This window comes from Leopardus geoffroyi, chromosome B1 (genome assembly GCF_018350155.1).
Source record: "Leopardus geoffroyi isolate Oge1 chromosome B1, O.geoffroyi_Oge1_pat1.0, whole genome shotgun sequence".
In the NCBI taxonomy this organism is placed as follows: domain Eukaryota; kingdom Metazoa; phylum Chordata; class Mammalia; order Carnivora; family Felidae; genus Leopardus; species Leopardus geoffroyi.
Window position 1 is genome coordinate 193738899 of NC_059327.1, and position 72089 is coordinate 193810987.

Genomic DNA, 72089 nt, shown 5'->3' on the forward strand with positions numbered 1-72089 from the left:
AAAATGATTGAGGATACCCAGAGGTTGGGGAGAAGAAGGAGGAATCAGTGGACCCCAGAGGATTTTTAGGGCAATGAAATTATTCTGTACGATGCTTTAGTAGTGGATTCATGTCATTATATATTTGTCAAAACCCATGATTGCACAACTCTAAGAGTGAACTATAATGGAAACTGTCAACTTAGGATGGTAATGAGGCATCAATGTAAATTCATCAATTGGACCAAATGTGCCACTCTGGTAGGGGTGTTTACATGTGAGTGATATGCATGTATGGGGAAGCCATGTATGGAAACTCTGTACTTGCTGATGAGCTTTGATGTTAACCTAAGATTGCTCCAAAAAATAAAATCTATTAATTTTATTAAACTATAAAAGAACATTAGGTGAAATTTAAGGAAGTCTGAATAAAGTCTGTACTTCATAATAAAATATCAATATTGGTTTAATAGTTTTTATAAATGTAGCTTAATTAGGTAAGAGGTTAATGATAGGACAACCTACGTGAGAGGTGGGGCAATAGAAGTCTCTTTGTAATATTTCTGTAAATCTGAAATTATTCTAAGATTGAAAAACTATTATGATAGAATGAGAGGAATAAAAAAGAAAGAAAGGACAGGGGAATTTTTTGCAGTGTGGGTACATTAGTTCATTTCTAATAAAAATGCCAGAAGTAGCCCTCATTTAATTCTTCTCTAATTGTGTAAGGCACTGTGCTAAGCACGGTTGTCATATCTCATTTAAGAATCATACAACCCTGTGAGGTAGGTACAAATTCTCCTCATTTGCAGATGAGATAATCTGACATTGCAGGTTTAAGTAACTTATCTAAAAGGTTTCTTATCTTGATTGTGCTTTTGTTTCTATAATTATAGAAATGGAGTCATAATAGGGTTGTCATGATTTGAAGTGAGGTCACTTTAGACTGATGCTTGGAATGTAGAAGCACTATGTTATGATGCTACTATCAGGATCATCATCATTATCATCTAGATGTCTTGAGTGATATTAATATGCTTAATATCACTTTCCTCAATTATCAAACGGGGATAATGTCTCACAGTTTGATGAAAGGATAAAATGATTTCAGTTATGTGAGTATTTCTAAACATCATATCCCCAACAGACACAGTCTTGATGACATCAAGGCAATGTTCAGATTTCTGGTTCCATGAACTCTTTTTTTTTTTTTTAAGATTGTATTTTTAAGTAATCTCTACACCCAAAATGGGCTTGACTCACAACTCCGAGATTAAGAGTTGCATGCTCTACCAAATGAGCCAGCCAGGCATGCTTCCTTGAATTCATTTCCATGGTCTCCTCTCTATAGCATTGTTTCTACCTCCCATCTCCACTGGGGGATTGGCTAGCCAAAGATAAATCTTTTCTTAGATCAATGAAAGACACATGACCCTTGGGTACACATGCTATTTGTTTTTCTTTTTCTCAAGGGTTATTTAATCTGAATCTAAATGTGAAGGAAAGGCAAATTTTCAGTGTAAGCCCCACTCCTGATACAGGTTCACTTTTTTGTGTAAAGCTTGTGGATTCTCTAAGGTATGAGTTTGCTCACTCTTCTGGGTAAAAATATCAGAAATAGTCAAAAGCCCCATCTATGGCAGGAATGGCAAATAGATTTTGTCCTTCATGTCAATACCGATAGATGATTAGTGGCTCTCTGGAGAACTGGGTTGAAATAACTTCTGGGGCTGTCTCTGAGCTCAGCAGGAGTGCCCTGCACAGCCTATTGGCAGTCTGCCAAGGACACTGGAAGGGAAAGTGAGGGCTCCTGGGTTGAATAGTTGTCATCCCCAGCTTGTGGAACAAAACCCTCAGCTTTGCATTCAAGACCTCTCTTTGACTTTGAGATCTGATCATCCACCTTCTCCTGTCACAAACCTTCTCCTTCTCCTGTCACAAACCTTCTCCTTAGGCAACTAGTTTACTTACTGATCCTCAAACAGATTAGGAACAGTTCTGTCCCATGAATCTGATATGGCTTCCCTAATTAGCGAAGTCCTACCTAGCCTGAAGGAAGTCATTCTCCAGAGGGTAGCCAACTAACCCACAGCTGCGAATTCCAATATAATTCATTATCTGCCTTTGTCCCCATTAAATGAGAACCTGCTGAAATGTAGATTGGTTGTTTTTGTCCACTTTTTCACCTTCTGTGGATAACAGAAGCCCCTTTTCTGGTTGCAAACTGTCCATCCTCCACTCCCTGTGCTTCTGGTGGGCTGTCCACCACGTCTCTGCTCCCTGCAACAGACTCAGTGAAATGTACCAGGGATGGTCCATCAGAGTTCTTCTGGGCATTCATATGGTGCTAGGGATGAAAGGTCATGTTCTGTTCTATGACAAATGGAAGGGACCTGCCTGAGGATGAAGCTAGACAGCAGAGAGTGCACAGAAGACAGAGATAATGAGAGAGACAGAGACAGAGAGATGTATCTCACCCCTTGGATCTATATGTATCTGAACCATCTTACTCCTACTACAGCCCAGTCAAATAGGTCAATAAGTGTTTTCCTCTTCTATTCTTTTCAGTGGATGAAATTGAGTTGTTGAACTCATCACTTCAACAATTCTCATGAAAACACCCAGTATAAGCCAGGAACTGCTGTGGATAATAAGGACATGGAGGTACATAGGACAGCAGGGCATTGTCTTCTCTTCACAATGTAGAATTGAGAAATATTCAAGTCTCAGAGCCATAAGGCAACATCCAAAATACTCTGTTGGGAGGTTAACCAACAACAGTGGAGGGCCAACAGGAATTTGGGAAAGGGCAAAGCAGCACAGCAACCAAGGATCCCTCTGGGCAAGCCCCCAGTATGTGCAGGAGATCTGGCAACAAAAGTACATGGTCCTTATCATGACTGTCACTCCATACCAGGTTACATGCAGTTTGATTGTGATGTAGCATGAAGAAGGCACTGCCATGAAAACTGTTTTCTCCCAATTGGACTACAAGTTTTCCCGTGTCCTTGCTGGTAATCCAGCATCCTGCATGGAGTGTTTTAAACCCAAGATGATCTACTGGAGACAAATTGCTCATTCCTTGAGCCACCAGAATAACATCTATGAGGACTCAAAGCATGTTCTGAGGTCCAGCCAGTATGTGGTGGTAGGTTTCCAAAATCCAGTCTCAAATTGGTGTTATCCAACTATATCTACAGTCCCAGCTATGATCATGTGGAGCCTAATCCCTGGTGGCCTATCATAGTCAAAAGAGCTCCCCCAACAAGTTTTAAAAATGTGAAACATTACTTTCCCAAGAAGCAGATATAGACTATTCCGCCCTTACCTAAAAAGGTGGTTAAAGTACTAAAGACCCCCCCCACAGTGCCCACATGTAACTGAAGAAACCACAGAGCAGTTGATTGAGGAAGACACCATCACTACACAGCAGACCATGATCAAAGAGAACCACACCAGAACAGACCACCACTCCAGAGGTTACTGCCACCAAATCCAATTGTAGGGATAATTCAAATATCAAGATCAAGCAGATTTTCTGTAGATAATCTGCCAGACATACCAGAATTTAATGAGAAGACAGTCCACTAGAGACGCCTGAATTACTACCATGAATCGGAGAGCTCCTTCTGCAAGATCTTCGGCCCTTTATTAAAAGAACAAATAATTGTAATGAGGTCAAAGTAAACGGAGACTATTAGGAGTTGTCATGTTATTATTCCTTTATAGGCTGTAAAGCTCTCCAAGTTCCCCATGAGATAGGAACTTTTATGCTATGGGAATATAGCAGATTTTTAAACAGGATTTGTAATTTTTTGTGTTTGAAAATTGCTGTCACACCTCCTTGTGTGTGATTTTCAGAGGCTGTTTACTTCAGTACATGTTTTCCTAACCCACAAAGTTGTGCATATAAAGGCACTGAGGATGAGTCTTTGTGCTCAATCATCATAGTGATAATTTCAGTGTGATACAATTTCTGCCGAATTAGTAAAGAAAATACAGCATTTTTCAAAAAAAAAATATAATTATGGCTGGTGCACCTGGGTGGCTCAGTCGGTTTTGCGTCTGAATTCAGCTCAGATCATGATCTAACAGTTCGTGAGTTTGAGCCCCATGTCAGGCTCTGTGCTGACAGCTGGGAGCCTGGAGACTGCTTTGGATTCTGTGTCTCCCTCTCTCTCTTCCCCTCCCCTGCTTGCTCTCTCTCTCCCTCTCAAAAATAAATAAACATTAAAAAATTTTTAAATACATAATTATGGTTTTATTTGGTTGCTCTGCATATGGTTCCAAATGAATTAATAGACAGGTACCATATTTCAAGTGAAAAAAATTTCTCAGGAGTGACTTCCTATTTCTCTAAGTCACCCCAAAAGTGACACATTACAGAATCCCTATTTTTATACTTCAAAGCACTGTTGAAACACTGAGATGTTTGAAGCTTACTGAGCTGTAATAATTAGGATCCTTGATTTCAAGTGGGACACCTGTGGTATGGAGTGATTAAGACACTTCTCAGGGTCTCACAGATGATAAGAGGGGAGTCAGAATTTGAGCCCAAGAGGTCTGTAAGCCAAGTCAACAAGTTGGAGGAATGCCTGCCATTGACTCAAGTCAAGGTCCATTGCCACCTTCAATTTGTGGAACCCCTGACCCTAGGAAGCTTTTTTCTGATCTAGGCGGTAGGATCCTGGGTGAGTACAGTGTCCTGAGTTTAAGGTTCCTGAGGCAGGGTGGAAAGGCAGCATGGGAAACTGGAGAGAGGAGGTAGAAACTGCTGGAAGGCCTCAGGTTGAACCTCACAGAAGAGGTGATATTAGAGCTAGAATTTGGAAAGAGTACCTTTAGGTAAAAAATGAGGAAGAATGGAGACACTTTAGGCAGATGTGTGAAAACAGAGATGAGAAAACCCTAGAACATGGGAGAGGCCATCACTAGAATATGGTGGGATGCAGGGATAACATTGCTGTTAGTAATTTACATCTCACTATAAAGTATCTCAAAGTGTTTTAATTCAAGAGTTGGGGAGAGAGGATGATGTGCCCCCCCAAATGCTTCATCACAATTCCACAAAGAACAAAAGGTGAGGAGCAGGAAATGGTGAAAGCACTGTTCTGTAGAGTCCCTGTGGTGGCAGGGAAGATGGTAGGTGAGGTGGAAGGCTGGCCTTTTACACCCACCAGCCTACCAGAACTAATGCTGAGGGCCATCAGTGGCCAATCCAGAGTGTGACAGCCTCACAGTGACATTTGGATGTCATCAGCAGCATCATCAAAACTACCGTTTACTTCTCACTTGCTATTTGCCAGGCATTGTGCTAAGCTTTTTCCATGGAGTCTACATACACTCATTCATTCGACACATAATTTATTGAGCACTGACTGTGCCAGACTCTGTTCTAGGTGCTAGAAGTACAATAGTGAACAGGAGATGGATGTTTTGTACCCACAAAACTACCAGTGGGGAAAGTGACAATAAACTCAGATATATACAAGTAATAGAGAGAAAAAAGTAAAGGAGAAAGCAGTAAAAGCAATGGAGGGTAGCCAGTATTAGATGCAATGGCAGAAAAGACCTCTCCCTAGAGGTGACTTTTGAGCCTACCATGAGTGAAGTGAGGAATCAACCCAGGTGTCTCTCTAAGGTAAAGATGTTCCAAACAGAGGGAACGATCAGTGCAAATGCCCTGAAATTAATTAATTAGTTTACTTATTATTTAGTCTGAGCTCCTACTATGTGCCAATCACTGTTCTAAGAAGAGGAAATAGCAGCAAGCAAACAAACAAAAATCCTTCTTTTCATGGTGCTTATATTCCAATGAATATAAGCATGCTCCATGAATATAAGCATGCTCATGTTCTGCATGTTCAGAAACATGAAAGGCCACAGAACCATTGTAGGAGAGGGTCCAGGACCTCTCCATACCACAGAGAACTGAACCAACATCCCTGATCCTCCCCCAAGCTTCTCCTAGGCACACCATAGGAAAGACATATTCCTTAAACTCTACACAGACTGTCATCCCTGTGGTTCCCCTCTTACACTCATACATCTCTGTCCCATATAGTTTCGAGATAATAAAAGATGGTTTAATGCTTCCAGGGGTCATTAAATAATAACCCTGGTCTGGTCTGGGTGATGGAAACATTGGAGAACCAACCAGACCAGATCCAAGGATTTCTTAAGATTCTTCCAGTCCATAAAGGTAATGATTCTTCTAGTTCACTCATGGTGTGTGGCCACTGGCAGAACTGGGAGGAGATTTGTTCCCAATATGGTGGAGTCATCTAGACTTGGGCTGGAGTTTTGTCTCTAATACTTCCTGCACAGCATCACTGTGCCAAGTACTTAACTCTTCTGAACTCCAATGAACTCATCTCAACAATGGGGACAATGAAACCCACCTTTAAGGGCTGTTTTAAGACTCACATTGGTCAATAAATCTCAAGCACCTAGTACCCCACTGCTTGCTCAGGAGATGTTCAACACAAGTGACTGTCTAAAGTTCACAGCACAGAACCAGTTGTGGAGGGAGATCAACATTTCCTGATGTAAACTCTTTAAGTTAATGGGGATCTTTTCTTAGTACAAAAGGGAATGGAAACCACTATATTGATAACCTACTACATGCCACAGTGGCTTTGCCTCTTCTCTTATATAATACCCCCAACAACTCTGCCTGGTAGGTGTTATCATCCTTGTTTACTAGATGAGGAAACTGAGGCTCAGAAAACCTGAACAACTTACCAGGGTTACAAAGCCTGAAGTGGCAGAGCCTGTAAGTGAGAAACCAAGGCTAGAGGTCCTCCAGGCCTTTCTGTGTCTGAAGCTCACGATTTTCTCCACTTGGTAAGAGAAAAATGAAATTTGTGGTTTTAGATGTGGACCAAGCTGTGAAGTGAACAGTATGCCTCAATCTCTTCCATGAGTATATCCCTTTCCATTTTCGTACAAAGAGAAGGTTCCATAAACTTAAGTTTCCCTTCCTGCTCAACCTTCTCATCATGTCCCATCTTGAAAGTTTCCTCTAAAAACACAGTACAAAAAATAAATAAAAAGAAAGCTACAACACAAACTTTGCATTAGCTTGTACAACTTGGCACTCCATATTTTTTCTCTGAAGACTTTCTGAATATGAAGTGAAAAAGACAGTGTGTGTGTGTGTGTGTGTGTCCCTTAAAGAATAATTCCCCTGGATACCAAACGATTGGAGGTTTTCAGGTAGGTAAGAGGTACTGAAGGATGGCATGTCTGCATCTCTCAACACTGCTCAGTGTTGGAAAGGTTTCTCCTCCCTCTGAAAACCACATTTCAGCACTGGCTTTGCACAGAAACCCACAACCACGGCAGTGCCAACACATCTCACTGGCCATCCATCAACCCACCTTCTTCCCCAGCCTCCCTATACAATTGTTTTGGGCTGCGCAAGCAATAGAGGCCTGTCATCTAGCTCTTGGTGGCTGTGGACAAACCTTGGCACACCTTGGCTTGGAGCGTATGTCTCCAATCCTGGCCTCTGTCACCACATGGAGTCATGTCCTGTGTGTCTTGTATCCAGATTTCCCTCTTCTTAGAGGGACAACAATCATTGGACTGGAGTCCATCCTCATCTACTACAACCTCATCTTAATTTGATTACATCCATAAAGTTTCTATTTCCAAATAAGGTCACATTCACAGGTTCCACATAGACGTGAAGTTTTGGGAGAAAGTATTCAACCCAGCACAGTCACCCAAGAGCAATAGCAAATAGCCAAAAAGAGACAGAAGTGAGCATGAAAGAGAGCAGCTCTAAACACTCAGAAAGTAAATTAAGTGAACAAAGCTGGAAAGGGCAGACAATAAGATTTTATCAGGCACATGCAAAATGTGACTCACTTCCCCTTAATTTTATATTTATCTTTAAGAACACATTAGGAATCCACTGCTTATGTACTTTAGTTGCCTCTCCATTTAGTCAAGTGATGCCCATATTACACAATGAACTTACGTATGAGAACTTTTAAGAACTACTGATGGTTGGGTCCCCTCACCAGAGATTCTGAAGTAATTGGTAGACACGTGGATTCTTAAATTTCTCCAGGTGATTCTAAAGCACATCCAAGGTTGAGAAACACTGCCCTAGATTAATTAAATCAAAATACCCCAGGCAGTGGTATTTTCTTTTAATTTATAGGTGATTTCCACATGAAATCTGTTAAGAAATACTAATTCAACCTGTACATGTATTTTGTCCTTTTATGTTATTTATGATCTGCTATGATGTATCAGACTACGTCTAACATCCTAGGAACTCAGAGTCAGTGGTGGGACCAAGACAACACATTTGATGAGTGTGTAGAGATACAGAAGTATGATGGGTGAGGGATAGAGGACAGAGGAGGTTTACTGCCATTGAGTGTCTAACAAAAATATACAACCATCTATTATGACACACTTATCAATTCTGTTTAGTAAAAAGGCTTTGTAACTTTCACTTGTCCCTAATATAATCCTCATCACATCCTTATGAGGTTAGCAGTTTTATTCCTAATTATAAACTACACTCTAGCAATTTAGGGAGGTGTGAGTCGTGTAAAATCCAACAGATCGTGAGGTTTTACACTAAAAAGGGGAATTAGGTCTGCCCAATTCTATAGCTTGTAGCTTTTAATACATAAACATCACAGTCTAGCATGAGTTTGGGCACCAACTGCTTTATGCCCAACTTCAAACTCACTAGAACAACTCTCAAGGAAAAAAAGTACAAAGAAAAACCACTATATAGCTGCCTGGTATTTTTTAAAAGATGAAATGCACTTTGAATCAGTGCTACTCAAAGTGTGGCCTGAGGAGCAGACACATCTGCATCACTTGGGCAGCTTGAAATGCTGCTTCTCTGGTCCCAACCCAGACATACTGACCTAAAGTCTTTGAAGGTGAGACACATAAATGTGTATTTTAACAGCTTTACAGGTGAGTCTTAAGTACAATGAAGTTGGCCAAGCAATATTTTAAATCACCCTAAAGAGAAAGGTCCTGATCCTTTTAAAAATTAGTATTTGTCCCAAAGCTGTGGCTCAGCCCAATCAAAAACGACAGATTGCTGACAGAGCAATCTATGCATATATAACTTTTGCACAAGGAAAGGGAGAAGGGGGAGGAAATCCTAAGAGTGTTTCCATGGGAGAGCTTTACAGGACTAACCACCATGGTCAAAGCCCACTCTCAGTTGGAAATGTCTGTCTCCATTCCCATCTTCCTGTATACAAGTGCTTCTGCTCCATCTTGTACCTTTCCTGAACTACTGCTATGCTTCCCCAGGCCAAAGCAGTTGTTCTATCACTTCTCTCGCTTCCCTAAAGAAGCACCTATTTCATAATCTTCTCCCCCAACAGGATCTCAAACGCTTGTACACAAGGCTTATATCTTAAATTTCTTTGATGCTTTACCATTAGAGGCAGTATGAACAGATGCTTTCAGAACCACATTTTAAATATGAGTCTCCCATGAGAAATTACACAAAATCCTGTCTTGTTTCCTCTTCTGAAAAATAGAGAGATGATTGCACCCACTTCATTGGGTAGATGTGATGGCCTACGTGATGTTGGGCACAGAATAAGGCTTAATAAATATGGGCCAATACCACTTGCCTATAGTAGGCTTTCAATAAATAACAGATCAAGGTTCTCTGTGATGCAGTGAAATCCTTATTACTGGAATTACTGGAAGATTCATAGGTTGGCTAACCTATCATGACATATAATGAAGAAGTGTTCTCATTCAATTCAGAAAGGAAAGGGAAGGGAAGATGCCAGAGTGGGAAGCACCAGGTATCTATCTGTCTCTCACCCAGTCAACAATTATATTAGCAGAATCTGTCCAATGTACTATTTTGGCACTCTTCAGTCTATTGAGAACTTGCAAATTCTAGGGGATGGCTTGGACAGTCAGTTGTGATTGATTGAAATCAATTTCCTCTCTTAGCTGGGCAGAGGCTATGCATCTTCTACCTCAGTCTTGTGGCAGGCAGCTCTAAACATGTTCATGAGCCAGTTTGCATGCAGCCTGTGACTATCAGTTGGGAAATAAGGATTCTATCTTCCAAATATATGGGTTTATGTTTTGATCACAAATTGCTTCTTCTAATTACAGAGATACAAACATAGAGACACCAGCCATTATTTCACTTCTTCCCCATGGTTGCAATTCACTGCATCTCTGGCTTGAGAAATTTCCAGGGTGCTTAGAGAACCAGTGCCTTTTTTGTATTTTTTCATTTTTCCCTTTTTCTCCTTTTCAAAGCCAGATATTAAAAACCAGGACATTCCAAAGGAACTGCACATATAAGAGCAAATTACAAAGTCATTGGCACACCCAGTTAAAGATGCAGATTCAGAAAAGAACTGAGAAGATCTTAGATTTACACCCCAGGCTGATACATGGCATGAAGACAGGCCACAACATTCAAAAAGAACAACAATAAAAACAGTAAGCCCTGAGAAATGAGAATAATCTAGATTCCACAGTTACTACATTATTAGATTGAAATGTCCAATTTTCAACATAACAACAACAAAAAGGCATATAAAGAAACAGAAATTATGTCCCATTCAAAGTGGGGGGGATTAGGCAACCAAAACTGTGCCTTAGAAAGAGGAGAGGACAGATATCCTAGACAAAGACTTAAAACAGTTGTCTTAAAGGTGCCCGAGAGCTGAAGGAGGTTATGGAGAAAGTAAAAAAAAAAAAGAGGTTAGAGTGGGAGAGAGCCAAAGCATAAGAGACTGTTAAAAACTGAGAACAAACTGAGAGTTGATGGGGGTTGGGAGGGAGGGGAGGGTACATGATGGGTATTGAGGATGGCACCTTTTGGGATGAGCACTGGGTGTTGTATGGAAACCAATTTGCCAATAAATTTCATATATTGAAAATAAAATAAAATAAAATAAAATAAAATAAAATAAAATAAAATAAAATAAAATTATAAAATAAATAAACCCCCCCCCAAAAAAAGAAAGTCAAAACAATATATGAACAAAATGGAAACACCCAAAAAAGTGATAGAAAACCTTTAAAAAATCCCAAAGAATTCTACAGCTTAAATATAACTGAAGTGGGAATTTTGCTGGAGAGAATCAAGGCAGATTTGAGTAGGTAGAAGACAGAATCAGCAAACTTCAAGATAGGACAATTGAAACTTCAAGATAGGACAATACTCAACAATTGAAATTGTTGAGTATTAGAAACAGGAATAAAAACTATTTTTAAAAAGTTAACAGAGACTAAAGGACCTATGGGATCAACAAGTGGACAAACATACCTTGTGGGAGTTCTAGAAGAAAAGGAAGAAAAGAAAAAACAAAAGGAAGAAAAGAGAAAAAGGCAGAGAGATTATTTGAAGAAAAAATGGCCAAAATGCATTTGATGAATGACATGCATACAAACATCCAATAAGCTCGACAAACTCCAAGTAGGATGAATTAAGAGACGTACACTTAGACACATTATAATCAAATTGTCAAACGACAAAGACAAATCTTGAAAGTAGCAAGAGAGAAGCAATTTTTCACCTACAAGGGATCCTCAAAAAAGATTATTTACAAATTTCCTATCAGAAACTTTGGCAGCCAAAAGGCAGTAGGTTGATATCTTTGAAGTGCTAAAAAGAAGAAAACAAACACCCTGTCAAGCAAGAATCCTATATTCAGCAAAACTATCCTTCAAAAGTGAAAGAGACATGAAGACTTACCCAAATAAACAAAAGCTGAAGGTGTCCATTACCACTAGATCAGCTCTGCAAGAAATGTAAATGGAAGTCCTGCAAGTAGAAATGAAGGACACTAGACGGTAACTCCAAGCTATATGAAAAAATAAAGATCTCAAGGTAAATAATCGAGCAATTATAGGAGCTAGTATAATTGAAAGAAAATTGTAAGTCTACGGTCAGTTTTTCCTACATGATTTAAAAGACTAGTAAGTTTAAACAAAAGCAATTATTTGTCTAAAACCTAAACAAACATTTGCAAATAGTATGTGTGATAAAGAAGTAGTATCTAGAATATATGAATATTCAGAGCCAGAGCCAGAGAACTCCTAAAACTCACAACAACAAAAGAACAGTACAACACAAAAATGGGCAAAGATCATGAACAGACATTTCCCCAAAGAAGATACGCAAATGGCCCATAAGCACATGAAAAATGTCCAGTATCACTAATGAAAACCACAATGATTTACAACCTCACAACCATTAGGATGGTTACTATGTCAAGAAAAGATAGAAAATGACAAATGTTCATAAGGTTGTGGAGAAATCAGAACCCTGTGTACTCCTCATAGAAAGGTTAATAGTACAGCTCTGTCAAATACAGTATGATATTTCCTAAGAAATTAAAAATTAGAATTACCATATGATCCAGAAATTCCTCTTCTAGATATATGTTCAAAATACTTGAAAACAGGATTTTTGAGCATTATTTATAATGGCTAAAATGTGGGACCAACTCAAATGTTCATCGACAAATAAATGGACAAGCAAAATGTAGTATATACATGCAACAGAATATTATTCAGTCATAAAAAGGAAATTCTGACCTATGCTACAATATGAATAAACCATGAAGACATTTACTAAGAAAAATAAGACAGGGGCAAAAAGGCAAATATTGTATGTTTCCACTTATATAAGGTACCTAGAGCGGTCAAAATCATAGAGACAGAAAGAGAATGGTGGTTTCCAGGGTCTACAGAGAGGTGGAAGGTATTGTTTAATGGTCATAGGTTTTCAGTTTTGCAAGAAAAGAGTTCAAGAGCTAGAAGTTGTGATGGTTATATAACACTATGAATGTATTTAATACTACTGAGCTGTTAAAATTGTTTAAGATGGTAAATTTTATGTTATGTGTATTTTACCAAAATTTTTTAAAAATTAGTTTTTATGTAAATGTAAAGGAAAAGAAATTACATTGGAACAACTAGATATATATGAGGAAAAAAATAAAAATTTAACATTATTTAAAAAAACTAAAAATTTAAAAATAAAAATTTACCTCACTCCACACATAAACGTTAACTGAAAATGAATTATATGCCTAAATGTAAAAGGTGTTCCTTCCTCAGGAGTTAGGTATGTGCTTTCCCTTCATAATTACATAATCTGTTTGTCCTAATCTAGCAACTACTACATCTCCCTTTGCCAACCCATGATTCACTCACCCTCAGACTTTTCATCCAGATGGGTCAGAACCATAGGGGCTAGGGCACCATAGCAGAACTTCCATTGTTCAATGGAATCACCTATTGCTTCACAACTGAGCCAATGTAAGAGTACTCCAGGCTTTACAAATTCTGTCTACTGATTATAATTCTCATGCTGTGTGATGCTTTATATCCAGTTACCAAAACCAGGTAGTGTAGAAGCAACATCCTCTCCATGTTTTCACCAATGATAGCACCTGATGATGAAAAGAGTCATGCTTCCCACACTTTCGGGTTAGTTGGAAAAAAAAAAAAGAGCAGTGGTTGGGTTATTAGGGTGGATTCATGGATATGAAGAGCCAATTTTCCCATACCCCTGTATCTTCTGCTTTAATCCTTTCCAAGCAATAGCTTCAAAGGGAATCTTCCTTATAAGCATCACCTGAATTAACGCTCACACTGTCTGGCTATATGAGTAGTGTGCAGTACTGATAACATGGTTTATCTAGAAATCTCCTCCAATCATTTCTTTTAAAGTTTATTCTACTTCTCGATGATGCCACCAGCCTCAGAATGAAAAAGAACATGAAATGTCCATCGAATTAGCTCACTGTCATTAGCTCACTGTCAGAGCCTCTTTGCTATGAATGGAATGACATCATGTGACCGGAAGTGATTCCCATATCTAAAATATATGGCACAGTTTAATTGCCGGTGCTACTCTGGTGTGGCCAGAATCCACCCCATGCACTGGGATGGCAACTCCTTATAGGGTTGTTAAAAGCCGAGAGATGCCAGAGTAGCCACATGATGGCAGTAGAGGACAAATGTGTTCAATTTGCTAGACATGGGCGGGGCCAAGCAGAGACCTGAGTCCTGGTTCACCTTCAGGCAGACAGATCAACTGCTGACAGGAGCCAGTCCTGATAAGCCATTTCAGTCTCCTTGGCAAGAATAGGGAGGCCCATCTTTACAGCCTGTTGGGTTATGGCAGATTAGTATGCCCAGTCCAATAATGGGTGGAGATACTAATGCTGCCACATTGCTCCAGGGAGTCTGCTCCAAGCTTGCACCTTCCCATGGGCATCCGCCTGGGGGGACAGAAAATGTCATCCAAGCTTGCAGTAACAGCTTTCCAGAGCACTTAATTCCACAGATGGGTGTCTACTGAAACTGTTATTGTCACCTACTGACAAGATTGCCATGCCAACCAGAGACTAAGAAGAGGGGATAAAATGCTTTCCTGGTAGTTGAGTGTTGCCTAAAGGCTGTGGCTTTGAATTTAGCTGCTTGGCTGATGGGCTTCTACCACAGTAGGTCTTACAGAATTGTCATTGGTTTTAAAGGGCTGCTGCTACACCGTGGACACATCATCTTATACTTGGGATGAGCCTTCAGTGAACCAGGCCCAGGCATCCTGAGACCTTCCTGGGAGCCATCTCCAGGTAGCAAAAAGTTCCCCTGTGAGTCATCAAGGGAGATACAATGGTCCCTAAAGATGAGGCACTATCCCCTTGTGTGAAGAGCACCTGTCTGTGGGACCTGACTTGCTGTTCTGGAATGTTCCATTTCCATTTTTTATGAGAAATATTTGCCTTCCCAGAAGGCAATGGGGACGGGGCAATGCAGGATGGGGACACCTGGACACAATGATAACTGGCAGTCCTCCCTAAAGCCACTCACTCTCCACAAGTGCCCAATAGTAGGCCAGCAGCAGTGTGTCAGGTACAGCACAGCAGGGAGCCATATGGGCAGGAAGTCAGAGCCCGAGAAGTGACTCTGGGCAGAAGTGCCTCCACTGCCAGAGGTGCCACTCAACACACTTCCCAGGGTCAGAATCCTGGATTCCAGCATGGTCCTTGGGGTTTACAGGCCCCGGGGTAGGTGACCTGTGGTGCTGCCTTTAACACACCTGCTACTCAGGTCCCAGGAAAACTTGGCAGATTTTCTGGTCCATTTGTACACAGGACTCAACCTCAACAAAATACCAGGATGAAGCACATATTCACTCTTATCCTAGACAGTCGAACTAAGTCCAGGCTTCCTGCTTAGCTTGTGGGGGCTGTAGGGGAGTAACTTTTCCTTTCCTGTATCAGGACCAGATCTTCAAGCCTCAGTCCACAGGTCCTCCTAAGACTGATTAGAGGCTGGTCCCTCAGGACTCTTCTCCTAAGTGGTTTCCACCTGCTCTTCCTGGGAGCCCATCAGCTTGAGGTCATCAGTGCAGTCACCCCTGAGGGAGGAAGACCTGTCCCATTACTGGCCCTGCCTTGGTGGCACTGAGTGTGAGCATCCAGGGTCCCTGTGGCAGGACAGGAAGCATGTTTGCAGGTCCAGATGAGCTTGCACACAAATGATCTTTGACACTTTGTGCCAAAAAAGATCGAACAAAAGGCATTAGCCATATTCGAGACAGAATCTGCCAAAATGCATAATCAATTTAGCTGCAGTCACAAAGTCTGACAAGGCCATGGTTCTAGAGGAAACAACTGAATTTAGCTCATGATAATCCACCATGGAAACCCCCATATTGGATTCTTGTGAGGAAGAATGGACGTTTCCGTGTGTGAAGCCTCCACAGTTAGGGTGCTACTGTTATAGCAATGGGCAGTACTCAGCTACTACCCTCTGCTGCTTCACAGACTCTAGGACCTCTTGAGTGGCACATAATCTGTCTGGGCTTTATATAGGAATATCAGTAAATATTTGTCAAATTAACTGAATTGATAAATTTAAACTGATAACATTTAACTACATTATCTCTGATACATATTCCTCCTCTCACATTCAATGATCCAAAGAGTATTTGAACATTGGGCACTGGGACAGTTACTGACCTTTTGAACCACCATCCCAGTATGTGAGGAGGATTTAATAAATGCCTGAGAGAGGTATTTATCACGGATAGGATGTTACTGCTTTGAGTAAAATGGCTAAGAAAAGTATAAGCATGAGAAGTCCCTTGCTATGTGTCTATTTGCAAATATATTCAGGTCTCTGAGTTCCAGAATGATTGCAGTTTATAATCAGCTAAAGAAACCCTTTGAAAGATTTTTATAATTTTAATTCCAGTATAGTTAACATACAGCGTTATATTAGTTTCAGGTGTAGAATGTAGTGATTCAACTCTATACATCACCCAGTAGTGTTCATCATGATACGTGTATTTCTTAATGCTCTTCATCTATTTTACCCATCTCCCACCCATCTCCCCTCTGGTAACCATTTGTTTATTCTCTATAGTTAAACAGCCTGGTTTTTTGGTTTGTCTCTTTTACTTCCTTTGTTTGCTTTGTTTCTTAAATTCCACATGTGAGTGAAATCCTATGGTACTTGTCTTTCTCTGACTGACTTATTTCATTTAGCATAATACTCTCTAGCTCCATCCAGGTCATTGCAAATGGCAAGAAATCATCCTTTTTATGGCTGAATAATATTCCATTGTGTATACATAACACATCTTCTTTGTCCATTAACTTATTAATGGACACTTGGGCTGCTTCAATAATTTGGCTATTGTGTATAATGCAGCAATAAACCATAGGAGTGCATATATCCCTTTGAATTACTGTTTTTGTACTCATTGGGTAAATACTCAGTAGTGCAATTACTGGATCATATAGTAGTTCTATTTTTAATTTTTTTGAGGAAACTCCATACTGTTTTCCACAGTAGCTGCACCAGTTTGTATTCTCACCAACATTGCACGAGGGTTTCTTTTCCTCCACATCCTCACCAACACTTGTTTCTCGTGCTTTTGACTATAGCCATTCTGAGGTGATATCTCATTGTGGTTTTGATTTGTATTTCCCTGATAACAAGTGATTTTGAGCATCTTTTTATGTGTCTGTCGGTCACCTGTATGTCTTCTCTGGAGGAAATGTCTGTTCATGTCTTCTGCCCATTTTTGATTGGATGATTTTCCTTTTTTGTGTGTCGAGTTGTATAAGTTCTTTACTTATTTGGGATACTAACATTTATTAGATATGTCATTTGCAAATATCTTCTCCCATTCTGTAGGTTCCTTTTAGCTTTCTTGATTGTTTCCTTTGCTGTGCAGAAGCCTTTTATTTTGAAGCCATTATTCCATTTTGAGTTTGTTTTTGTGTATGGTATAAGAAAATGATTTAGTTTCATTCTTTTGCATATAACCATCCAGTTTCTCCAACACCATTTGTTGAAGAGACTGTCTTTTTCTCCATTGCATATTCTTGCCTCCTTTGTTAAAGATTAATTGACCATACAATCATGGGTTTATTTCTGGGCTTTCTATTCTGTTCCATTGAGCTATTTTGTCTGTTTTTGTGCCAGTACCACACTGCTTTGATTATTATAGTTTATAGTGTAAGTTGAAGTCCAGAATTATGATACCTCCAGCTTTGTTTTTCTTTTTCAAGATTGCTTTGGCTATTTGAGGTCTATTGTGGTTCCACAAACATTTTAGAATTGTAGTTTCTAGTTCTGTGAAAACTGCTGTTGGTATTTTGATAGGAATTGCATTAAATTTGTAGATCGCTTGGGATACTATAGATATTTTAACAATATCTGTTCTTCCAATTCTTGAGCATGGAATGTCTTTCCATTTCTTTGTGTCATCTTCAATTTCTTTTATCATGATCAAGTGGGATTTATTCCCAGGATGCAAAAGTGGTTCAGTATTTGCAAATCAATCAACATGATACATCCTCATTAACAAGAGAAAGGATAAAAATTATATGATCATTTCAATAGATGCAGAAAAACGTATTTGACAAAGTACAATATCCATTCATAAAAACCCTCAGCAAAGTAGGTTTAGAGGGAATATACCTCAATATAATAAAGGCCATATATGAAAACCCCACAGCTAATGTCATACTCAATGGTGAAAAACTGAAAAATTTCCCCTAAGGTCAGGAATAAGACAGGGATGTCCACTCCCACCAGTCTTATTAAACATAGTATCGGGAGTCTTAGCCACAGCAATCAGACATGAAAAAGAAATAAAAGGCATCCAAATTGGTAAGGAAGAAGTAAAACTTCCACTATTTAAAGATAACATGATACTATATATGAAGGACTTTTTCCTGCCTGTGGAGCTCAAGTCTGATCCTGGTGGCATCTGGGAGGTCTTTTGACTGGTCCTTTAATAGTATTTTTTTTTACATTCCCCTGAAGTCATATATCTATCAATACTTTAGAAAATAGAGTTGGAAAAGACTTCACATTTATTAAAGACACTGATCATGTCTTTTTTTCCTTTCCATTTCTTTTTTCCTAATAGTTTTTTTTTCATTTTTATTGAAGTATTGTTAACATATAGTATTAGTTTTAAGTGTCCAACATAGTGATTCCACAATTATGTACATTACAAAATGCTCAACACAATAAATGTAGTTACCATTCTGCAGCTATACATAGTTATTACAATCTTATTGTCTGCATTCCCTATGCTATGGTGTTCATTCTTGTGATCTATTTATTTTATACCTGAAGTTCAAACCCCTTAATCCCCTGCACCTATTTTGCCTATTTCTCCAAGCCCCCTCCCTTTGGCAACCACCAGTTTGTACTCTGTGTTTGTGAGTCTGTTTTGTTTATTTGTTCATTTGTTTTGTTCTTTGGATTCCACATAAAAATAAAATTATATGGCATTTTGTCTTTCTCAGACTTATTTTACTTGGCATTATATCCTCGGTCAATTCATGTTGTCATAAATGGCAAGATTTATTACTTTTTAATTGCTAATTTAATTGCTAATTTAAATAAATTGCTAATTTATTGTGTATCTATATACCATACCTTCTTTACCCATTCATCTACCAGTGAATACTTAGGTTGCTTCCATACCATGGTTATTATAATTAATGCTGCAATAAACATAGGGATACATATATGTTTTCAAATTAGTGTTTTTATTTTCTTTGGGTAAATATCTAGTAGTAGTATTATTGGGTCATATGGAGTTTCTAATTTTAATTTTTTGAGGAACCTCCATGTTGTTTTCCATATGGTTGTACCAGTTTCACCACCAGTGTTTCAAAGGTTCTCTTTTCTCCACATACTTGCTAATACTTGTTATTTTTTTTTTTTGTCTTTTTAATACTAGCCATTCTCACAGGTTGTGACGTGATATCTCATTGTGGTTTTGATTTGCATATTTCCCTGATTATGAGTGATGTTGAGCATCTTTTCATGTGTCTGTTGGCCATCTGTATGTCTTCTTTGGAAACATTTTTATTCTCTGCCCATTTTCAATCAAATTATTTGGTTTTTGGTATTGAATTGTATGAATGTATATATTTTGAATATTAACCTCTTATCAGATATATCATTGGCAAATATCTTCTTCCATTCGGTGGGTTGTCTTTTCTTTTTGTGATAGTTTCTTTCACTGTGCAAAAGCTTTTTAGTTTGAGAGTCGCAGTTGTTTATTTTTCCTTTTGTTTTCCTTGCTTGGGGAGACATATCTAGAAAAATACTGCTAAGGTCAATGTCCAAGAGTTTATTGCTTATGTTTTCTTTTAGAAGTTTTCTGGTTGCATGTCTTAAATTTAGGTTTTTAATCTATTTTGAATTTATTTTTGTATATGGTATAAGAATGTGATCCATTTTATTCTTTTGCAAGCCCAGTTTTCCCAACACCATTTATTTACAAAACTGCCTTTTCCTCATTGTATATTCTTCCCTCTCTTCTTATACATTAATTGACCATATATGTATGATTTATTTATGAGTTTTCCATTCTGTTCCATTGATCTATGTGTCTATGTTTGTGCCAATACCATACTGTTTTGATCACTACAGCTTTACTATAGTTTGAAATCTGAGATTGTGATACCTCCAGCTTTGTTCTTTCTCAAGATTGCTTTGGCTATTCAGGATCTTTGTGGTTCCATACAAATTTTAGGATTATTTACTTTAGTTCTGTGAAAAATACTATTGGTATTTTGATAGGGGTTGAGCATGCTCAATTTTTCCATTTATTCATATCACTTTCAATTTCAATTTCAATTTCATTCATGTCTTACAGTTTTCAGAGTACAGGTCTTTCACCTCCTTGGTTAAATTTATTCCAAGTATTTTATTATTTTTGATGCAATTGTAAATGGAATAATTTTCTTAATTTCTCCTTTTGCTAGTTTGTTATTTGTGGATAGAAATACAGCAGATTTCTGTATATTGATTTTATGTCTTGCAACTTTATTGAATGCATTTATCAGTTGTAATAGTTTTTGGTGAGTCTATACTGTTTTCTATATATACTATCATGTCATCTGCAAATAGCTTTACTTTTTCCTACCAATTGGGAAGCCTTTTATTTCTTTTTCTTATCTGATTGGTGCAGCTAGGACTTTTAACACTCTATTAAATAAAAGTGGTGAGAGTGAACAATCATTTTGTTCCTGATTTTAGAGGAAAAGATTTCAGCTGTTCACCACTAGGATGTTAGCTATGTGTTTGTGATATATGGCCTTTATTATATTAAGTATGTGCCCCCCATAGCCATTTGTTGAGAGTTTTTATCATGAACAGATGTTGAATTTTGTCAAATGCTTTTTCTGCACATTTTAAGGTGATCATATGAATTTTATCCTTCATTTTACTAGTGTGTTGTATCATGATTGATTTGTGAATATTGAACCATTCTTACATCCCTGTAATAAATTCCACTTGATCATATGGCTGTTTCTTTTACTATTTTTTGAATTATTTTAGTTAATAATTTATTAAGGATTTTTCATCTATGCTCACCAAGAATATTAGTCTGTACTTTTCTTTTTCTGTAATGTTTTTGTCTTGTTTTGGTATCAGGGAAATGCTGGCCTTGTAGAATAAATCTGGAAGCATTCTTCCTTTTCCTATTTTTTGAAATAATCTGAGTAGGATAGGTGTTTCCTCTTTTTTAAATGTTTAGTAAAATTCACCTGCAAAGTCATCTGGTCCTGGGCTTTTGTTTGTTGGGAGTTTTTTGCTTACTGATTCAATTTCATTACTAGTAATTAATTTTTTCAGCTTTTATTTTTCTTCCTGTTTCAACATTGGAATATTGAAATATCCATTTCTTCTAAGTTTTATATTTTTTGGCATTTATTTTTTGTAGTCTCTTATAATCTTTTGTTGTGCTGGTGTAACTTCTCTTCATTTCTGATTTTATTTACTTGAGTCTTCTCTTTGTTTCCTGATGAGTCTGGCTAAAGGATTATCGATTTTGTTTCTCTTTTTGAAGAACCAGCTCTTAGTTTCACTGATCTTTTTTATGTGGGTTTTTTGTTTGTTTGTTTGGTTGGTTGGTTTGGGGTTTTTTTTAGTCTCTAATTCATTTATTTCCATTCTGATTTTTATTTTCATTCTTGTATTAAATTTGGGCTTTGTTCTTTTTCTGGTTCTTTCAGATGTAAAATTTGATTGTTTATTTGAGACTTTTTGTTTCATGAGGTAGGCCTGCTTGCTATAAACATACCTCTTAGAAGTACTTTTGCTGTGTTCCAAAGATTTTGAACCATTGTGTTTCCATTTTTAGTTTTCTCAAAGTATTTTCTCATTTCCTCTCTTATTTCTTCATTGACCCATTGGTTGGTTAGTAATATGTCATTTAGCATCCATGCGCTTGTGGGTTTTGAGGTTTTGGGTGATTTTTGTTTATTTGTTTGTTTGTTGTAATTTGTAGTCTTCTGTGTGTGATATAAGGGATCACATCCTTGAATATTGATTGCCCAGTGCTTAATGAAAAAGGAAAAGAGGAAGATCATTTGGTTCCTGCTCTTCCTGAAACACCTGAAGAGGCTTCTCACCTGGACAAAGTGTTTGGGTACTCCTGAGTTCTCCTGCTTATCAACGCACTAAGAGCCTTCTCTTACAACTAAATTGTTTAAAAATAAACCTAACCAAAGATGTAAAAGATCTGTATTCTGAAAACTATAGCAAGCTTATGAAGGAAATTGAAGAAGATATAAAGAAATGAAAAAACATTCCGTGCTCATGGATTGGAAGAATAAATATTGTTAAAATTTCAATACTACCCAAAGCTATCTACACATTCAATGCAATCCCAATCAAAATTGCACCAGCATTTTCTCAAAGCTAGAACAAGCAATCCTAAAATTTGTATGGAACCACAAAAGACCCCAAATAGCCAAAGTAATTTTGAAGAAGAAGACCAAAGCAGGAAGCATCACAATCCCAGACGTTAACCTCTACTACAAAGCTGTAATCATCAAGACAGCATGGTATTGGCACAAAAACAGACACATAGACCAATGGAGTAGAGTAGACATTCCAGGATTGGACCCACAAGAGTATGGCCAACTAATCTTTGACAAAGCAGGAAAGAATATCCAATGGAAAAAAGACAATCTCTTTAACAAATGGTGCTGGAAGAACTGGACAGCAACATGCAGAAGGATGAAACTAGACCACTTTCTTACACCATTCACAAAAATAAACTCAAAATGGATAAAGGACCTGAATGTGAGACAGGAAACCATCAAAACTCTAGAGGAGAAAGCAGGAAAAAAACCCTCTGATCTCAGCCATAGCAATTTCTTACTTGACACATCTCCAAAGGCAAGGGAATTAAAAGCAAAAATGAACTATTGGGACCTCATGAAGATAAAAATCTTCTGCACTGCAAAGTAAACAGCCAACCAACGGAATGAAAAAAGATATTTTCAAATGACATATCAGACAAAGGGCTAGTATCCAAAATCTATAAAAAACTCACCAAATTCCATACCCATAAAACAAATGATCCAGTGAAGAAATGGGCAGAAAACATGAATAGACACTTCTCTAAAGAAGACATCCAGATGGCCAACAGGCACATGAAAAGATGCTCAACGTCACTCCTCATTAGGGAAATACGAATCAAAACCACATTGAGATATCACCTTACGCCAGAGTGGCTAAAATGAGCAAATCAGGAGACTATAGATGCTGGCGGGGATGTGGAGAAATGGGAACCTTCTTGCACTGTTGGTGGGAATGCAAACTGGTGCAGCCGCTTTGGAAAACAGTGTGGAGGTGCCTCAAAAAATTAAAAATAGATCTACCCTATGACCCAGCAATAGCACTGCTAGGAATTTACCCAAGGGATACAGGAGTGCTGATGCACAGGGGCACTTGCACCCCAATGTTTATAGCAGCACTTTCAACAGTAGCCAAATTATGGAAAGAGCCTAAATGTCCATCAACTGATGAATGGATAAAGAAATTGTGGTTTATACACACAATGGAATACTACGTGGCAATGAGAAAGAATGAAATATGGCCCTTTGTAGTAACATGAATGAAACTGGAGGGTGTTATGCCAAGTGAAATAAGTCATACAGAGAAAGACAGATACCATATGTTTTCATTCTTATATGGATCCTGAGAAACTTAACAGAAGACCACGGCAGAGGGAAAGGAAAAAAAAAAGTTAGAGAGGGAGGGAGCCAAACCATAAGAGACTCTTAAAAACTGAGAATAAACTGAGGGTTGATGGGGGTGGGAGGGAGGGTAGGGTGGGTGATGGGCATTGAGGAGGGCACCTGTTTGGAGGAGCACTGGGTGTTGTATGGAAATCAATTTGACAATAAATTTCATATTAAAAAAATAAAAAATAAACTCAGGATTCTGCCACCATTGCTTTCTTTTATGTAGACCCCAGACCCTCTGAGGTTGACTGGGACCCCCTATTAAGGGAGGCTGCCAGTCCCAACCGAAGCTACTCAAGACCACCAGGAGCTTATTGGGTAAATACCCAGAGAAGGGGAGAAAATGGTCCTCCAGACAGGAGAGGAAAAAAAAAAAACAAGACAATTTTAGTCTTCTGGAGATATGTCATTCTAAAATATTTTGTTTAAGAGAAAAAGGGAGTAGAGTGAAAGGGATGATTAATTTACAGGCAGAGCTGCCACAGGGGGAGGATGCTACTTGAAGGCACTGGCCCCTCTCCTTTCCCCTTTTTCTCCCGTCAGCCAGAGACAGAAACTGAAAACTGTGGCTGTAAGCAACTAAAAGTTTAAACAAACAAACAAAAAAAATCCCTAAGTATAAGTAGAGAGAGAAAAAAGGGTAATTAAGTAAAAAATATATATGTATTGTTATGTATTGGTGTAATGGGATTTCAAACCCCCTTGTTCATGACAAAGACAGAAAGATGAACTTGTTTTTAGAAGCAAAGTTGTTCTGATACAAAAACGAAGTAAGCCGTATGAGATTGTCATCATCTTATCCTTTGCCCTTAATAAGAAGTCAGTAGCTCATGTGGTGAGGGGCCCCACTGGGGTTCTATCAAGAAAAACATATGAAGAAACAATTGTGGCAAAGGGACCTTTTAACTCAACACCAAGAGTTTGTGAGGACAATCTGACAGTGTTTGGTCTGGGCAAGGCTACACTTTGCTGATCTGAAAGAGCTTTCCAAAGACATGGGGCAATGAGTTCCTGCCACAGTAAAGGCCACTATTTACCTGCAGTGGCAAAAGCCTTGCAGCAGCCTGGCTCTAAAAAGACACTTTTGCCTGTCAACACCAGCACCATTGTTCCCTAGCAACATGTCTAGCAATGAGAGACTTTTACTTTGTACTGGCCGTTGAACTTCTCTCTCTAATACCAACTAGTATAAAGGTCCACCCCAACTAAATTTGGACTTTATTCCTTTCATCGCTCCTTGCCTGAAATGAGAATATGATTAATCAGTCATTGGCTTGGGGTATGTTATTTCTTTACAGCCTATTAAAAGACATTATCCTGTATGCTTATTGCCTTTTAAATTCTTGCACCAAACTTGAGTTAAATCATTGGCAAAGACAATCCCAGTCTCTGGAAGTTAATCTGCCTCTCAAAACAAAACAAGGGCCAGAGACTTATTTTAATTTTAATTGGATAAGTGGCTCTATCTTCATATTTGTTATAAACCGTTGGCCCATTGCCTAAAAATTGTCCCCTTCAGGTTCAAGAACTCGGGATTCTCTTTTCTCACGGATATCCAAAACATCAATCAAAATCATGACTCTGTGTATACTAAGGCCACAACACCAGGCCGTGCCAGGGCATTCTACATTCCTGTCAGAGTTACAGGCTTTACAAATACTAAGACACACATTTTATTTCTTGGAATACACAATGCCGGGCTCCTGGAAATAAATAAATAAATAAATAAATAAATAAATAAATAATAAATCTGCTATGTCCCTGATAGTTCCCAGATAACCAATGTAATTGAGAGACACTTCTCAAATAACTGGTTTTACTATTCCAGACTAGCAAATAAACCTCTAAAAGAGCTTCTATTTTGTGCCAGGCCTTAATCTATTTTAACAGATTTTCTATCTTGCCCCCAGCCCCTAAGGTTTGGAGGTCAGATCCAGGACGCATATTCTTCTGAAACCCATACGCCATACGTTGTTCCAAAGTCAAGTGGTTGCTCATGTGACATAGGACTGATTTGAACCTATACTTGCACTGAACACAAAACTGGTCTAGTGCAGCTGTATACCTTCTATGGATGGTGGTTTTATTACTCCTGGTCTTGGGGTTTTCCTGGGTATAGTCTAGAGGTCCAAATACCCCAAATAAGCCAATTTTTCAATCAAACATGGAATATGCTTAGACCCATATCAATTCAAGTGGGTTCCTACTCAGAAAGACATCCCTGTCCCACATCCCAGACGACATCACCTGGCCCAGCTCATCCCTGGAAATGACACGGCCTCAGTTGACATCACCCTACCCAAGACTTCACCTTAGACTCCAATCCAACCCCTGTGCCACAGACAACTTCATTTTAATCTGAAATCTATGCCCATGGGCTGCCTATCTTAAGGTACAAATTGAACACGGTACATTTTTTGCTTTTCTTCCTTTGATATTAGGAATCTATTGTGTTTCTGAGCTCATGTGTTTAGCTCATGATCCTGTTATACTCCTTGCTCTTTGCCAAAATGAAACCCCTCCCCCCAGTATCTAAAGGGAAGTCTGGTAAAGGTTACTACTGCCTGTGCCATTCAAGAAATTAATGAAAATTATGGCTGTCACCCGGAGATATCTGCCTCTTGTCAGTCAATCCCATGACCCACCGGGTAAAGGACCACCCACTCTTCAGTGCCTTCTCCTACTATCCCCGCCAGCTTAGCACCACTGCCTGCTGCCTTGGTCTCCAATCATGATCACCATACGAGTCCTTCCCCTTAGTTACACACAATCCCACTAATATTTACATATACTTTACTAACTTATCAGTTCATACCCTCCAACAACATAACTGCTGGACTTGCCACCTTGACCCAAAAAATGCACCGAGATATTATTGTCAAACTTACACTTTTTAACAGCTCCTAATTCCACCAAGGTATTGTTGTTAGAGACCTCCCAAAACTCTAGATCTATTTTCTTGGATTATGCCATATAATAAAAAGCATATTTATGGGCTGGCCTACAAGGACTCCATATACCTCTACTTGTGTTCCTCCACACTACTTTCATAATAAAATATTTTCTTTGCTATTTGGGGCAACTTATGCCCTACTCCCTAAAAGTTTCCATGACCATCACACCAAGGTTTCTTTAATATGATGTCAAAATATCAGATGATAGGGGCGCCCGGGTGGCGCAGTCGGTTAAGCGTCTGACTTCAGCCAGGTCATGATCTCGCGGTCCGTGAGTTCGAGCCCCGCGTCGGGCTCTGGGCTGATGGCTCGGAGCCTGGAGCCTGTTTCCGATTCTGTGTCTCCCTCTCTCTCTGACCCTCCCCTGTTCATGCTCTGTCTCTCTCTGTCCCAAAAATAAATAAACATTGAAAAAAAAAATTAAAAAAAAAAAATATCAGATGATAGATTGAATTAAGTATGCTTTAATATTCTGTATTTTATGACGTTTTGATATCTTGGAGGGCATTACAAACTTGAGGATGGACTGCCCCTCCCAGAGCTAGTTATTTCCTGATGACAGCAACTGGGAGAATACTTCTCATGTGCAAGTTAAGCACTTCTTTTATCCCAAGCAAGATGGACCCTCACATAGTAAGCTCATATTCACCCCACCCTAAATCCACCCAAAGCCAAGTACCTGACAGCTAGGAACACCTGTAGGCCCCAAAGCCCCCCTGAAATTATTCAAACTGGCCAATCCAAAACTGTTTACTTTGCCCAGCCTGACCTTTCCCCTGGAAACCATAATAAGGGCTCTGGCTCCAGCTTCCCCCTCCCTCTTGATTCTACTTCCTGACCGAACCAGATGCTTCCCTATGTGGCCCTGCATGGCATGGCATGCCCCCTTCTCTTGGGAAATGTAAGCTATAATTTTTTCTTTCAATTGCATTAGCCTCTCCTACAGCCATTTAGTCACTCCCATAAATTAAAATCTCAAAGGTACATTTTGAGACAGTAGTCCTACACAACTCTTACCCTCCATGAGTTATAAGAAACTTCTAATGAATTCCCAATTTTGATTCTGCTTTTTTCAGTTTTCTTCCTATTATTACAATCAGAACAATATGATAAATGCAAAATTCAATTAGATCTAATAAGTATGTACTAAATGTTTTCTAAGCTTCATATTTGAGCTCTGGGCTAGAGATGTCACTTCCCAGGATGATGGTGGCACGTACATGAATGAACCACAACAAGGTGACAAATCAACTATAATAATGGTGAAGTCTGAAAAATTTTAAGAGAACCCAGATGAAAGAATATTGAAATCTGTCAAGGGCACAGGGAGTCAAGTACTGGGAGAATTTGCCAGGTAGATAAGGGTGGGATGGAATCTTAGGCAAAGAGCAGTTGGGCAGAGGTAATGTGTCCTGAAACAGCCTGATATGTGGGGAGAAGAGTGGACAGTAAGATACAGCTGAAGCCCAAGGACATGTGTGTATAGTGTAGTGGGTATTGACCTTGAAGCTGACTGGGATCGAGAAGGGAAAGTCCACATATATCAGACTCAAAAATTTGGACCCCATTCTATAAGCAGATAAAAAACTATCAGAAGCTTGAGGCTAGGAAGTGACACTATGTCACCACCATAGCAATCATCAGATAGTGAGCCAGCGACTAAGCTGGCAGTCTCAAGAGTAGGAGACAAATCACACTCATCTTGCATTCCCCACCATGACTAATATTGCATTTTGCATAGGGTGGTTACTGAGTAATGATTGAATAAATACTGTTCTTTTTCCTCCAGCTCTTGAGTGTCTCTTAGCCAGTTTCGGGCTCTTAAGAAATTCTCTCTGCCTCTGGCTAGGTTAGATGTCCTCACCCAGATCACCCCAGCTTTCCCTCCAATATAGCAATTACTCCTATATTGTCATGATTGATATCCTTGTCTTCCCCCCATTGTCTGCCATCATTTTAATGAAAAAGACATGTCACTCTGAACTGCATTCCAGCCAATGACAGAGAGAGCCTGACACCTTAGACGCTTCGTGAGTGCTCTTTGTGTGAATAGAAGAATGAAGGAATGACAGAATGAATGAATGATTGCATAGCAGAATGAATGATGTTCGGTTAGAGGTCAGTCCTGTACTTCCTAGAGCCAACCAATGTCAGCATGTGAGAGTGTTTGGTTCTCTGGGCATGGGTGCCATTGGCCCCAGGTGCCTTAAAGTCCTTTTCAGAGCTGTTTTCCGATTACTTTCATCTAAATATCTTCACCTCTTCATGTGACAGAAGCAGCAATTCCTTTGCCCAAGTTCATGGTGACTCACAGCAGTAACACAGAAAAAGGGAAGCTTGTCTTCTCCCTTTGCCAGCTTTCCAGCGTGGCAACTGGCACGCTTTGTAACAAACATCAGTTAGAGAATGGAAATTTAAAAGGGAGAATTTTCTGCCCCGAGATACTGAGGTGGCAGGTGTGTATACATGTGTATACCCACATGTGATATAGGTGTGTGTGCATGTATGTGCATGTTTCATAGGTGCACAGCCATCTGTGTACTTTGGCAATTTTATCCAAAAGGATCAGACTTTTTTAAAAGATGTTTGCGATGTTTTAGAGTTGTATTCTGTTTTTTTTAAAGGTATGAAGAACACAAAAATGATCAATGAACTTGCCTTCTATGGAAAATTTGTTATAAGACACTAAAAAAAATTTTAAGGAACATATAAAACATTGAAACAGCTCTATTACTTAAGGTAAAAGCCCTTAACTATTATTATTAGGTCTATTAAAAATTGCTGTTCCTCTGCCAATTTTACCTACCACGAACAGCCATTTCTTTTGGCTTAATTTAATACAAAACCATGAGTTACTTTTTAGATGGATTCAGAAAAAGAACCAAGTATTGCACATGGGTCTCAAAATTCTGTGACAGGATTTTGGTCATTTCCATTAAAAAGTACTGACTAAAAACTAATAATTTAAATCTGCCACCCACACACGCTCACAAATGGTCCACAAAACATTCTCTTTTCCTTTTGAAGGTTTTACAATACATTGTCATCAGTAACCAGTCTCTTACTATCAAACTTAAATGGCCAACTGACACAAACGTTTCTGAGACCATTCTTCCACCACTGATTAAGACTAGGGTGTCAGGTATGCGGGATAATATTAGTTTAGCCTTCTGAGCTTTCTGGGCAGACTTGGTGACCTTGCCAGCCCCAGGTGCTTTCTTTTCCACCGTTTTGATGACACCCACAGCAACCACCTGTCTCACTTCACAAACAGCAAAACAGCCCGCAGGAGGACAGTCAGAGAAGCTCTCAACACACCTAGGCTTGCCAAGAACCATATCAATGATGGCAACATCACCAGATTTCAAGAACTTGGGACCATCTTCTAGCTTTTTTCCAGAACAACGATGAATCTTTTCCTTCAGTTCAGCAAACTTGCAGGTAATGTGAGCTTTGTGACCATCCAGCAGAGGTACATATCCAGCACTGACTTGGCCTGGACGATTCCAGATAATCACCTGTGCCACGAAGCCAGCTGCTTCCATTGGTGGGTCATTTTTGCTGTCACCAGTCACATTGCCACAACGAACATCTTTGACAGATATATTCTTGACATTGAAGCCCACGCTGTCCCGAGGAAGAGCCTCACTCAAAGCTTCATGGTGCATTTCAACAGACTTTACTTCAGTTGTAACATTGACTGGAGCAAAGGTGACCACCATGCCTGGTTTAAGAACACCAGTCTCCACTCGGCCCACAGGGACAGTACCAACACCACCAATTTTGCAGATGTCCTGGAGGGGCAGATGCAAGGGCTCGTCAGCTGGACGAGTTGGTCCAGAGCTTCAAGCAGAGTGGTTCCACTGGCATTGCCCTTTGTACGGTGACTTTCCATCCCTTGAACCAAGGCATGTTAGCACTCGCTCCAGCACGTGGTCACCTTTCCAACCAGAAATTGGCACAAACGCTACTGTGTCAAGGTTGTAGCCAATTTTCTTAACGTAGGTGCTGACTTCCAGGGGCTCAGTGGAATCCTTTTATTAACACCAACAATATGTTGTTTCACACCCAGTGTGTAAGCCAGAAGGGCATGCTCACAGGTCTGCCCATTCTTAGAGAGACCTGCTTCAAATTCACCAACACCAGCAGTGACAATCAAGACAGCACAGTCAGCCTGAGATGTGCCTGTAATCATGTTTTTGATAGTCTCTGTGTCCCCGCACACCTATGATGGCCACATAATACTTGCTGGTCTTGAATTTCTACAGGGAGATATCAATGGTGTTACCATGATCAGATTCAGCTTTCAGTCTATCCAAGACCCAGGCATACTTGAAGGAGACCTTGCCCATCTCAGCAGCCTCCTCAAATTTTTTGAAGTTCTTTTGTGGATCCCACCACATTTGTAGATCAGATGACCAGTAGTGGTAGACTTCTCAAAACTACACGTCCAAGGGCGATGATGTTGAAATGAGTCTTTTCCTTTCCCATTTTGGTTTAGGTTTAGCGGTGGCTTTCATGACACCTGTGTTCTGGTGGCAAACCCACTGCAAGAAAGCTAGGGTTAATAAACTTTAATAGATTTTCTATTTGCATTCATACCAAATGCTATCCCCTATCAACTCTGCAGGTTCGTATTTTTCTAAAGTAAACCTTTAGCACTATGCACCACCTGATTTGCTAAATAGGAATTCAGAAATCCCATGACTAATGAGCAGTTTAAGCTTGGAATGCCAATACTGTTCAGCAGGTCTAAGATGAATGTTTTTTGCCACCTAATTAGCTTTCAGCTGATGTTGTTTAGCCAACTTCCTCCTTTTCTGCCATTGATTAAGTTTTCAAAGCACATGATGTGACAGATTAATATCACTTTGATGCAGCAACTCGGCATTTTGTCTAAACATGAGGTCACCTTTGACAAAGGGACTGATTTTCTACCAAGTATGGCCTGGTATCACTGCGGAGTTAAGATTCAGCTCAGAACAAAATCGCACCCAGTAATAGAATGATGACTGCGCTTACAGGTGCCAACCCCCTATGTCAAAGAACCATATTGCAGTACCAAACAAATGAGAGTAAAAAGTAAAATCCGATTTTGAACTTAAAATCACCTGCCAGTGACCAGAATGCATGAGGCATGCATTCAACTACCAGCCTTAATCTGTGGGTATCACCAATTATGTTCAGACTTTATGGACCCCACCCCCCGTGGAAACCTGACATCCATCATTTAAATCTTTGATGAAGAGAAGAATGACATAACCCCAGTCATGAGAAAAACCCCAGGCAAGCTCCAAAAGAGACACAGTCTCAAAACACCTGTCCAGTCCTCCTGAAAACTCTCAAGGTCATCAGAAAAGAAGGAACAGCTAAGAGTCATCACAGGCGAGAGGAACTTGAAGAGTCATGATGTTAACTGTCATGTAGAATCTTGGCTGGGATCATCCATTAGGGGATGAAAACTTATGTTCACATCCAAATACCCACATGAATGTTTATAACAGCTTTATTCATAACTGCAAAAACATGTCAGAAGAAACCGATATGTCCTTTAGTAGGAGAATGGATCAACTGTGGTCCATCCAGACAATAGAAATATTATTTAGTACTAAAAAGAAATGAACTATCAAGCCATGAAAAGACATGGCAGGAATTTGAAATCATATCACTGAGTGAAAGAGGCCAATCTGAAAATAAATTTGGTGTGATTCCAACTGTATGATATTTGTGAAAGGCAAAACTATGAAAACAGTAAAAAAGATTGAAGATTACCAGGGGATGGGGGCACAAGGGATAAATAGGCAGCACACAGGATTTTTAGGGCAGTGAAAGTACTCTGTATGATGCCATAATTGTGGAAACATGTCATTATACATTTGTCAAAAGACATAGATTGTACACCAAGAGTGAGCTATTTTAGAAACTGTAGACTTTGAGTAGTTATAATGTGCCAAGAAAGGCTCATCAACTATAATAATTGTACCTCTCCAGTGGACGATGTTGTCAAGTGTCATTAGCTGTGTCAGAGAGTGACAGGGTATATGTGGTAATTCTCTGGGAATTTTTCTGGAGGGCTGGACAAAGGATGAAGTTCAACTAGTAATAATATATCTATATTGGCTCAATGGTTTTACAAATGTAGCACTATAATGTAAAAGATGAATGATAGAAAAACTTCGGTGAGAAGTGGAGCAAGAGAACCAACTTTACAATTATTTATAAGGCTAGGGGTGCCTGGGTGGCTCAGGCAGTTAAGTGTCCAACTCTCGATTTCGGCTCAGGTCATGATCTTGAGGTTCATGGGTTCAAGCCCTGCATCGAGCTCCGAGCTGACAGCACTAGGCCTGCCTGGGATTCTCTCTCTCCCTTCTCTCTGCCCCTCGCTTGCTCAGGCATGTGTTCTCTCTCTCTCTCATAAGTAAATAAACTTAAAAACATACCAATTATTTTGTAAGGCTAATAATATTCTTATATTTGAAAATACGTGAATTTAGAATGAGAAGAGAAAAAAATGAGAGTTTACAATTTACCAAAGTTTGAGAGCATTAATTTCTTTTTAATAAGAACATTGGAAGTGGCCTCCATTTAATTCTTCTCCAGTGGTGTGCCGGGCATGTGTTCTGCCCACCTGAGCCTCAGCTCCATGTCTATACCATGAAGATCCACATGTACTTCCTCCTAGGGTTCATGTGGGAAAAAGTCAATGAGCCTCACATATTTCTCCAGGAGTCAGTAATCCCCTTGGTCCTGGGAGCATGGGGAGCTGGAGGGAACCCGTTGTGGATAGCCTTGCTGGGGCCCCAAGCCTCTCCAGTCTCCCCAGTGCACTGTAGTACAAGTGTAACATTTTCTGAGTACATCAACATGTGAAATAATAGCTCAGCCTCAGCACAGTGCTGGCACACTGTAGACACTAACTGGCAATGATGGTCTATTTCTCTCCACGAACATCCATGAAAGGGTGGAGGGCATAACTAAGGATGAAGGGACCAATGACACCAACAGGGAGGAGATGACATTTGAGCTGAATCTTGAAGATAAGCAGGTGTGTGCCTGGTAAAGTAGGACTGCAGGCATTCCATGTAAGGGGAACAGCAGAATCAACAACTGGAAGGTAGAAGCAAATGCACCAAGTATTCAGGAAATGTTGGTGGGGTGGGGGGGTGTTGAGTGTGTCCAGAATGGAGAGAGAGAGAGAGAGAGAGAGAGAGAGAGAGAGAGAGAGTGTATGTGTGTGTGCGTGTGTGTGTGTGTATAAATGAGTTTGGAATGACAGGCTGAGCCAAAAGGGGAAGAGCTACACAGCTTAGGGTAATATTTTCCATCTGATTGGAAAAGAACAATCAAGGCAGAAGTTGGAATGAGATCACAGGAAGGCTGAAGGTCCATGCAAAGCCAGTGGGGGGAAGTTCCATGCTCCCTAGCAAAGGCCAGAAACAATTCTCAGAAAAATATTCTGGGGTCCATGTTTCCTTATAATATACTTCATGTTCTGACCTACAGTCTCCTTCCAGAAAGAATATGGCTGCCACCCGAGGATCAAGACAGATTTCTTGTTTTGCAAGAGACCACTGTGGTCTATAGCTCCCTGGGAAACAAAGCAGTTTCATTTTTCCTATTTCCAAATAATCCCCCTAAATACCACATTGTGAGCGTGTGTATATGGAGGTCATGGTTTAATAAGGTGTATGGGGATGGATCTTGGGGTGATCTTGTTTTATAAGAAGCTTGGAGTTTGGGGAAAATAGCCACCTCTGATGGAATTCATGAAGAAACTCTTTGAACCTCTGAGTGAACCAGTCAATATCCCTATCTCTGTGACCTTGGAATTCCCAAACAGGTGGATTTTGAATGGAAACCAACCATAGTTGTGACCTTTGGTATCTTTATTGTGGGCCAGGACAGTGTTTTTAGAAAATTTCTATTAAATGCCAACCTAATTTCATATGTACACGTCTGGATGTTAATGTACCTCTTAGAAGTACATGAAGTCTCCTCTTTTATTTTTACAAAACTATATGTGAAAAGAATTCATGAGATCTGAAAATACTGACTCTCATGCCAACATGTTCTCAGTCAACTGTTGCTGTGTGTTAACACTTAGATATCAGGAACCATCCAGTTTGTCACACTCCCTACTGTTTCTATTATCCCTGTCCCAAAGGCAATGGTCAATTGGCATTTACTATCACTCTGGTGTTATTGTTTCCTTATACCTGACTTATAAAAATAAATAAATAATTTTTTGTGCCCGAATAGCATGAAAAGTGGGGTGACAACATGTAGCAATGTCCACACCTTCTTTATGACATGAGTCTCCTTCAATATACTTATTATAAAAACCAAGCATGTCTGTTTTTAACGAATACAACTTGAAACCCCAACATGAGCCAAACTTACTCTGCTTCACTCTCTGTGAATAGCTCAACCCCATAAAATACTTAGCATGTAGCCCCAAATAAACTACTGTTATTGTCAGCAATCTGTAGATGAATAAATGGAGATTCAGAGAGGTTATTGTTTGGGGTAAGGTCACAGAGCTAAAAGAATGCCATCTCCGGATTCCACATAAGTCATTCTGGTACGAGACCCTGCCAATAGAAGGCCAACCAGAGAGAAGTCCTTTTGTGGGACCTGAAAGTGAATATTTTCAGCAGAAACCCCCCAGACCAGGAACACACTCTCTATCAGCCTCTCAGAGCCCATGGAGTCCTCTGCCCACACAGTAACTTCAGGTGCCTCAGTGAAAATGGGCTCAAACTGAGATGGCTTCCCCAGCCTCAGTCAATCATTCACCAAGTATTTCTTGAGAGAGGCAGGTAGGAAAGTTCAGACAATGCATGCTGGTAGTCCCAGGGTTCAACTCTGGGTTCCTCATCCTCCCAGCTCTGTGACTTTGGACAAGCCCTGAATTATCAATATACTCCAATTTTCCAGCTGTAAAATGGTAAGAATCCTAGTTACCATATCTTGGGGGTGGGTATGATGGGAATTCAGGGAGAGCTTTAGGTAAAATGGGCAGCACAGGGCTTGGAAGCTATGATAGTTTTTGTTATTGTTTATCATTCTCCCACAGATACTGCTACTGAGGTCCTTATCCCATCAAGGAGGGTCTCTGCAAGGCTGAGCGGTCCTCCTATCCTGGCCCTGGGGGAAAGGGGAGCACTTAGAAGAAGCAAGTGTAATGCTCTGCATGTACCCCACTCGCATAGGATTACATCAACCACTTTCCTTGCAGGAACTGGCTCCCTCCCAAGAGGCGTGGCTGGGAGGCGTGCGATAAAGATTGACAGGTGTGTGTGTTATAAAATCCCTTTCTTCCAGGGCTCCCTAAAAGAAGGGCCTTCGGTGGCTGGCACTGCAGACGAGACAGCTGAGGGCCAGCAAGCTCACTCTCACATCTGGGATTGCATTGGATCTGCATACTGAGAGCAAGGTAAGAGCCTGGCTCTTTTAAGAGTTTCATTCTCCACCTTTTTTTCTCATACCCCTGAGGACATCAGGAGCCTGGGCTATGGATCCCATCAGGGACACATGGAGGCAGAGTCCCAATGCTCTAATAAACAAGGGGGCATTCACGTGGTATACCTGGGCCCCTGTCCGCCCTTCATTCAGGAGCCCACACACCTGTGACTGTCTCCCTCTCTCAGTCTTAAGGAGAGGTCACATGCCCAGGGTGGAAATAAGATCTCAACCATTTTCTGGGCCTGCTCCTTATACAAGAAAAATCTGTGTTTTCTTTTAAAACGGAGCAGGGACAATATGAATCATCTTATCATGAACGACACCAAATGAAACCCTGAGTAACCCATGACTTTTCTTATTTGTTGTCAATATTTTCCAAAGGACAGAGTAAAGTTGAAAGGCAAGAGGTGAGCAAAGTTGGTCGTATACAAAAGACCAAAGAGATCAGGTCTGGCTTCTTTCCCAGCCTTTTCACTTGCCCAATATGGGATATTGAGCAATTTATTTGCCAGGATGAACCTGAACTGTTACATCTGTTACCTGGGGGTGATTTATTTTTACTTACCAGGGACAGCTGTTGAGTGGATTAAACAAGGTGAGAATCAAATAGTGGTTGAGGGCATAGCACATAGTAGGTGTCAAATAGAAGCACTATTTCTCTTCTTCCCTCAACATTTTTTTTTAATGCTAACCTGATAAAATCCATGCAGTTTAGTGTAGCATTCAAGGTCATCCTAGTTATTCAATTATTTATTTTTAAAAGCATTGGTCAAGAGCTTTCTACATGGTCAGCACTGTGCCACAACAAGGCTCAAGAAATCAATTAGGTATCACCCTTCCCTTCAACTTCCTAGTCTAAATGCTGTGGTAGAAATTCACCCCATCCGTCTGGTTTTCTTTGTACGGTCAAATTGGATTACCTCTGCTCCTTCATGCCTTTCCTTAGGCTCTTACTGCACCCCCAAATGCCCCCTCTCACAAACCCATCTATCTCAGAGTGGCCAAACGCCACACATCTTGAACTTTCGGCCAATCATCACCTTCCATGTCACTTTCCATGTTCTTTCTCGTTGTGTGATCACCTGAGTCCATGTAGAACTGGGTTAGAAATCCAGCACATGGAGCGAGAGGCGACTTTGGCAATTATTTCACCTAACACCTCGATATCCAGGGGAACTGAGACCAGAGAGGAGAGTGACTTGGCCAAGATCAAGTTGGGGGCCTAATTGGGCCAGACTACTTGTCAATGCTATTTAAATTCCTCAAAAAGTTGCTTCTAATCTCTAAGATGCGACCTCCTCATTCACACTGATAAATCCAACATCTAGTCTAGTGCATGGTATATAGTAGATGTTCCATAAATGCTTGTTTAATGAGTGAATGAAGGAGCGAGTGAGTGAGCAAATGCAGGAATAAAGGACTAGTGAGCGAGGGATGAGAGTTCATTTGGCTCAGGACGTGGTGAATGAAGGAAGGAAGAGTAGGTTTTTGACATTCAGGACTCTGGTCAAGCAGAAATGTGAATAGATGGGCTGCTGGTCTAGTAGTTCCAGGAGCCAGAGGATTCTTGACCTCGCTCTTAAGCAAGGAGACACATGTCGGGATGAAGGGAGAGTCATCTGCAGCCCTGCATTGCTGAACTATTGCCAAGCACTGATTCACCTGTTCTTGTCAAACAGGTTCCCACCACACTGAAGCCATGAGGATCCATAGCCTCACCCTGTTCTTCTTCCTTCTTCTGGCTGCTCAGGTGTCACTGGTGAAGAGCAAAAAGGAAGCAAAGAATAGGCATGTCAGCAAAGGCACCACAGAGAAATTGCATACTCTGGGAGAGCCCCAGATTGAGCCACCCAAGCGCCTGACCAAAGGCAAATTTGTCACCCAAGACCATGCCAAATGCAGATGGGAGGTAACTGAGCAAGGAAAGGGCATAGTGCTGAAGGTCGAGTGCACTCGACAGGACAACAAGTTTTCCTGTGTCTTTACGGGCAATCCAACTTCCTGCCTAGAGTCAAACAAGAAGAATGTCTATTGGAAACAAATTGGCCGGAACCTGCGCTCTCAGAAGGTCCTCTGTGGGGATGCCAAAACCATCCTGAAAACCAGGGTGTGCAGAAAGAAGTTTCCAGAATCCAATCTCAAGCTGGTGAATTCCACTCTGATTTGGAACAAGAAACCCAGCCAGGAGTTAATGGAACCCTCATCCAGGGAGCAGAGCAAAGCCAGTGAAGCCTCCCTCATGGAGCCTAACAAAGCCAAAGGGTTATCCCTTAAGGAGCAGATAAAGGTCAAAGAACACATCCCCTCTGGCCCAGCAGAGATCCAGACCACAGCCACCAAGGATCCCAAGTGTGCAGAGGACCCAGACTTGATAAAGCAGAAGATGGCCCTGGACTACTGTGGGGAATCCTGGAGCTCCATCTGCAAATTCTTCATCACCATGATCCAGGACAATACATGCTAATGAGATCAAAAGAGAACAGAGTCCTTTAGGAGGTGCTATGTAAACCTCTTTAGCATGTGGTAAAGCTCTCCGAGTAAGATGAACATTTGTGCTGTGAGAGTGCAGTAGAATATTTAAACAGATTTTATAATTTTTGTTTTTGTGTTTTGGAATTTGCTTTATATTCATGTCCTTAAATTTTATTTTCAGGGGTTGTTTCCCTCAGCATATGTTTCCATGGCCCACAAAGCTATGTGTAGACGAGCAGCAAGGACCATTTTCTGAGTTGAATGAGCCAGAGTGATGATTTCAGTGCAATGCACTTTCTGGTGAATTAGCAAAGTTAATAAAGCTCTGGATGTTTTTCAGAAATATGTTCAGACAATTTTTTTGTTTCTTTATGTCAACTTTCAATGAACTCATAAACAGTCCCCATATATCCGTGGAAAAAAAATATCTAAGTAATGATGTTTTGTTTCCCACCCATCCTAAGTCATCCCCAAAGATGACCCATTCCAGAATCCTTATCTTTGTCTTTTCATCCATTGGTCCATGGGCTTTGTGGCTAACTGCACTGTAATAATTAGGATCCCTGATTTCAAGTGGGACAAATAAGGCATGGTATAATTAAAAACACAAATCAGGGTCTCACAGATGGTAAGAAGGGAGGCAAGATTTGAACCCAGAACTTCTGTACAGCCAAGTACACAGCTAGAGGAATGCCCTCCACTTAGGTCAGGGCTGGACATTAACTTCTTGCTATATTTGGGACCCCAGATTTTGAGAAGCTCATTTCTGGCCTGGGGAAAAGGGACTTGGTTAAGTACAGTGTCCTGTGATGAAAATTCCAAAGGAAAGAGGAAAAGGCAATGTGGAAAACCAGAGAGAGGAGGTGAAAGTTACTGGAAAAACTCTGGTTGAACTTCATGGAGGAGGTATTATGGAGCTGGAATTTGGAAAGAGTATCCTTGGGTAGGAAATAGGGCAGAATGGAAGCACTTTGGACAGATGACAGCATGTGTGAAAGCAAAGAGACATAAAAATCCTAGAAGCTGGGACAAGACATGTGGCTGGAATATGGTGGGATGTAGGGATGACACTACTGTTAGTCATTCACATGTTAGTAAGAAGGATCTGAAACTGTTTTTATTCAGGAGCTGGGGAGAAAGGAGGATTGTAGCTCCAATGTCTTGTCACAATTTCACTAAGAGCAAAAGGAGCAAAAGATGGTTAAAAAAAACCCTGCACTTTAGAATCTCTGAAAGTTACAAGGAGGAATGGCATGTGGGATGGAAGAGTGGACATTTACACTCACCAAATTACCAGGACCTACAATGAGGATTGTCAGTGGCCAATCCAGTGTGACAGCCTCAGAGATACGTTTGAATGTCATTATTCACATTATCACCACTAACATCTCTCTCCCACTTGCTATGTTCCAGACATTGGGCTCTTTCCATGGCGTCTGCATGCATTCACTCATTCACTCCTTCATTCAACATGTAACTTATTAAGCACTGACTCTGCCAGAGTCTGTTCTAGGCACTGGAGATACATCAGTCCACAGCGTGGATATTCTGCATCGCCCCCCGTGCAGCTACCAGTAGAGAAAGTGATGAAAAAATCAAAAACATACAAGAGACAGGGAAAGTAAAGGAGAACAGGGTGACAGTGATGAAGGGTACCCAGTCTTAGGCAAGATGGTAAGGGAAGACTTCTCTGTGGAGGTAACTTTTGAGACTAGATGTGTATGAAGTGAAGAAGCAAGGCTGGTAACTCTCTGGGGTAAAGATGTTCCAAGCGGAGGGAACAGTCAGTGCAAATGCCCTGAAATTAATTAGTTTATTTATTGCCTACTGTGAACTCCTGCTATATACCAGACACTGTTCTAGGGCTAGAAAATGGCAGAAAACAAAAAGAAAAAAATCTTTCTTTTTCATGGTTCTTATATTCCAATGACTAGCTCATGCTTGGCATGTTCAGAAACATCAAAGGCTGCAGAACCATTGCAGGACAGGACTCAGGACCTGATTTATGAACCTTACCCCCATTTGCAAGAGAACTGAACCACCATCCCAGTCTGTCCCAAGCTTCTCCTAGCCACTCCATAGGAGGGACACAGGTTGTGAGCTTTCTGGATCTTCTCCCCTACTCATACACTTCGGTTCTACATAGTCCTGTGAACACTTCCGGGGTCATTAAAAAATAACACTATGGTATGAGTGACATAAACATTGAAGAACTGACCAAACTAGATTCAAAGACTTTTAAGGTCATTTACAGCCCAGGAGGTGGTGGTTTTTCTTGTTCACTCATGGACTTTGGCCACTGGAAAAACTGGGAGGTGGTTTGTTTCCAACATGGTGGAGTCATCTAGACTTGGGCTGGAGGTTTGCCTCTAATGCTTCCTGCACAGCATCACTGTGCCAAGTATTTAACTCTTCTGAACTCCAACGAACTCATCTCAACAATGGGGACAATGAAACCCACCTTTAAGGGCTGCTGTAAGACTCACGTTGGTCAACAAATCTCAAGCACCTAGTGACCCACTGCTTGCTCAGGAGCTGTTCAACACAAGTGATTGTCTAAAGTTCACAGCACTAGTTGTGGAGGGAGTTGAAAAGGTCCTTGTCCTTTAAAAGTTAGGGTTTATTTTTTTTTAGTACAAAAAGGGAATAGGAACCAGTATATTGATAACCTAATATGTGCCAGTGGCTTTGCCTCTTCTTTTATGTAATACCCCCAACACCCCCGTCTAGTAAGTGTTATCCATCCTTATTTCCTAGATTAGGAACTTGAAGCCCAGAAAAGCTGAGTAACTTTCCAGGGTCACAAAGCATGAAATGGCAGAGGCTGTAAGTGAGAAAGCCAGGTCCAGAGGTCCCCCCGCCCTTTCTGTGTCTGAAGCTCATGATTTTCTTCGCTTGATGGGAGAAGAATGAAATTTGTCGTTTTAGACTTGGACCAAGATATGAAGTGAACAGGATGCCTGTCACTTCCATGCACATATCCCCTTCCATGCTCTACAAACAGTAAGTTCCAGAAGCTAAAGCTTTTGTTCATGCTCAGCCTTCCTTCATAGTCATATCCCAAGGTAATGTTTTAAAAACACAGTAAAAAAGAAAAACAAACTTAAAACACAACAAAGATTTTTCATTAGCTTCCACCCAACTTGCCACTCAATATTTTCTCTCTGGAGACTTTCTGAATGTGAAGCGGAGAGGCCAGCTTGTGTGTGTGTGTGTGTGTGTGTGTGTGTGTGTGTGCACGCTTAAGATACGATTCCCTCTTTTTTTTTTTTTTAATTTTTTTTTCAACGTTTATTTATTTTTGGGACAGAGAGAGACAGAGCATGAACGGGGAGGGGCAGAGAGAGAGGGAGACACAGAATCGGAAACAGGCTCCAGGCTCTGATCCATCAGCCCAGAGCCTGACGCGGGGCTCGAACTCACGGACCGCGAGATCGTGACCTGGCTGAAGTCGGACGCTTAACCGACTGCGCCACCCAGGCGCCCAAGATACGATTCCCTCTTAATAGCAAGAGACAGGACACTTTCAGATAGGTAAGAGGTGCTTCAGGATGGCATGTCTGCATTCCCTAAGCAGCTCGCATGGGATTGTCTTGTATTCCTTATAAAACTACCTCTCAGCAGAAAGAGAGCCTCTTCCCTGCCTCCAGCACTGGCTCTGTGTAGTAATTCACAACCATACCAGTACTGACTTGAATCTCTGGAGTCCAGCCCATCTCACCTGGCCTCCTACCCATTCACCTCTTTCCCCAGGCTCCCTCTGGAATTGTTCTTGGCAGAACAAGGAAAGGAGGCAAAAGTGTTTGGAACCGACAAACGCGAGGATAGCCGTCATCTGTGGTGTTGGTTCTCATAATGCCACATACACAGTACTCCCCGTGAAATGTCTCTCATGAAGTGAGACTTCATGAACAATGTGCAAGAAAACACCCATCAGGAACCCTGCTAAATGAGGGATCAGGATGAAAAATGGAAGAGATTCCAGAAAAAGGGTGTTTCACAATCTCGTGAATTTGAAGTGGGTTATCCAAGGGGAATTTTCATCAAGGCAGTTGGATATGTGGGAAATCACACAGCAAAAGTGGTCTCATCTATCACTACAGCCCAGCACTTAGGTCACCGGCCAGCATATATAATCGATCCTCAGTAAATACTGGTTGAGTGAATAAAAGAGAAGGAGAAAAATCAGGGCAAGGGCAAAGATTATGGGCTTCAGAGTAAATGAAACTGGGTTTGAGTTTCTAGTTGTGTGACCTGAGACAGGTTATTTTTTCTTAGTCTCAGATTCCCTGTTTATAAAAGGGGTCTGAGTATCCATCCAATAGGAATTAGACATGATTTAACTAAAGTCTAAAGTGAGATCCTTACAGCATTAGATTTTCACTAAGATTTGGTTATAAGTGAATGAATGAATGAATGAATGAGCCAATTAGATGAGAGAGAAGACAAGGAGGAAATGTTCTAGGAAGGCTACATGAGACTCAAGACTCACTATGCCGGCCAAATGGAGCCTGGCTGCTCCTTATCACCTCCCAAAGACCACCCTCTACCTAATGGCCCTGGAGTCATCCCACACACATGGACGGAAGCACTTTCCAAGAAATAGGAGGAAGAAGGCAAAGCTGGTTCTTTGGGCAACCTTTGAGACTTTCTCAACCTGCCTTTCAGTGACCCACCACGGTGCTACCCCTTCATCTCCCACACGTCTACAGCTTGAGTGCTGCAAGCCTCAGTGCACCACTGGCTGCCTGGGTCCTGTCCCTGGGGCGGCGCTGTTCCACGCGCCACCTGCACACCAGTGATTCCCACATTTGCATCTCCAGCCAGACCTCTCTCTTGACCTCCGGTCTCATTCAGCTTCACTGCTTGAATACCCAAAAGGTGCCTTCAACATCATATACCCAAACACTCTGCCGATCTTCCCCCACTAATTCTTACCCTTCCACGTCCTTCCCAACTTAGTTTATGGTAACTCCATCCCTCCCATGAGTCAAGTCAGAACTGCTGCTGGTCATACTTGACTCTTCTCACTGAGCTCATCTGATTCATCTGCCATCCCCACCTGCAGAGGATATTCTGAAACATAACATTTTGCCACCTAATCGCTGCCAGTCTGGACCAAGCCCCAACCTGTCCTCTGGATAATTGCAGTAGGGTTCTAACCCATCTCCCTGCCGCTGGCCTTGCCTCCTTGGGTCTGTTCTAGCACAGCAGCAGTGATATCCCTTCCAAAGTACTTGTAGGAGCACCCCCTTCTCTGCTAAAACTACCCAGCTCATCATCTCACTCAGAGTAAATGCCAAAAATTGTCGCAAAGCCTTACAGAAGGCTATAAGCCAGACCCTCACTACTTTCGGACCTAGTATCCTATGCTATAATCCCTGGGGTGCTCTGCTCCAGCCATCCTGGCCTTGCTGTTCTTGGAGTTCACTCTGTACTCTCTTGCCTCAGGCCCTTTGCACTTGCTATTCTACCTAGAGAACTCCCTTCCTTCAGATGTCAACTCAAATGTCACCCTGGTCCTCAATTTTGCTTTATTTTCCCCATACCACTTCTCTCCACCTGACAGGTAACTATATTTACCTGTTTCACTTGCTTATCGGTTTCTTGCTGCCTCCCCTCAGAATATAAGCTCCCTGAGAGCAGACTTTGTTTTGGTCACTGCTGTTCCTCCAGCATTTTGCAAAAAGTGTAGCTCTAGATACCTGTTTAACTCTAGGGCAAAACCTTGGTTTGCGAGCATAATTCATTCCGGAAACGTGCTTGTAACCCAAAGCACTTGTAGAGCAAAGAGAATTTCCCCATAAGAGATCATGGAAACTCAGATGATTCGTTCCACAACCCAAAAATATTCTTATAAAAATGATTACAACACTGTAAAATAATACAAAAGAATAAGAAAATACAAAATATAAAGAAAAATAAACACATTAACATGTACTTGCCTTTGAAAACCTTTGTGGTTGGTATGAGGGAGACAAGAGAGAGGAGGGTTACTGCGTAAAACGACTTTCACTTTCACTAACGGAATCACTGCTATCTATTGGCTCAATGGAATCTTTTTCTTTTTGTGCAACTTTAACAAGGAATCTATCCAATGACACTTGCTTCTGCCTCCTGTTGTGGATTTCACGGAAGTGTGACATCGCATTGTCATCAAATAGATTCATCGCTCACACTGCTACAGCCTTATTCACGTGGTGCTTTTCTACAAAATTTTGCACGGTTTCCTACATTTTACACATCTCCCTAATCTCATTTGAAGTGAGGGATTCCTCTGCCTTTTTCTCCTCCTCCTCTGCAGACGAGATGCCGACATAGACTTCTTATAAAATCTTGCAATTTTGGCCACTCGCCCACCTCGTTCATACCTCTCAATGGTTTCCTTCTTAACTTCCACCATAAATCATCTCCTTCTTCTTACCGCCTTTCTTTTCAAACTTTTTCGGCATGGGGGCCGTTGTGTACTCTTTCATAGATGGTGACCTCACTCCAGTATTAACAAACTCTTGTCATATATTGTTATTTAGTGTAACTGGCAATTAGAGGAAACAGCAGAGGCAAGGGTCTATATCTGCAGGCATCACCTGACCTAAAACGAAGCAAAGCATTCCTAAGCTTCCTCTTGTATGGAAAAGCAAAGGACTGTCCGAGGTGCTTTGAAGTGACAAAAAATATACTACTGCCAGTTGTGGAAACCTTCCGACATTCTGAAAAATCACTGATTTCTGCCAAACACTGTGGTCTGAGACTGAGTATCCGAGCATGGAAGATAATCACCCACAATCCCACAGAGAGAGAAGAATCATTGGCTCAGTTGTGATCATGTGATATTTGGCATCAGCTACTACTCGTATTGTAAGGCATCACTCATTTCTCAAGTTAAAATTTATTAGAAATGTTTGCTCATCTTGCAGAACACTCGCAGAGCAAGTTACTTGCCATCCAAGGTTTTACCGTAATTTTGAAAAAACAATGTAACCACAAGAGAATCAAGAGACAAGATCTCTGTCTGTCAGACAGCCCTCGGCCTCAATTCCCGTTCAGGTGAAAGGTGATTGAGGTTAAAGTGCTTCCATTAATAAGTCTAAGTGTCCTTATCTGGAGAATAATACTTAAGAAACTCTTATGAATTAAATGAGTCAATAAATATAAAGTAGCAACCTCTCTGCTCGGAACAAAGTCATTGAACAACTATGCTAGTTGTTCTTGTTTTGCCGAGATTATTATTATTATTAAACATCATGCCTTCTAAAGGGCATGTTACCTGGTCTCTGGGTTCCTGCCAAAGATGGAAAACTCTGTATTTCTCCCAGCTTATGTGCATTAAATTATTATGAAGACGCTTTCTTTGTGATTGCCATTCCACTAACCTGATTAGACAGGGGGTTTTGATTTTACGAAAATGTTTTGAAAGGATAAGTGAAGGAGGGGCACCTGGGTGGCTCAGTCGGTTAAGCGTCCGACTTGGGCTCAGGTCATGATCTCACAGTTTGTGAGTTCAAGCCCTGCATCGGGCTCTGTGCTGACAGCTCAGAGCCTGGAACCTGCTTTGGGTTCTGTGTCTCCCTCTCTCTCTGCCCCTCCCCCACTTGCAATCTGTATCTCTCTCCCTCAAAAATTGCTGGAAGCCGAGCTACCCAGCCTGAGTGGCAGGGCCGGGGCTATGGACGGATTGGTGACTGCAGGGCGGCCCACCGACAGTGAAGCTTCTCGTACTCCCGCTTTTAGGTATTTTGGCCTTAAAACTACCTGGGGTGTTGTCTGTTGAGGAATTGCCCTCGGCAGACCCCCTGGGAAAAGAACCATTTGGAAGAAAATAAGGTTCTGCAAGAAATCGCGTGGCCTTACGTTTAGCCCTTGCCATCCCCTATGGAGACTCCTCTACTTACAGGAAGGATAGCCTCATCCCTTTGCCAGCAAAGAGGGCCTGTAAAGGAGAGACATATGGATTTGAAAGCCCCACTCCGACAACTAAGGAGTGTATCTCTGGGCACAGGTGACTTCAACCCCTAGACCCACCTGGCCCCTCGGAGGCATTCCAGATGATGACTGAACCTAGTCGGTTAAGCTACAGAATGGTTCATTGGTTCCTAGATGCATTGTCTCTCTCGGAATGTATGAGGCACGGGTTTCTAAGGTTTTTTCGGCCCCTTTCTGGCACCTCGGACCGAGGCAAACACATTGTTCTTCTGACCTCATGTGGTTAGAAGGTCATGTCCCTGTAACTGTCCCGCTTGAGGTGTTGAGAAATGGAGGGCCTTTCACAAGAACAGCAAAGCGAATGCTTTGTACATTATAGATAAATGCAGATGCATAATGGGATAATGTAAGAAATTAATCTATAATCAAAGGGTATGCGGGAAAGTTAGGGGAAAATCACCATGTTATTTCTTAAAGGTTGTTTACACATAGGAACATTCTCAAAATTAGGTAATGTAGAAAAACATAGATGGCGTATGTTACAAGGAAATCGCTAGCAAATATAATGCCACGTTTGCTACAATAAATCGGCCAGTTCAACACACTGCTGTTGCCTGTGTCCATTTTTATTTTAGTTTTAGTTTTTTATTTTAGTTTTTTATTTTCCAGTGTTTTATTTTAGTTTTATTTTATTTTCACCGACGCCGTTCTTCCTTCGGGAACCCCTGGACTGCTGGAGCTGGCCTCGGGCAAAAAATAAATACACATTAAAAAAGAAAACAGGATAAGTGAAAGAACACATCAGTGTAGCGTGGACCCCAGATAATCTGCTGAGAACAGGAAAGAAGCTTAGCCAGCAGAGGGGCCAGGACAGAGTGGGGGTCTGCAAGGAGAAATCAGAAAGGACCAGAGCAGCCTGCCTTCTCTGGTAGGCAAGAAGCAAAGGGCCCTGTTTTCCAGAAGGGGTGCCAGTTCTGCCCTGTGGCTCAGAGCTCTTGCCGGGCTTCCCATCTCCTCCAGGTGAGTAGAGGGGGGTGGGGTGAGAGGCTCAGAGGAGCTGCGCATTTGCAGGCAGACCGGTTTGGAGGCAAGAGCCTGGGCTCAGGGCTGGTCCCTGAGATATGGATTTGGATCCTGACTTTGCTGCTTACTAGCTGTGCGACCCTGGCGTGTTCCTCAACGTTTCAGAGACCCCGCTTCCTTCGTCCAGCAAGTGCGACTGAGTGCCTTCTGTGTGCTGGCCACCAGGGGCAACGGGATAAGTCACCAGAATAGCCACTGTTGACGGAGCGTGGACCGCAAGCCAGGCCCTGCTCTACCCATGTGTATTATCTCCTTTAATCCTCAGAATCCCTCACAAGGAGGCACTGCCCTTCTTCCTCTGAAGGAGCCGAGGAAGTTAGGAAACTCGCTCGAGGTCATAGTAAGTATCCGAGGCGGAAGTCAAGTCGAAGCGTTCTGGCTGCAGGGGCCCTTCATTTGGCCACTAGAGCACTTTCGAAAGCTGGAAGCTCCAGTGTAAACATGCCACGGGGCTGGAAGCATGGTGTAGGGCCAACTGGTGGGGCGGGAAGTGCAATCAGCTTAGGCAGCAAGTGTAACGGGAGGAGGGGGAGGAGCGGTCGCGAGGTCAGAGAAGGCTTCCCTAAAGACATGATGGTGGAGATCAGACCTTTAGGGAAAGGGGGTTCCCTGGGCAAACCAAATGTGCACAGAGAGTGGCCCCTGCGGAGCTTGGAGAGACTCTCTCAACCGTCATCATAAAGACCAAAACATTGCTCAGCAGTCCTGGCCACAGGGGGGTCTCTGATTCAATCCCTTGTCTCCTGCAGCCTCGCCGGCACAAAGAGGCAGCACGCCTTTAGGTGTGGGGGTCCTAGGTGCCCTGGGGACAGACTCTCCCCCATTAGAGAACGCCTGGACAACAGGGAAATTGTGACACATCCTCAGGGTGCACAGTGCATTCCCCACCGCGGAGGGCCTGGGGTGGAGACAGAAGTGTCCAGGTGAGAATGCAGCAGGTGGTCCGCAGGGGTTTCCACGCCACGTGGAAGAGGTGACTTTGCTGTTACTCTGTCACTCCCAGTGTTGAGAATGATCCTGTTTATTTCAGCTTTAAATGCAAACCAATGACTTCTTCTGGCACTCCGCCAAAGAAAGTCCATAAGGGCATTTTTTTTTTAAATAATAATTTTTCAATGTTTTATTTATTTTTGAGAGAGAGAGAGTGAGAGTGGGGAAGGGGCAGAGAGAGGTGCAGAGGATCCAAAGCAGGCTCTGTGCGGGGCTTGAACTCAGGAACTGTGAGATCACCACCTGAGCCGAAGTCCGATGCTCAACTGACCAAGCCACCCAGGCGCCCCAAGGCCATTTTGACTAAAATGAATTTCTACAAAGCAGGTACTGACCCTAGAAGCTGACCGCCATGTGCAATGTGGCTCAGCAATGGCACTGGTGTGCTGTATGCAGGCAGAACTGGCTTCCAAAGTCAAGTGACAGCCCCCATAATGACCAGCAGGGGAGGGGGGGTGTCTGCTGGACCACGGAGGGTTTCCGGAGCATCTAGGGTGCTCAAGCCTCAACACCTTCTTCACGCTCTTCTGGCAGCACAAATGCTCTGGAATTGTCTTTCCCAGAACTGGGCAGGGGGATGTCTCTGAGCCACGTACTGGGAGCCCCAGGGCAGGCTGGGGTTCAGCAAAAGCAGGAGTCTGAGAGCCCGGATGGGTTCCAGGAGGAGCCTAAGAACCCAGAAGAAACACACCACTGTGGTCCGGGAAGCTTGAGCCTGGAACCTCGGACTCTGGGAACCAGGCAGGGCCAGACACAGAAGCAGGTGTGAGGACCAGACAGGGTGCTTTCTGATAGTAGGGGCTGTGACTCCCAACCCTGTCTCCAGGTCAGGATCACCCGGGGAGCTTGAGAAAACCGCACTGCCCGGGCTGTTCCCAGACCAGTGTCATCAAAGCACAGGGATTTTTCAAGCTCCGCAGATGATAGCGATGCCTGGTTAAGGTTGAGATCTGCTCCGCCCAGCACTGTTCACCGTGCTTTCCCTGCATGATTTCATTTCATCTTAGTGACCATCCTGTGGTCAAGACCATCGTACAGATAGGGAGCCGGGGATGCAGGGAAGTTCGCCATTTACCAGGGTCAGAGTGGGAATGAGGCAGAGCCTAGAATCTCCCTCAGGCTGCCTGCCTCCAGAGCCCACATGCACAGGCAAAAATACAGGCATGAAAGCAGCTACCACATAATGGGAAGAGCGAGGACCTCGGTTTGAAACCCACTCCAGCCCCCCTGGTGCCTGGGCGGGGTGGGGGGAGTTGCTTGGGGAAGTCGGTTCATTTCTCTGCTTCTTTCAGTCTCTTGTCTGCCGAACAGGGGAACGCTGTCACTTTTACAGAGCACTGGTGATTTAATGAGATGGTGTTTATGAAGCTTCTTATAGTCTTTCTGGTGCATCATTTATTTCTTGGTTCTTTATCATTATTAGACTACAAAAATGGGTCAGCAGGTGGGATGGCAGATATCAAGAAGAGAGCATCACTCGAAATAGGAGACATCATGTGCCGAAGGGCAAGCAAAGGCAAAACTGAAGCCAATCCCAGGCGGGGGGGCCAGTAGTCTGATAGACAGAGGCATGTAAGAGGGGACAAGGCCAGCATAGCCAGGATCATGTGATGGGGCCATGCCAGGCAGTGTCTGTCCCTGTCATCCACAGCTTCTCACCCCTGAGTCCCCGATCACAGGTGTCAGCCAAGGGTGGAAGCCACTGTGGTCGCCCCCATCTCCCTTAGCACCCACTGTTCTCTTCCCTCCCTCTGTCCCCAAACTGCTCATTTTCTCCTAAGCCCTGCCTGGCAAAGGTTGACAGATAATTGGCATTTGCTAGAAAGAAGCTAAGGTGTGACCCCCTTCCGCTCCTTATCACAATGAGTGCACGCACACCTTCCATCCAGGGCAGTGTCCATTTGAAAGGGGCCGTTAAAAAAAAGAAGGGGCTGGGGTGGAGGGGGGCAGAGAAAGAATGTGCTAGTCATTTTTGGTAATTCCAAAGTAGTACATCGTAACAAGAACAATAACAAATGAACTAGAAAGTGCACACAAGTAAGGAAGAAAGAACACAGCCCCATCCGTCAAGAGACAAGACTGATTGGGGTACCTGGGTGGCTCAGTCAGTTAAACATCCACCTCTTGATTCCAGCTCAGGTCATGATCTCACAGTTTATGAGGTCGAGCCCCACATCAAGAGCTGGGCTCTGTGTTGACAGCGTAGAGCCTGTGTGGGATTCTCTGTCTCTGACCTTCCCGGTCACCCCACATTTCTCTCTCTCTCTCTCTCTCTCTCCTCTGCCTCTCTCTCTCTCAAAATAAATAAATAAACTTTAAAAAGAGAGAGAGAGAGACAACACTGATCATACTTGGGTATGGATCCCTCACATCCTCCCTTAGACACATGTAAAAATATTTTCATTGGATTACAATATCTCATGCTTTTATAACTTGTTTTTTTTTTTTTACTTAAATTGTCACAAACCAAAAAAAGGCAAGAACATTTCTAATGATAGACTTGTTTCTGCAGCATCTTTTTTAAGCTTAAACAGTTTGTGGTATGTGATATATTGAAATTACCGTAGAACCTTTCCACTGTTGAAAAATTAGATTGTTGCCAATTGTTTATTATAAACAATGCTGTTAAAAACTATCCTTAGAGGCGCCTGGGTGGCTCAGTCTGTTGAGCGTCAAACTCTTGATTTTGGTTCAGGTGATGATCCCAGGGTCATGGGATTGAGCCCCACAACTGGCTCTGTGCTGAGTCTGGAGCCTGCTTGAGATTCTCTCTCTCTCTTTCTCTCTCTGGCTCTCTCTCTCTTCCCCTCTGCCCCCCTCCCCTAGTCTCACTCACTCACTCCATCTCTAAAACAAACAAACAAAAAAATATCTTTAAAGATATTTATTTGTCTTTACATTGAGGAACTTGTTTTCTTTAGGATAAATCCCTAGAAAGTAGACTGCAATGCCCAAGATTTGGCTTTTGAAAGATACTTTTTACTATTGAAAAATTCAAACATTCACAAGGAGGGAGATGGGCGTAATGAATGTCTAAGTATCCTTCACCCAGTTTAAACAACTACCAACCCAAATCTCATTTGATCTACACGATGTCCCAATTATTCTCCCCCCTGGATTGTTTAGAAGTCAGTGACAGACGTACATCATTTCATTCATAAACATTTCAACACATATCTCTAAAAGATAGGGCAAGAGCACACTCATTTTTAAAGCTCTTGGAACATATTGCCAAACTGCCTACCAAAAAATTTTGCAACTGTTTCCATTCCTACCAACAGTATAAGAACATGGCCATTTCTCCTCACTTCTGTCAACTCTGGGTGTGCCGGTTCAGTGTCCAGTTAAGGGGTGGGGTGGCAGGAAGGAATCAAACACACAAAACTAAAGCAAATAATTCAATAGAGGTGATTTAGAATGGGGAATTAGTTACAAAGATATTGGAAACGCTAAAAGGACAAACAAGGCATGTGAGTCCAGGAGCCAGGGCACCCATCTGGAGCTGGGACCCTGGAGGAAGGAATCCTTCGGGGGAACTAGCATCAGTGACAACTGGGAATGGCAGCAGAAATAGACAGAGAGAGAGCGAGCGAGCAGTGTCCTGGCTTCTTCCCTCTCTCTGCTCCACTGGCCAATCCTAACAGGAGCCAGTGGGCAAGGGAGTCTAGAAGATGAGTTTGCTTCAGCCCCCCATGCCTTTGCTTCTCTTATGTTGGAGAGAATGTAAATTGTATAAGCCATTTTGAGGGGAATTTGTCAGGATTTCTCAAAATTTTAAATCTTAAGCCCTTTAGTCTAATAATTTCCCTTTCAGAGATTTAAGCTACGTCTACTTACATGTGACAAAGATGAGCATGTGTGGATGCTCGTACGGCATTGTTGATAATAGCAAAACACTGGAAACAATGGACATATCCATAGGCACAGTTTAAATTTTTTTTTTTCAACGTTTATTCATTTTTGGGACAGAGAGAGACAGAGCATGAACGGGGGAGGGGCAGAGAGAGAGGGAGACACAGAATCGGAAACAGGCTCCAGGCTCCGAGCCATCAGCCCAGAGCCCGACGCGGGGCTCGAACTCCCGGACCGCGAGATCGTGACCTGGCTGAAGTCGGACGCCCAACCGACTGCGCCACCCAGGCGCCCCAATAGGCACAGTTTAAAAACATGAATGAGCTACCTGGAATGACTTCTAAGAGATGCAACTAAAGAAATAAAGGTTTAATGAAACAGCATGCTTATCAGGCCTCCATCTGTTTGTAAACTAATACGTGTGTAAAGCAAGTCTCAAATTGTTTCTCAAGTCACTAGCAGCAGCTATGGCCTTTGGGGAGAGGAAGCAGGTGGTTGGAATAGGAGAGAGATCTCTTTACACTTTGTACTTTAAAATTCATTCACTGTGCTTTGGAATAATCTAAGCCCCATGAAATTGCCAACATTCCGTCATTTTTGACCCACAAAACAGCAATTTCATGTGGTTTATGGTACTATTGCTTTATGGATAAAAGAAGTAACTAATTTCTAAATGGTCAGGAAGAGCTATTATATTGGAATGCGACTTTGGAGTTGACATTTTCAGTAAGAAGGTGACCAGTGATAATATCACCCCCTCCAGTGTCAGGGCGATTCGTTGTCCTTTCAGAGTTAAGATGAAATTCAGGCAACATCCCATGAGCTCGATTCTTTCAGAAGAGTCTCCAAGAATGGCTTCTTGATTCTCAAGACTCTATGGACTGTTAAATGCACTTAAACGAAGGAGAGTTGCGAGCCAGGCCAGGTCTGCTCTCCCGTCAGCTCCACATGCTGCCGAAGGCACAAAACAAACCCAAACTTGGAAGTCAATCATCCCTCCGCCACTGATTGAGGTGGGAGCTATCTGTTCCCAGGGCTTCTGTGCAATCTTTTTTTTCACTTGAAGAGATAAGAAAGAAACTTAAGCAATCTCGGCAGCATCTGATGAAAAACAGCCCGAGGCTCTTCACATTCCAGAGCCTGCCAGGGACTTGGAGGGCCTCTCACAGATGGCTGAAATTGTTCTGATTCACCAGGAGCGTGTCATATGGGTGGGTGTTGCAGCTGGGACACCACAGCCCTGAGGCTATAACTATAACATCAGGAAAAGCAGGAGACAACCGAGAGCCTTAGCACACTAGCTCGTAACATCTCCCTCAGGAAGGTGCAGGACCTTGTGCCCATTTTACAGGGGAGAAAAATGAGGTTTGAGCAAGTCCAATAACCTAGAACCTAAGTCCGTCTCACTCCAAAGCTCCTTCTCCCAACGGTCACCCTGGATGTGACAAATGTCAAAGATGTTAGCTGGTGACAGATGATGCCGGCTGGGAGAGGCAGACGCTGAGCAGGTGTTGTTTGCTTGGCATGGACTGCTCAGAGACCAGGAAGGGTGGTGGGCAGCACATCTGGTCAGGTCACTCCCTTGCTCCAAACTCCTCAGTGGCTCCCCATCGCCTTCAGAATAGAATCCAAATGCAGTGCAGCATACAGGAGGTGCTGGGCCCCACCTGCCCTGCAAGTATCTCCTCTTCCCATGACCTTCAGCTCTTGCTAGACAACCGTCCAACAAAATCCAACCACTTTCCCTTTCCAGAGTGCCCTGTGCCCTCTCAAGCCAACTGCCTCTGTCCACTGCCCATGCTTGTGTCTGCCTGGAGGACCCTCCCCCTACACTGCGCCTGTGGCCAACTGTAAGAGTCCTTTTCTAATGCTCCTCCCCGCCCTCTGTTCCCTTCCCATCTCCAGCTGAGCCAGGATTCCTTTTCTTGACTTCTGGTGCCCTTGTGCTTCCCTCAAGTCTGGCCATCCCTCCTTTTCCTCTCTCTTTTTTAACTTTTCCCTTCTTCCTCCCATCTTTTATTCCTTCTTTATTTCAACAATTTTGCATTGAGCACCTACCCTATGCCAGTCATTAAATCACATCTGGCGACGAAAGTTGACGAAGTAAAGATCCTTTTCTTCATAGAACTGATTCTCGAGGGCAAGAGGCAGACATCGGCTAAAAGCTCACGGTTAGCGGACATTGCTACGTGCCTGGCATGGCATTATGCACTCAGCGTGTATTACTTCACTTAACCAACACTGCAATCCTACAAGGGAGGGACTTTTGATTTTCAGAGGGAAAAATCGAGGCAGGATGAGGGTTTGAACCCAAGCTATCTGTCATTAAATCCGATGCTCTTAAATGTCAAGGTAAAAGACGAGTTTAATAAGAAAGCGACAAATACAATGAAAACACACAGAACCTTAAACCCAGCTTGGACACATGGATGCCTTCTCAGATGAGGTGATGCCTCAGGACTTAGACACGGGGTTAGCATGGGCAAGGACATGGTGGTAAGTGAAAGCGTGGCTCCATGAAGAGCCTCAAGAAGCGGGATGTTGCTGGGGGGCAATGCCTGTGGATGGAATGGAGAAGACGAAGCAGTGGCCAGCCTACAGAAAGCCTCATTTGCCACCAATCGAGCGAGTGCTTGCCAGATACAGGTGTAAGATGCAGGGCAACAAAAGGGAGTTTAATGAAGGGACTATTGCAAGATGTTGCCAGAGTTGAGGGAAATCACCAAGGAGTAGTGGGATACCTGGGCCAGCAACTCCGAGCCAGGCAGCCAGCACTCACCCAGAAGGAGCAAAAAGAGAGGATTTTACTAGAACCCAAGGTGGAAATGGTGACTTTGACCCTAGAGACTCCACCCCCCCCCCCCCCCCACACACACACACACACTGGATGTGGAGCCTTTGGTAAGAGAACCTCCGGCCAGTCCAGAGGGAAGCAGGAAAATATCCAGCTTCTTTCTCCTCTTGCCTCCTGACATCTTTCTGGTGATTCCCCATGGCCAAACCCAAGCAGAGGCCAGAGGGTGAATGAGCCCAGCTGAACCAGTCTATGAGGTCAGTCTCCTAGGTCAGAGAAGGGTAGAGAAAGGTGGCAAGTCGATCTGGAAGGACAAATGGAGACCACCCAACACTTCCAGGTTAAGGAGTTTTATCCCATTGGTGATGAGTGCCATTGAAGGGTTTTGCACAGGGAGGCAACCTGGCCAGATATGGGTTTTCACAAGGACCTCTATGGCAGTAATTCAGTGGACAGAGCTGCAAGCAGTGTGGCACGAGCCAGGGAGACCTGCTGGATAAGGGAAAAGAAGGGCCAAGGAGAGAGATGGTGAAGAACAAGAGACAGAGATAGAGGGAGATGGAATGTATCCAGGTGAGAGATGCCAAGAAGCTGGAAAAGGGCATAAATAGAATGAAAGAAAGAGATGAAGCTTCGATTTTAACAACAGAAAGATAGACATTGGTGGTTCTTAGTGAAGACAAAAGCCAGGATCCTCTTGGATGACCAAGATTCATTCAGGACAAGTTGAAGCTAAGTTGTTTATGAAAAATCAAAATGTAGATATCTAGCAGATATTCTGATTTGCATCCAAATACTGATTAGTCTCTATCTACAGCTTTAGATAGCAAAGCCATCAGTAGGTAAATTCTAGTGTAAAACCATGAGAGGGAATAAGATGTCCCAGGAAGAGGGAGTGTCCAGAGAAGAGAGCCAAGTTGTCTGGGAGTATTAGCACCGCGAAGCAGGTGGAGGAGAACCACTACAAAGGAGACAGACAAGGAGAAAGACCAGAGAAGACAAGGAGAGCCAGGAGAATGAAGCTGCTGAGAGCAGAGACTAGAGGACCACCACCATTAAATACTGTAGAAAGAAAAAGATAAGCGCAGCTGCTGGTCAGAACATAGTAGGTCATGAGTCTTTAGAAAGAGCAGTAATGGGCCTTGCGGACGCTGCCACCCCAGGACCACCCACGCCGCCCAGGCATGGTCAACCCCACTGTGTTCTTCGACATCGCCGTGGACGTGGAGCCCTTGGGCCGCATCTCCTTTGAGCTGTTTGCAGACAAAATTCTAAAAACAGCAGAAACATTTTGTGCTCTGAGCACTGGGGAGAAAGGATTTGGTTACAAAGGTCTCTGCTTTCACAGGATTATCCCGGGATCTATGTGCCAGGGTGGGGATTTCACACGCCACAATCACACTGGTGGCAAGTCCATCTACGGGGAGAAATTTGATGATGGAAATTTCGTCCTGAAGCACACAGGTCCTGGCATCCTGTGCATGATGAATGCTGGACCCAACGCGACAGTTCCCGGTGTTTCTTCTGCACCACCAAGACAGAGTGGTTGGATGGCAAGCACGTGGTGTTTGGCAAGGTGAAGGAGGGCACAAACATCACCAAAGTCATGGAACGTTTTGGGTCCAGGAGCCGCAAGACCAGCAAGAAGATCGGCATTGCTGACTTTGGACAAATCTAATAAATTTGACTTGACTTTTATCTTAACTACCAGAACGTTCCTTCTGTAGCTCGGGAGAGTGCCCTTCTGCCCCCATCTGCTCGAAATCTCCTATAATCTTTGTGCTCCCTCTGCAGTTCCACGGTCCCTTGTTTTCCTCACTCCCCTCCAAGTTTAGTTGGATTGCAGAGCGAAGAGTATGATCACGAAATAAAAGCTAAACAACGATAACAACAACAAAAGAGCAGTAATGACTGACGTCGGTGAATGGATTGCCATGGGTTGAGGAATGAAGTGAAGAGGACGAGGTAGACACTGAGACTGTAGATTCTTCTGCTTACAAGTCTGAATGAGGAGGGAGAAGAGTAGAATGATACCTAGAAGGACCACCAGCTCAGTGTGGAGCTTTATGATATGAAATAGGCTTTTAAAAAGAACTGGTAGAGAAGGAGAAGCAGAGAAGAGGGAGAAGCTGATCACACTTGAGAAGAGAGATCACTGATGGAGCCCAGACCTGGAGGGACCAGGGCCAACCACCCTTTACACTCCTTGCCTGATTATTTGTCCAGACCCCCAAATCCCACTGCTAGATGGGAGCTCATATCGGCTGTGTCAGGCACATTGTCTGTCATGTGGCTGTGCCCATTCAGTGCTTGAGGAGTGAATGAATGACCGAGTGGATTGCTGGGTGGATATTCAGCACTATAAGAGCGTAAGAAAAGATGCTTCTCTCTGCAACTTGCAGGAGGCTAAGGTTCAAAACGTGAACTCATCCAACAGAATTCAAGGCACCTTGAGCAACATAATGGTCTTCAGTGAGGAAATTTTCCAGATATACTTAAAAGACACGTACCCATAAACAAAACCCCCAACCCTATCAGGCTGAATGAAGGCCTCTAGTGAGAGTTGTTGGACTAGGGCCAGACAGGCTGGAAACCAGCAATCTTTATGTTTAGATGAATTGAACATTTGAACAGCACTGGTGTTTATTAGCTCGTTTAATTTGGCTTGTAAGAGTCTACTGTGATGTGTGTTATTTCACTTTTTATCTTGAGGGGGGTGGAGGTGGGAGGAGTCTGTTTCTTTCTCAAGGCATTTCTTTTGGTTTCCAGTTGAATTTCTCTCCCAGAACAACTAAAGGTTTGGCCACTTGCAAAAAGAGCTGAGGAAGAGATTCTTGCTTCACTTGGGCGAGGTCTCAAAGACCATGTCCTCCAAAGTTAATCCCTCCTATCTGGCAATAGGACTATTTTGGGCCCGCAGTTGGCTGCATCAACCAAGAAAGTCACATAGAAGATGTGTGTGTATATATACACACACACACACACGCACGCACGCACACACGGTGGAATACTACTCGGCAATATAAAAGAATGAAATCTTGCCATTTGCAACAACACGGATGGAATTAGAGGGTATATTGCTAAGTAAAATAAGTCAGTCAGAGAAACATAAATATTATATGATTTCACTCGTATGTGGAATTTGAGAAACTCAACAGATGAACGAAGGGGAAGGGAAAGAAAAATAAGATAAAAACAGAGAGGGAGGCAAACCTTAAGAGACTCTTAAATATGGAGAACAAACTGAGGGTTTATGGAGGGGATTGGGGGGGATGGGTTAAATGGGTGATGAGTATTAAGGAGGGCACTTGTTGGGATGAGCACTGGGTGTTGTGTGTAAGTGATGAATCACTGGGTTCTACTCCTAAAGCCAAGACTACACTGTATGTTAACTAACTTGAATTAAAAAAAAAAAAAAAGGTAAAAAGATTTTTTTTAAAGTCAAATGCATGCTGATTGGCTCAGAACACGCTGAAAGACAAAACAAGAAATGTCATTTGGGGAAGAGGGTGAGGGGAAAAGGGGAAAGCAAAAAGCCGGTATTTTCCTTTAAGAAGGAACAAAACACGCTCACTCCTTGGATCCCAGCTTCGTGTTCCCCATCGGCAGGGGCAAAACCCCCATGAACCTCATCTGTAAAATGGAAATTTATTCAATTAAAATTGTCCCCTGCAGTGTGCCAAACACTAAGCTGGGCACTTAGAGGACATCAGTGAACAATAATACCTCTCCTTCTGAATGTTCTAAGAAGTATATGAGATAGTGTCTATAAAATTACTTGGTGGCAATTTACGAGAGGTGCTGAATTAGAGGTAACTGCAGGGATGATGGTGCTTCTCATACATGGAATATAATGAACAGGATGTGGCAGAGGAGGAGGGTTCCACAGAATCATTGAATGTTTCATCAGCTGGGCTGTGAGTTCCATGGAACTAGGAATCACATCTGCCTTCTTTACCTCTCTGAATCGTTAGCACAGTCCTTGACACAGAAATATCAGCTTATTTTTTTTTTTTTTATTTTTATTTTTGGGACAGAGAGAGACAGAGCATGAACGGGGGAGGGGCAGAGAGAGAGGGAGACACAGAATCGGAAACAAGCTCCAGGCTCTGAGCCATCAGCCCAGAGCCTGACGCGGGGCTCGAACTCACGGACCGCAAGATCGTGACCTGGCTGAAGTCGGACGCTTAACCGACTGCGCCACCCAGGCGCCCCGAAATATCAGCTTATTGACAAGAAATCGTTCTCAATTGATCGTTGCCAATTAAGTTACCAAATACCGCCAAAGTTTGTGTTCTTCGTCTATCAACACCTGACGACCTAGAGTCCTTCTGACAGCTAGAGATAATGCAAGGCACTGGATACGATGCCTGGTCCATAGAGGCGCTCAAGAAAGCCAACCCATCCCCAGGGGTCTCTTCCTACTTGTAGACTAGGCCCAGTTGTTGAATTTACTCACCTGATGGCCATGGGTGGGAGAGTCTTCAGAGCCCCCCAAGTGACTCCCCACATGGATAAGGGAGGAATTAGGCACAGTGATGTGAAAGGAGGTGCCCAGAGCCACTGACTCAGTAAGGATGCAGGAAGCTGAGGCTAGTCAATGCCTGTGAGGTAGGTCTGGTATAGTTAGGGAGATAAGCTTCTCACCAGGGAAACAGCTAAATCCATGTGGGGGGAGAAGAGTGTGAATAGGAATACAGGAGAAGGCAGTGTGAAAAAGCAGGGACTTCAGCTGGGCTCTGAGAGGAGTGTGGGGAGGAGGTGGGGAGGGATTTATAATCAGGGAGAACATCTTGAGCAAGATCTCAGAGGTGACAGTGGTTGTGATCATTCCAGGGTTTCAGAGGAGAGCAAAACTGGGAAAGAGACAAGGCTAATTGACCTACACATGCCCGCCAGCGCTCCCCACCCTAGCTTACTTCACCTTTCCCATAAATTTATAGGACAGACTATTGTTATTGTTGTCAACTGGGACTGCTTGGCGAAAACCAAAGTTGGTATTTGAATCAGGTCTAACGACAAAGTTTCTGTGTCTTTCATTCTACCCATGTGTCTTCCTGGAAGGGCCAGCTGTAGCCACCTTGGTGATGAGATCTCCCACTGGAAGCAGGGAGGTCTGGTTCTACCCCTAAGGAGCAGAGTGACCTGGGTAAGAACCTCCCTCCCACTCCCCTCCTGCCATATGAGGTGTAATGGTTCCTGTTTTGTAGATGGGAACAGTAATTCCTACCATATGCCTGTCTCACATCAGCCCTGGGGGTTTCTTCTGTGAGGTTCTCACCCCAGAGGATGGCTTGGGGACCTGCCAGGGTGGTCTTACTCCTGGAAAAGAAGAGTGTGGCAGATGAGGCATAGATTTTTAAAGTTTCCACCCAGCGATACACTCATTTCCACTCTTTGGCCAGTGCAAATCCAGCAACCACACCCAAGTTTAAGAGGCAGGAACATGCCCTCTTACTGTGTATCTGGGTGAGAGAAAACTGGAAAGAGTAATGACTACCACAGGAAACTCATACCTGTATCACTCAGAATGTTTTGCAAGAACTTTTGACACACCTGAGTTCTTTCCATTTTTCAAACTCCCCAGGTGACTTAAACCCTCGGGATGGAGAATGTAGATGGGATTCTAGGCAATGGGGGGCCCTTTCAGATTTCCAAGAAGGAAAGGATAGAACTGCTAAAGTTTGATCAGTCAATGAAAACTACCATCCAGGTGGTGTTGGAGATCGGTGGCGATGGAATGCAGGCTACATTTACAATGGGACAGCCTGGAAAGATGGGAGCTGTGGAAAAGACACTGGAATAATCCAGGTCCATCCTGGACTTGGGATGTGGTGATGGGAAGATAAGGCAAATCCACGGAGACATTTTCATGCAGTAAACACTAATTGAGCACCTACTATGTATCAAGAACTGTGCTGGGCAGGGGATGGGTAAGGAGTGAGACTCAATGCTCAGAAGAGTAAACCTGAAACATGCCATTGATGAAGGGTCTACCTTTTACTGAGGGTGTCATGGAGAGTCTGAAAAGAGTGTTCCGTCGCATGTCACAGAGAAGAACGTACTCTGCAACCTCCATCCAACCACGCTCTTCTTCCCCTACCTTGTGCTGTGGCCACAGGAGCCTCACTTCTTTGTTACAGGGCTCCAACCCCTCCCCTCCCCCATGCTTCTAGAACTCTTCCTTCTTTTTTCCAAAATGAGTTCATTGTCTCTCTGAGCCTCTCAGAGGTTGCAGGCTGGCACACACCGGGCACGTAGTCAACCCCCCCTTAGAACTCACCCTCTTTAGAAGACGAAATACGGTGAAAATCACCATCAGCTTTCTCTGTCTTCCCAGTTGCCTTCCCTGACCCTCTTGTTGGGGGTCAACTGTGGCTTCAGGCAATCTGTTACCTAACTCCCTCTCAGGGGGCTCTGAGAAGACAAAGCAGGTCATTCATTTGTGCCTGGCCTTACCTCGCTCCTCTCAGGCACCCTCCCCTCTTCCTGTTGGCTCTGCTGGTCATTTAGAACTCTCCCAGCTGGGCCAGGCCGGCCTCCCCGAGGGTCCACGGGCTTCTCCAGAGAACCCGGGGACTTGTGACTTCCTCTGCTTCTGCACACTGGTGCTGGATTCCAAGGGGCTTGGGGAAGCGGACAGAGACGCCTACTGGGAATCGTACTGACCTTTCTCCTTCACAGATGCTCTCTAAAAACTCAGCTCACGATGCCACAATGATGAATATTGATAAATGCTCTTTCTATGGGGCGCCTGGGTGGCTCAATGGGTTGAGTGTCCGACTTCAGCTCAAGTCATGATCTCATGTTCCATGAGTCCGAGCCCCACATCGGGCTCTGTGCTGACAGCTCGGAGCCTGGAGCCTGCTTTGGATTCTGTGTCTCCCTCTCTTTCTGCCCCTTCCTCACTCATGGCTGTCTCTCTCTCAAAAATAAATAAACATTAAAAAAAATTTATAAATGCTTTCTAGCAATGGTAAGTATTAGCAACTACTAAGTATTGTCCACATTTTAAAATATATACATAAACAAAACAATGCTAACACGCCATACTAATGAATAGTGTGCCTTCACCCAATGATGTGGGGATGCATTTCTTACCACTTCCCATCAGAAAGAGGTGAATGTGAGCAAGGTGCTGTCTCTCCCAGCCCCAGATGGGGTGAGGGCTCAGTTTAGAGCAGGGCAGTGGTGGTGGAGAGGCTGTACGGGACAGACAGACAGCACTGGTGACCGTTCCTCCCCTGGGGAAACAAATAGAACTAACTAAATCTGAAGCAAGTCCACCGACCTCCGATGTGTCCTTTTCCTGGAAAACAAACAAAATGAAATGACTCTGAAAAAGGAGAAAATGCTCTGCCTACGGAAGTTCTCACAGCCAGGCTTCTTGCTGGGGAGGTCATCCGGGCTGAGTGCTGTGTTTCTGCTACAAAATAGAGAGGCAACACTCACCCCTGCTGTGCTGCAATGCAAACCACGTAGGACAGCTGGGACTCCTGTCCCAGAGGGCATGACAGGACTTCGGACATCTAGAACCTTCCGTCAGCTGCTCATGGCTGCAGAGCTTGGCTGTGCTCCGCAGCCCAACCTCTCTGAGGGCATCATAGAGCCAAGGTCACCGCCCCACTGTATTAATCATGTTTTTTATTTTCTACACTCACTGACGCTTTGATATCTTCAAGCCTTGCTGACCCAAGAGGGACTCCTCCTCCTCTGGCTAGCCAGTTTCTAGAAACATCAAAGGACCCACCAGGAAGGGCTCCTTTTACGTGCAAAGCCCACACCCCAACATCTCCTCCCTCAGGTTCTCACAGGACTGTTACACTACTGGCTAATATTCCCTTGCATTCATCATCCCAGGCCAGGCATCATGCAACTCAGGACAGCCCCTATGCCCCAGAGCCTGCCGAAATTATTCAGACTGGCCGATTTCTGAGCCTGCTTAACCTGCCTTGCACATCGCTTCTACAGAAACCACAATACAGACTCTTGCCATGAGTTCCTTGTGTTCTCTCTGCCTCCTGATCTGCCCTGGTGCCTCCCTGAGTGGCCTCGAATGGTATGATGTGCCCCCTTCTCTTGGGGAACTGGGAATAACAAACTATTTTTTCAATGGCAATCATCTTCTGGCCTGCAGGCCCCACTGAACCGAAATAAAGATGAAACCTACATTTTAAAACACCTGCCTTGGGGGGCCCCTGGGTGGCTCAGTCCGACTACGGCTCAGGTCGTGATCTCCCAGTTCATGGGTTCGAGCCCCGCATCGGGTTCACTGGCTGCTGTCAGTGCAGATCCTGCTTTGGATCGTCTGTCCCTCTTTCCCTCTGCCCCTCCCCTGTTCAGAGTCTCTCTCTCTCTCTCTCTCTCTCTGTCTCTTTCTCTCTCTCTCTCTCTCTCTCTCTCTCAAAAATGAAAAATAAACATTTTAAAAAATAAAATACCTGCCTTGGGCCAAGGGCTGGAAGTGGTGTGGACGGTGTTTGAATGTTGCTTAGTTTCTCTTGGCTGAGGACAAAGGGTCTTTGACTATTTCCAGTCCTTGAGTGTGCTGAAACTTCTGTCTCTCTGAGATTAACACACTGAAGGCAGGGCCTGGGGCACAAGGTGAGTCACTGGCAATTTGACAGTCCTAAAACACAGACAACTAACACTAGTTAGGGCTTCTCATGCGCCTGTGTTTTGCAGTGCGGCTTGTCTGTATATTCTTTCCATAAAACCCCACAATCTCACACGCCGGGCTCTGTGCTGACAGCTCAGAGCCCGGAGCCTGCTTTGGACTCTGTGTCTCCCTCTTTCTCTGCCCCTCCCCTGCTCATGCTCTGCCTCTCTCGCTCTCTAAAAAATAAATCACACACACAAAAAAATTAAAACAAAAAAATCCCACAGCCTCCTTCAGTTAAGGCGTCCATAGCGCAAGTTAAGGAGCATAAAGGTCTGGGTCAGAAAACCCCTTCTTTCCCACCTGCCCCACCACCTTTGCTCTGATACCAATACCACACTCATAACATTTCTGACACTGGATGTGGGGGTTCTCCCCATCAAGCAATCCTGCCACACCCGTGGGTGCCCTACAACTTTACTCCCACTACTCAGAGACAGCATCTGATCCCACAGGTAAGGCTCAGTCCCATGGGACTGCTCCCACCCCCTCCCCTCCCCCCCTTCATGCCAGTCACAAGTACCAAGTCCCAGGGTACCCACAGCTTCTGTCCCATTCGGCTACAAATCGGAAGGTTCCCACAACCCCCTCGTTGAGCTCCATTTATTTGCTAGAGCAGCTCCTAGAACTCGGAGAAACACTGAGTTTCCTAGCTTCTTAAAGATATGATAAAGGACACGGGTGAAACACCACATGAAGAGACCTCACATAGGGTGAAGTCTGGGAGGGTCTCAAGCGCAGGAGTTTCTCTCCCCAGGGAGGTGGGGTATGTCACCTCCTGGAAGCTCTCAGAACCCCACATTTTGGGGATTTTTATGGAGGCTTCATCGTGGAGGCCTATTCGCCATCAACTCCATTTCTACCCCCTCTGCCCTCGCTAGAAAATGGGAGGTGGGGCTGAAAATGCCAAGCTTCTAATCATGGTTTTGTCTTTCTGGTGACCAGCCCCATCCAGGAGCCCACCAAGAGTCACTTCATTAGAACACAAAACGCTCCTGTCACCCAGGAAGTTCCAAGGGGTTTGGGAACTCTGGGTCAGGAACTGAGCCATAGACAAAGGAACAGAAGATGCTCCTAGTATCTGGGGAAGTTACAAGGGTCTCGGGAGCTCTGTGCCAGGAACTGGGGCAGAGATCAATATACGTATTTTCTATCATCTCGCAAGGCCCAACCTACAAAATTGGAATCTTTGTGAATAAATGTGTTTGAAAATAAATTCTATACATTTCCGCTCCCTTAAGTTCATTCAAAGGGGGGTAGGGCAGGCCGTAGAGCAGGCAACCCAAATAAGAATATTTAAGCTTTTAGTGAAGGCTGAAGCATGTATTCAGTTGTCAGTACATACAAGCTTTAGTGTTCAGTTAATACCTATTTCAATGGTTGAAGAGACATAGCTTTCTGGAAAGTTAAGGGATACTAATTTCTATTCGTATAATTGAGAGTCGGATGTCTTTACTCTCTCCTGTTCTCATGTGCAGGAGGGGTGGGCAAGGCTTAAAGACAAGCTAAGCGCGCCAAGACTGATGGCTGGAAACTTACGCAGCAGGGCTCCGAAACTAGCTCCGTCGGGCTCCCGAAGGTGATTTCTTAACCTCATTCCTGTCCGGACTGAACAACCAACATTGTCAGGTCAGCGATCTCTGGTGACCAGCGTGTTACCAAGTTTTATCGAGAGCAAGGCTGACCAGTATATGCTGCTGGAATGGAGTGAAATGCCCCGTAACTTGCCCAGTAGCAGAGAGTCGAGCTCCAGCCGGCAGATCCCGTGATACGCTTCTGATGCAGTGTGATGCCACATCGTTGCTCATTTAGGAAGAGTTTACTCCACAGACATGGACGCCAGGAACCTCGGAGGATTCCCACACAACCACTGAGACCTCCCCACTTTCTGGTGGCCTGAGATGTGCCTGTGCGACTAGAAGGCGAGGTTCTATTCCCAGCGGCTACTGACGAGCTGTGTGGTCCTGGGCACGTCATTTAAGCTCTGTGCACCTTAATTTCAGTCGACTCACTTAGAAATGACTCACTGAGGTCCTACTAAGTAGCAGGCCCGAGCTAGGTTACATAGTGTTAAAAGTTCAGGTTTTGGAGACAGACAGACCGGATTCACATTCCAGCCCATCGCCTTTCTAATTGCCTGGACTTGGGACACTCCCTTCTCTTATCTAATTAATATGAGCCGGCAGCCCTCCATCACCCCAGGAGAATGGGTTAAGCATGTATCACGCATCATGTGTTCAACCCTGGGGAAGGTAACAACGTAGCAAACCAGACACAGGAGAGTGCTTACCACACCCAGACACTGTTACAAACTGTTGGCATATATTCATCCCGTGGAGCCTCCACTCTCAGTATCCCTGCCCTGCAGCTAGGATTTGGGGCACAGAGAGATTAACCAACTGGCCTAAGGTCACACAGCAACTAAGTGACAGAGGCAGATTCAAACCCAGTGGCCTGGCTCCAGAGTCCCTGCCCATCACCCTGCGTAGGTTCTGGTTTGCTGTGACCTCTCAGAACTTCCACAACAGATCCCCGTCTGGTTTTCGCTACCCTTGTCCCCTTGTATGGTCTTTCCATGCAATAGCCAGCCCACATCCTTGTTCCCTGCGGGACACCCTCCACGCATCCCCACCACCTTCAGGGGCAAGACCAAACTCCTCCAGAGCCCAAAGTCCTGCCAGTCCTGACCCTGAGCAACCTGCTCACTGAAACATACCTCCCCACCCCCTGCCCACTGCCACCACACCAGCACCCTGGGACCTTGAACATCCCTGCTTTTGCTTACCTCCCCCACTCTGCTCCCCTCTCCCCTGCTCCCCACCTCCCAAACTGGGCCAAGCACAGTGGATTTCCTGACATGACACTTACTGGGAGTTTTTTTTCATTGGTTAAATGTCCAACTCTTGATTTCGACTCAGGTCATGATCTCACAGCTGTGAGATCAAGCCCCACACTGGGCTCTGCATGGGGCTCCACACTGGGCTTGGAGCCCGCTTAAGATTCTCTCTCTCTCCCTCTCCCTCCGCCCCTCCCCCTCCTTCTCTGTCTATAAATAATAAATAAATAAATAAATAAATAAATATGTTTAAAAAATAACTCCACTGACTTTCTGAGAAGTATATAATATATATATCAAATATACATATAAATATATATTTCAAAAGTAATACATTCACATGGTAGATGAGTCTGCTCGGGGTACCATACAAAGTACCACAGACCGAGGGGCTTGAATAACAGAATTGTGTCATCTCACGGTTCTGGAGGCTGGAAGTCCAAGATCAACGTGTCAGCAGGTTGGTTTCTCCTGACGCCTCTCCTCGGCTTGTTGATGGCCACCTTCTCCCCACATCCACCATGCATATCGGGGTCTTAGTCTCCTCTTCTCATAAAGAGAATAGTCGTGTTGGGTCACAGCCACCTATATTATCTCATTTACATTTAATCACCTCTTTAAGGACCCTGTCTAAACATAGTCACATTTTCAGGTACTGAGGGGTTAGACCTTCAACACAGGAAATTTGGGGAGGACACAATTCAGCCCATCACACAAGGTCAGACAGACTCCAGCAGAACAGAAGATGCAAAATAAAAACAAAATGTGGGTTGTTGTTGTTGTTGTTGTTGTTGTTTTCCTCTTTCCTATGGCTTTCCCCACAGGGAACCGCTACGGACAGTTTCTTGAGCTTCCCACCCACCCGATCTATAAAGCACAGACCAGCATATCCACCTCCTCCCGCATTAAACCCATTTAGAGAAAGGGATGATGAGTTACATGGTTTTGCATCTTGTTTTCTCCACTTACTATAGCTTGGCTATTTTTCTGTAGCAACATATACAAACCTGCCTCTTTCTGGGCTGCACTCACTCCAGCACATTCCTTTCTTGAACCCAGCCCTGGGGATTGTTTCCTCTGCTTTCTCGATGATAGACAAAGCTACCGTGAACACCGCCGCCCCTGTCTCCGGGCAAGCTTTTGAGAGGAAATCATAGACTAAAATCCCACGGGGTAGAGACCTCGGCCAGGGGATATTTGCAGTTTCACTTCGTGGCTTGTGCCAACTCTCCACCTTTGAATAGCATCCCAATTTATGTTCCCATCAGGAGCGGATGGGGGAACCCACTCGACAGGTGTTAACTCAGCTTGAAAGCATAGTTCCAGGCTCTTTGTCTGTCCTCTGCTAACCCCTGACCCCTTCAGGCCAGTGGAGCGGTAGCCCCCTTACACCCCCCAGTGCCCCTCCATCTTCGTTATGCTGCCACCAAAGGCAGGTGCTGGCAAGTTCCCAGTTCCCTAAGGGCAGAGTAAAGCCAGTTTCACCCCTGCAAGCACCCAGTGCCTGGATCCCAGTAGGCGCTCCTTAGTTGTTTGAATAGCTGACTCCTCATAGCCCTGTGAACCTAGGCTGGGGAGGGTGGTTTTCCCTGTGTTTCCCTAGGCCTGAGCACAGCACCTGACGTGGGTCAGGAATTCAAGGAAAGGATTCTGGAATGGAACACGTTCCCAGGAAACCAAGTCAATCATGATGAGCTAACTCTGCTTGTTTCCACAGCTGACCTCTCTGTCCCATGAGAGAGTCAGAGAGGAAGAGGGAGGGAGAAAGGGAAGGAGGGGGGCAGGGATGGAGAAGAGATAAGGAAGGGGGTAGGGGAAAGCAGAGAGGCAGGTGAGAAAGGGGGGGATAGAGACTGGGGGAAGGTGAAAAGGGAAGTTGGAGGAAAGAAGGAAAAAGAGAAAGAGGTGAGGGAGAGGGAGAAGGAGGGAAATGGAGAGAGGGAAGGGAGAGAGCTAGAGTTGCAGAGAAATAGGTGAGGGGTGACAGGTGGCCCAGTGGTAGAGGCACTTCTATCTGCCCTGGGATCCAGCAATGTCACTACTGGGTATTTACCCCCAAAACGCAAAACCACTAATTTAAAGGGATACACGCACCCCTGTGTTTACTGCAGCATTATTCACAATAGCCAAGACACGGAAGCAGCCCAAGTTGCCATCAGTTGATGAACAGATAAAGAAGATGTGGTATAGAGAGATACACAATGGAACGTTACTCAGCCATAAAAAAACAGAATGAAATCTTGCCATTTGCAACAACATGGATGGGGCTGGAGAGTACAAGGCTAAGTGAAATCAGTCAGTCAGGGAAAGACAAATACCATATGATTTCACTCAGATGTGGAATTTAAGAAACAAACAAGCAAAGGGGGAAAAAAGACACAGAGAGAAAGCCAAACGCAAAAACAGACTCTTAATTATGGAGAACAAACGGATGGTTGTCAGAGGGAGGTGGGTAGGGGGAGGGAAGAAATAGGTGATGGGGATTAAGGAGGACTCGTGAGGAGCACCGGATGATGTATAGAATTGTTGAATCACTAATTGTGCACCCGAAACTAATATAACACTGTATGTTAACTAACCGGAATTAAAATTAAAACTTAAACAAACAAACAACAGAGCAAAACAAAGCCAAACATTCTAAAGATGGCTGTTTCTCATCACAAGAAAAAAATGTCACTGTGTATGATGATAGATGTTAACTAGACTTGTGACCATTATTCGTGGTATATCATCATAATAGATACACCGATGCATGTATCGAATATGTATCAGATATACATTGCAATATATACATATATCGAACGGCTATGTTGTGCATCTGAAACTAATATAGTATTACATGTCAATTATATTTCAATTGTAAAAAGAAGATGCTTTGTTAACGGAAACTTACAGTCTTTAAAAAACAAAAAATGCAGGCTAGCAATTCAGTCCCTTCGGAGGCAAAGAGCTGTGGGTTGGAAGCCTGATTCTGCCCCTTGCGGACTCTAGAGGTCTGGGTAATTCTTAGCCTCTCTGGGGCTCAGTTTCCTCATCTATAAAGTGGGAATTTAAAACACTCCCTGCGTTTTAGGATTGTTGTGAGAATCCACTGGGTGAGCATGTAAGATACTCATCACAGCGGCCAATGAAATGCCTCTTTTATAGGGCGGGTTCCCTCTGGAGGCGGCCACCTGTCGGTCCGGAAACCTTTATCATTCTTTCTAAATTCGCTCTCCTTTCCCACCAAGCTGACTCAGTCACCCACTTGGCAGCGGGGGGGGGACTTGGTTCGCACCCGGGGAAGAAGGGAAGCAGGGCAGGGGCCGCGCCCCCGGCAGAGCAGGCGCCCCAGGACGGCCGCGCCCGCCCCCCGCCCCACCGCCTGATGTCGCCCCACGCGCGCCGGCCAATCAGCGCGCCCGCCGCCCTCTCCTGCTACCTGGCTGGCACCTGCGCCTGCAGGGCGGGGCGGGCGGGGTGCGAGCGCCCTTCCGGCCGCACCTCCTCTACCTGCGCTCGCTCGCCGGGCCGCCGGAGCCTTGGCGTGCCCACCTTGTTCTTGCCCGCCCCGTGCCTTCTGACGGCCTCTTTTCCTTAATTCCTGCGGGAGGGGTGGAGGGGAGGGGAGGGGAGGGAGAGACAAGGAGTCACTGGCAGGTAGGGCAGTTCTTACCAGGTTGGCCTTGAGCTAGCTTTTATTTTATTTATTTATTTTTTTAAGACCCAAACTGGCTTTTTCCGCTTTGCTGGCAAAAGATTGTCACGGGGAGGTGACTTCGCAGAAGAGGAAATGCAAACCTGGGGGAAATCTGCAGGTGCAATGAGTGTGCAGTGAAAAGAGGGTGTCCTGGGTGAGAGCCCCGAGGCGTGATTGGCAGGCCACCCCCACCCACTTCTGCCGTGAATTTCCTTAAAGCCAGGAGCTTCCCCTGAGTCTTGAGGCCCTTCTTGAAGATGGTTCTAGGAGAAGACATAATGCCTCTGTTACATATCAGTAATTGATTAAAATCTCTTAAGTACTTACAAAATAGGCGTCCTACTAAAATGCTTTTTATGTTTTCTTATTTAACCTAGGAGGTTTGTATCATTGCCCCCAGTTTGCACTGAATCAAACAGGAAAATGAGGTCCAGGGAGAGTGACAGAGCCAGAAGCGAAGTTATTGGTACAATCACTCTGCTTTTCCCCCTCTGACTCCATAATGGATAGGTTGGCATCCAGTTGAGAATCAGAATAGAGATACCAATTTTCTTATCAGACACACAAACAGGGCAAGAGAAAATACCCATTTTGATGGTGACTGTCCAGCCCATTCTGTCTTCATTAGCAGCTCATCAGAAAATGCCATGATTTACTTATTCATTCCTCGAACGAATATATGTTGAGTCCTTCTATGAGCCAGGCACCATATTAAGGCAGTGCAGTGATCAGACCTAAATTCCTGCCCTCATGGACCTGATATTCTAGTGGGGCAGGGGTTTGGGGGAGCCAGGCAGTAAGCAATAAATGTAAGAAAATCATGATTTTATTATATAGTAAAGTAAGTGCTGGGAGAAAAAGAACATGATACAGAGGGTTGGGATCGCAGGGTAGGACTCATTGAGAGGGCAGCAAGGGTATGAGCTTGCTACTGTCTTAGGGAAGAATTTTCTATGCAGAGGGAGCATCCACTGCAATCGTCCTGATGCTGGAGTGTGCCGGGAGTTAACTAGGAAGCTAGTAGGGCTGGACAGAAGGGAAGCAGTGAATGAAGACGAGAGAATGACAGATATGAGATCTGGGGAGAGACCGGAGGGACAGCTCACATCCTGTAGCATCTTGTCATTACAAGGACTGACTTTCACTCTGGGTTCCATGGGAGGCCATCAGAGTGACATGATCTGACTTTCATTTTAACAGGATCCCTTGACCTCTGTGTGGAGAATAGCAGGCAAGCAGTCACGGGTAGAAACAGGATACCCAGCACTCGAGCTGAGAGATGAGGGAGCCGTGAAGGTAGAGGCAAGAACTTGAATTTTGGATCTCTTTTGATGATAGAGTCATTAGGATTTGACGATTGCCCGGACACGAACAAGAGGAGCCCACGGTGATTTGAAGCTTTAACCAAACAAAGAAGAGAGCCACCATCACCTGAGACAGGAAATGCTATGGAAGGAATGTCAGGTTAGGAGTTCACTTTTCTCAGTGATCATGCCAACAAGTGATAAGGCACAACCACATTGGGTGTGGGGGCTTTCCCCGTGCCCCAGTGTCATGTTCCATTACGTGACTTGGGCGTTCACAACACCGTATGCCCCCAGGTTCCTTCCTGCCAGCCTCGCCTGGTAAATTTCTACTTCTCTTGAAAATCTTAAGGAAACAGCACCTTTCTGTGAATCCTCTGCTGAAACCAAGTGCCTGGTGTCCGGCCTCCCTTCTCTGAACCATCTCAGCCCTATAGTCCACGCCACCCAGTATGACCCTGGATTATATGCTGTCATGTGTAGTTTGCTACTTCCCTGAGGTTTGCTAGCTATGGTTCTTAAAAGG

The 72089-nt window shown here is 43.5% G+C and overlaps 1 protein-coding gene, 1 long non-coding RNA gene and 2 pseudogenes across 2 annotated transcripts; 2 read left to right on the top strand and 2 right to left on the bottom strand.

Moving 5' to 3' along the window:
* Window positions 1-4178: 4178 nt before the first annotated feature.
* LOC123596149 lies at window positions 4179-31042 on the bottom strand. Its single transcript, XR_006711559.1, has 4 exons — window positions 30955-31042; window positions 22489-22493; window positions 5987-6000; window positions 4179-4191 (listed from the first exon to the last, which is right to left on the bottom strand). It is a non-coding gene; the product is annotated as an uncharacterized LOC123596149 (long non-coding RNA).
* On the bottom strand, window positions 29462-30895 carry LOC123596145 (annotated as a pseudogene).
* A 4788-nt stretch (window positions 31043-35830) lies between the features above and the next one.
* On the top strand, window positions 35831-38788 carry FGFBP1 (fibroblast growth factor binding protein 1). Its single transcript, XM_045474481.1, has 2 exons — window positions 35831-35942; window positions 37651-38788. Exon 2 carries the CDS (start codon window positions 37671-37673, stop codon window positions 38433-38435), a length of 765 nt encoding a protein of 254 aa, XP_045330437.1. The 5' UTR covers window positions 35831-35942; window positions 37651-37670; the 3' UTR covers window positions 38436-38788.
* Window positions 38789-55992: 17204 nt separating this feature from the next.
* LOC123596148 lies at window positions 55993-56968 on the top strand (annotated as a pseudogene).
* Window positions 56969-72089: the final 15121 nt, after the last annotated feature.

Coding starts and splice junctions, on each gene's coding strand:
- FGFBP1 (XM_045474481.1), top strand. CDS start 37,671: ATGAGGATCCATAGCCTCACCCTGTTCTTCTTCCTTCTTCTGGCTGCT.